This window comes from Oncorhynchus masou, unplaced genomic scaffold, assembly GCF_036934945.1.
Source record: "Oncorhynchus masou masou isolate Uvic2021 unplaced genomic scaffold, UVic_Omas_1.1 unplaced_scaffold_2431, whole genome shotgun sequence".
In the NCBI taxonomy this organism is placed as follows: domain Eukaryota; kingdom Metazoa; phylum Chordata; class Actinopteri; order Salmoniformes; family Salmonidae; genus Oncorhynchus; species Oncorhynchus masou.
Window position 1 is genome coordinate 1 of NW_027008884.1, and position 66,723 is coordinate 66,723.

Sequence of the window (66,723 nt, forward strand, 5' to 3'; positions counted from 1 at the left end):
TGACCCTATCGCCTCCTCTCTTCTCCAGACCATTTCCGGGGACCTTCTCCCTTACCTCACCTCGCTCATCAACTCATCCCTGACCGCTGGCTACGTCCCTTCCGTCTTCAAGAGAGCGAGAGTTGCACCCCTTCTGAAAAAACCTACACTCGATCCCTCCGATGTCAACAACTACAGACCAGTATCCCTTCTTTCTTTTCTCTCCAAAACTCTTGAACGTGCCGTCCTTGGCCAGCTCTCCCGCTATCTCTCTCAGAATGACCTTCTTGATCCAAATCAGTCAGGTTTCAAGACTAGTCATTCAACTGAGACTGCTCTTCTCTGTATCACGGAGGCGCTCCGCACTGCTAAAGCTAACTCTCTCTCCTCTGCTCTCATCCTTCTAGACCTATCGGCTGCCTTCGATACTGTGAACCATCAGATCCTCCTCTCCACCCTCTCCGAGTTGGGCATCTCCGGCGCGGCCCACGCTTGATTGCGTCCTACCTGACAGGTCGCTCCTACCAGGTGGCGTGGCGAGAATCTGTCTCCTCGCCACGCGCTCTCACCACTGGTGTCCCCCAGGGCTCTGTTCTAGGCCCTCTCCTATTCTCGCTATACACCAAGTCACTTGGCTCTGTCATAACCTCACATGGTCTCTCCTATCATTGCTATGCAGACGACACACAATTAATCTTCTCCTTTCCCCTTCTGATGACCAGGTGGCGGAATCGCATCTCTGCATGTCTGGCAGACATATCAGTGTGGATGACGGATCACCACCTCAAGCTGAACCTCGGCAAGACGGAGCTGCTCTTCCTCCCGGGAAGGACTGCCCGTTCCATGATCTCGCCATCACGGTTGACAACTCCATTGTGTCCTCCTCCCAGAGCGCTAAGAACCTTGGCGTGATCCTGGACAACACCCTGTCGTTCTCAACCAACATCATGGCGGTGGCCCGTTCCTGTAGGTTCATGCTCTACAACATCCGCAGAGTACGACCCTGCCTCACACAGGAAGCGGCGCAGGTCCTAATCCAGGCACTTGTCATCTCCCGTCTGGATTACTGCAACTCGCTGTTGGCTGGGCTCCCTGCCTGTGCCATTAAACCCCTACAACTCATCCAGAACGCCGCAGCCCGTCTGGTGTTCAACCTTCCCAAGTTCTCTCCACGTCACCCCGCTCCTCCGCTCTCTCCACTGGCTTCCAGTTGAAGCTCGCATCCGCTACAAGACCATGGTGCTTGCCTACGGAGCTGTGAGGGGAACGGCACCGCAGTACCTCCAGGCTCTGATCAGGCCCTACACCCAAGCAAGGGCACTGCGTTCATCCACCTCTGGCCTGCTCGCCTCCCTACCATTGAGGAAGTACAGTTCCCGCTCAGCCCAGTCAAAACTGTTCGCTGCTCTGGCCCCCCAATGGTGGAACAAACTCCCTCACGACGCCAGGACAGCGGAGTCAATCACCACCTTCCGGAGACACCTGAAGGGTACAGGGAGGAGGTTAAACACACGGTTCTATAGGAGACGGTACAGGGAGGAGGTTAAACACGGTTCGGTTCTATAGGAGACGGTACACGGTTCTATAGGGAGGAGGTTAAACACACGGTTCTATAGGAGACAGGAGGAGGTTAAACACACGGTTCTATAGGAGACGGTTACAGGGAGGAGGTTAAACACACGGTTCTATAGGAGACGGTACAGGGAGGAGGTTAAACACACGGTTCTATAGGAGACGGTACAGGGAGGAGGTTAAACACACGGTTCTATAGGAGACGGTACAGGGAGGAGGTTAAACACACGGTTCCAGACAGGAGGAGGTTAAACACACGGTTCTATAGGAGACGGTACAGGGAGGAGGTTAAACACACGGTTAGGAGACACAGGGAGGACGGTTCACACGGTTCTATAGGAGACGGTACAGGGAGGTTAAACACACGGTTCTATAGGAGACGGTACAGGGAGGAGGTTAAACACACGGTTAAACACACGGTTCTATAGGAGAGGGTACAGGGGGAGGAGGTTAAACAGGGAGGAGGTTAAACACACGGTTCTATAGGAGAGGGTACAGGGAGGAGGTTAAACACACGGTTCTATAGGAGAGGGTACAGGGAGGAGGTTAAACACACGGTTCTATAGGAGAGTTAAACACACGGTACAGGGAGGAGGTTAAACACACGGTTCTATAGGAGACGGTACAGGGAGGAGGTTAAACACACGGTTCTATAGGAGACGGTACAGGGAGGAGGTTAAACACACGGTTCTATAGGAGACGGTACAGGGAGGAGGTTAAACACACGGTTCTATAGGAGAGGGTACAGGAGGACGGTTAGGAACACACGGTTCTATAGGAGACGGTACAGGGAGGAGGTTAAACACACGGTTCTATAGGAGAGGGTACAGGGAGGAGGTTAAACACACGGTTCTATAGGAGAGGGTACAGGGAGGAGGTTAAACACACGGTTCTATAGGAGAGGGTACAGGGAGGAGGTTAAACACACGGTTCTATAGGAGAGGGTACAGGGAGGAGGTTAAACACACGGTTCTATAGGAGAGGGTACAGGGAGGAGGTTAAACACACGGTTCTATAGGAGAGGGTACAGGGAGGAGGTTAAACACACGGTTCTATAGGAGAGGGTACAGGGAGGAGGTTAAACACACGGTTCTATAGGAGAGGGTACAGGGAGGAGGTTAAACACACGGTTCTATAGGAGAGGGTACAGGGAGGAGGTTAAACACACGGTTCTATAGGAGTGGGTACAGGGAGGAGGTTTAAACACACGGTTCTATAGGAGAGGGTACAGGGAGGAGGTTAAACACACGGTTCTATAGGAGAGGGTTACAGGGAGGAGGTTAAACACACGGTTCTATAGGAGACGGTACAGGGAGGAGGTTAAACACACGGTTCTATAGGAGACGGTACAGGGAGGAGGTTAAACACGGTTCACGGTTACGGTTCAGGGTACAGGGAGGAGGTTAAACACACGGTTCTATAGGAGACGGTACAGGGAGGAGGTTAAACACACGGTTCTATAGGAGAAGGTACGGGGAGGAGGTTAAACACACGGTTCTATAGGAGAGGGTACAGGGAGGAGGTTAAACACACGGTATAGGAGAGGGTACAGGGAGGAGGTTAAACACACGGGAGAGGGTTACAGGGAGGAGGTTAAACACACGGTTCTATAGGAGAGGGTACAGGGAGGAGGTTAAACACACGGTTCTATAGGAGAGGGTACAGGGAGGAGGTTAAACACACGGTTCTATAGGAGAGGGTACAGGGAGGAGGTTAAACACACGGTTCTATAGGACAGGGAGGGTACAGGGAGGAGGTTAAACACACGGTTCTATAGGAGACGGTACAGGGAGGAGGTTAAACACACGGTTCTATAGGAGACGGTACAGGGAGGAGGTTAAACACACGGTTCTATAGGAGGGTACAGGGAGGAGGTTAAACACACGGTTCTATAGGAGAGGGTACAGGGAGGAGGTTAAACACACGGTTCTATAGGAGAGGGTTCTATACAGGGAGGAGGTTAAACACACGGTTCTATAGGAGAGGTTAAACACACAGGGAGGAGGTTAAACACACGGTTCTATAGGAGAGGGTACAGGGAGGAGGTTAAACACACGGTTCTATAGGAGAGGGTACAGGGAGGAGGTTAAACACACGGTTCTATAGGAGACGGTACAGGGAGGAGGTTAAACACACGGTTCTATAGGAGACGGTACAGGGAGGAGGTTAAACACACGGTTCTATAGGAGACGGTACAGGGAGGAGGTTAAACACACGGTTCTATAGGAGACGGTACAGGGAGGAGGTTAAACACACGGTTCTATAGGAGAGGGTACAGGGAGGAGGTTAAACACACGGTTCTATAGGAGAGGGTACAGGGAGGAGGTTAAACACACGGTTCTATAGGAGAGGGTACAGGGAGGAGGTTAAACACACGGTTCTATAGGAGACGGTACAGGGAGGAGGTTAAACACACGGTTCTATAGGAGACGGTACAGGGAGGAGGTTAAACACACGGTTCTATAGGAGAGGGTACAGGGAGGAGGTTAAACACACGGTTCTATAGGAGACGGTACAGGGAGGAGGTTAAACACACGGTTCTATAGGAGAGGGTACAGGGAGGAGGTTAAACACACGGTTCTATAGGAGACGGTACAGGGAGGAGGTTAAACACACGGTTCTATAGGAGAGGGTACAGGGGGAGGAGGTTAAACACACGGTTCTATAGGAGAGGGTACAGGGAGGAGGTTAAACACACGGTTCTATAGGAGAGGTACAGGGAGGAGGTTAAACACACGGTTCTATAGGGAGGGAGGAGGTTAAACACACGGTTCTATAGGGAGAGGGTTAAACACACGGTTCTATAGGAGGGAGGAGGTTAAACACACGGTTCTATAGGAGAGGGTACAGGGAGGAGGTTAAACACACGGTTCTATAGGAGAGGGTACAGGGAGGAGGTTAAACACACGGTTCTATAGGAGAGGGTACAGGGAGGAGGTTAAACACACGGTTCTATAGGAGAGGGTACAGGGAGGAGGTTAAACACACGGTTCTATAGGAGAGGGAGGTTAAACACACAGGGGAGGAGGTTAAACACACGGTTCTATAGGAGAGGGTACAGGGAGGAGGTTAAACACACGGTTCTATAGGAGACGGTACAGGGAGGAGGTTAAACACACGGTTCTATAGGAGAGGTACAGGGAGGAGGTTAAACACACGGTTCTATAGGAGACGGTACAGGGAGGAGGTTAAACACACGGTTCTATAGGAGAGGGTACAGGGAGGAGGTTAAACACACGGTTCTATAGGAGACGGTACAGGGAGGAGGTTAAACACACGGTTCTATAGGAGACGGTACAGGGAGGAGGTTAAACACACGGTTCTATAGGAGACGGTACGGGGAGGAGGTTAAACACACGGTTCTATAGGAGACGGTACGGGGAGGAGGTTAAACACACGGTTCTATAGGAGACGGTACGGGGAGGAGGTTAAACACACGGTTCTATAGGAGACGGTACGGGGAGGAGGTTAAACACACGGTTCTATAGGAGACGGTACGGGGAGGAGGTTAAACACACGGTTCTATAGGAGACAGGGAGGAGGGCACAGGGAGGGAGGTTAAACACACGGTTCTATAGGAGAGGGTACAGGGAGGAGGTTAAACACACGGTTCTATAGGAGAGGGTACAGGGAGGAGGTTAAACACACGGTTCTATAGGAGAGGGTACAGGGGACGGTTCTATAGGGAGGTACAGGGAGGAGGTTAAACACACGGTTCTATAGGAGAGGGTACAGGGAGGAGGTTAAACACACGGTTCTATAGGAGAGGGTACAGGGAGGAGGTTAAACACACGGTTCTATAGGAGAGGGTACAGGGAGGAGGTTAAACACACGGTTCTATAGGAGAGGGTACAGGGAGGAGGTTAAACACACGGTTCTATAGGAGAGGGTACAGGGAGGAGGTTAAACACACGGTTCTATAGGAGAGGGTACAGGGAGGAGGTTAAACACACGGTTCTATAGGAGAGGGTACAGGGAGGAGGTTAAACACACGGTTCTATAGGAGAGGGTTAAACACACAGGGAGGGAGGTTAAACACACGGTTCTATAGGAGAGGGTACAGGGAGGAGGTTAAACACACGGTTCTATAGGAGAGGGTACAGGGAGGAGGTTAAACACACGGTTCTATAGGAGAGGGTACAGGGAGGAGGTTAAACACACGGTTCTATAGGAGAGGGTACAGGGAGGAGGTTAAACACACGGTTCTATAGGAGAGGGTACAGGGAGGAGGTTAAACACACGGTTCTATAGGAGAGGGTACAGGGAGGAGGTTAAACACACGGTTCTATAGGAGAGGGTACAGGGAGGAGGTTAAACACACGGTTCTATAGGAGAGGGTACAGGGAGGAGGTTAAACACACGGTTCTATAGGAGAGGGTACAGGGAGGAGGTTAAACACACGGTTCTATAGGAGAGGGTACAGGGAGGAGGTTAAACACACGGTTCTATAGGAGAGGGTACAGGGAGGAGGTTAAACACACGGTTCTATAGGAGAGGGTACAGGGAGGAGGTTAAACACACGGTTCTATAGGAGAGGGTACAGGGGGAGGAGGTTAAACACACGGTTCTATAGGAGAGGGTACAGGGAGGAGGTTAAACACACGGTTCTATAGGAGAGGGTACAGGGAGGAGGTTAAACACACGGTTCTATAGGAGAGGGTACAGGGAGGAGGTTAAACACACGGTTCTATAGGAGAGGGTACAGGGAGGAGGTTAAACACACGGTTCTATAGGAGAGGGTACAGGGAGGAGGTTAAACACACGGTTCTATAGGAGAGGGTACAGGGAGGAGGTTAAACACACGGTTCTATAGGAGAGGGTACAGGGAGGAGGTTAAACACACGGTTCTATAGGAGAGGGTACAGGGAGGAGGTTAAACACACGGTTCTATAGGAGAGGGTACAGGGAGGAGGTTAAACACACGGTTCTATAGGAGAGGGTACAGGGAGGAGGTTAAACACACGGTTCTATAGGAGAGGGTACAGGGAGGAGGTTAAACACACGGTTCTATAGGAGAGGGTACAGGGAGGAGGTTAAACACACGGTTCTATAGGAGAGGGTACAGGGAGGAGGTTAAACACACGGTTCTATAGGAGAGGGTACAGGGAGGAGGTTAAACACACGGTTCTATAGGAGAGGGTACAGGGAGGAGGTTAAACACACGGTTCTATAGGAGAGGGTACAGGGAGGAGGTTAAACACACGGTTCTATAGGAGAGGGTACAGGGAGGAGGTTAAACACACGGTTCTATAGGAGAGGGTACAGGGAGGAGGTTAAACACACGGTTCTATAGGAGAGGGTACAGGGAGGAGGTTAAACACACGGTTCTATAGGAGAGGGTACAGGGAGGAGGTTAAACACACGGTTCTATAGGGAGAGGGTACAGGGAGGAGGTTAAACACACGGTTCTATAGGAGAGGGTACAGGGAGGAGGTTAAACACACGGTTCTATAGGAGACGGTACAGGGAGGAGGTTAAACACACGGTTCTATAGGAGAGGGGAGGAGGTTAAACACACGGTTCTATAGGAGACGGTTCTATAGGAGACGGTACAGGGAGGAGGTTAAACACACGGTTCTATAGGAGAGGGTACAGGGAGGAGGTTAAACACACGGTTCTATAGGAGAGGGTACAGGGAGGAGGTTAAACACACGGTTCTATAGGAGAGGGTACAGGGAGGAGGTTAAACACACGGTTCTATAGGAGAGGGTACAGGGAGGAGGTTAAACACACGGTTCTATAGGAGAGGGTACAGGGAGGAGGTTAAACACACGGTTCTATAGGAGAGGGTACAGGGAGGTTAAACACACGGTTCTATAGGAGACGGTACAGGGAGGAGGTTAAACACACGGTTCTATAGGAGAGGGTACAGGGAGGAGGTTAAACACACGGTTCTATAGGAGACGGTACAGGGAGGAGGTTAAACACACGGTTCTATAGGAGAGGGTACAGGGAGGAGGTTAAACACACGGTTCTATAGGAGACGGTACAGGGAGGAGGTTAAACACACGGTTCTATAGGAGACGGTACAGGGAGGAGGTTAAACACACGGTTCTATAGGAGAGAGGTACAGGGAGGAGGTTAAACACACGGTTCTATAGGAGACGGTACAGGGAGGAGGTTAAACACACGGTTCTATAGGAGACGGTACAGGGAGGAGGTTAAACACACGGTTCTATAGGAGAGGGTACAGGGAGGAGGTTAAACACACGGTTCTATAGGAGAGGGTACAGGGAGGAGGTTAAACACACGGTTCTATAGGAGAGGGTACAGGGAGGAGGTTAAACACACGGTTCTATAGGAGAGGGTACAGGGAGGAGGTTAAACACACGGTTCTATAGGAGACGGTACAGGGAGGAGGTTAAACACACGGTTCTATAGGAGAGGGTACAGGGAGGAGGTTAAACACACGGTTCTATAGGAGAGGGTACAGGGAGGAGGTTAAACACACGGTTCTATAGGAGAGGGTACAGGAGGAGGTTAAACACACGGTTCTATAGGAGAGGGTACAGGGAGGAGGTTAAACACACGGTTCTATAGGAGAGGGTACAGGGAGGAGGTTAAACACACGGTTCTATAGGAGAGGGTAGGTTAAACACAGGGAGGAGGTTAAACACACGGTTCTATAGGAGAGGGTACAGGGAGGAGGTTAAACACACGGTTCTATAGGAGAGGGTACAGGGAGGAGGTTAAACACACGGTTCTATAGGAGAGGGTACAGGGAGGAGGTTAAACACACGGTTCTATAGGAGAGGGTACAGGGAGGAGGTTAAACACACGGTTCTATAGGAGAGGGTACAGGGAGGAGGTTAAACACACGGTTCTATAGGAGAGGGTACAGGGGGAGGAGGTTAAACACACGGTTCTATAGGAGAGGGTACAGGGGGAGGAGGTTAAACACACGGTTCTATAGGAGAGGGTACAGGGAGGAGGTTAAACACACGGTTCTATAGGAGAGGGTACAGGGAGGAGGTTAAACACACGGTTCTATAGGAGAGGGTACAGGGAGGAGGTTAAACACACGGTTCTATAGGAGAGGGTACAGGGAGGGAGGAGGTTAAACACACGGTTCTATAGGAGAGGGTACAGGGAGGAGGTTAAACACACGGTTCTATAGGAGAGGGTACAGGGAGGAGGTTAAACACACGGTTCTATAGGGGAGGGAGGAGGTTAAACACACGGTTCTATAGGGAGGGTACAGGGAGGAGGTTAAACACACGGTTCTATAGGAGAGGGTTACAGGGAGGAGGTTAAACACACGGTTCTATAGGAGAGGGTACAGGGAGGAGGTTAAACACACGGTTCTATAGGAGAGGGTACAGGGAGGAGGTTAAACACACGGTTCTATAGGAGAGGGTACAGGGAGGAGGTTAAACACACGGTTCTATAGGAGAGGGTACAGGGAGGAGGTTAAACACACGGTTCTATAGGAGAGGGTACAGGGAGGAGGTTAAACACACGGTTCTATAGGAGAGGGTACAGGGAGGAGGTTAAACACACGGTTCTATAGGAGAGGGTACAGGGAGGAGGTTAAACACACGGTTCTATAGGAGAGGGTACAGGGAGGAGGTTAAACACACGGTTCTATAGGAGAGGGTACAGGGAGGAGGTTAAACACACGGTTCTATAGGAGAGGGTACAGGGAGGAGGTTAAACACACGGTTCTATAGGAGACGGTTCTATAGGACAGGGAGGGGAGGTTAAACACACGGTTCTATAGGAGAGGGTACAGGGAGGAGGTTAAACACACGGTTCTATAGGAGAGGGTACAGGGAGGAGGTTAAACACACGGTTCTATAGGAGAGGGTACAGGGAGGAGGTTAAACACACGGTTCTATAGGAGAGGGTACAGGGAGGAGGTTAAACACACGGTTCTATAGGAGAGGGTACAGGGAGGAGGTTAAACACACGGTTCTATAGGAGAGGGTACAGGGAGGAGGTTAAACACACGGTTCTATAGGAGACGGTACAGGGAGGAGGTTAAACACACGGTTCTATAGGAGACGGTACAGGGAGGAGGTTAAACACACGGTTCCAGACAGGAGGAGGTTAAACACACGGTTCTATAGGAGACGGTACAGGAGGAGGTTAAACACACGGTTCTATAGGAGACGGTACAGGGAGGAGGTTAAACACACGGTTCTATAGGAGAGGGTACAGGGAGGAGGTTAAACACACGGTTCTATAGGAGACGGTACAGGGAGGAGGTTAAACACACGGTTCTATAGGAGTTAAACACAGGTACTATAGGATAAGATACACGGTTCTATAGGAGGTTCACACACGGTTCTATAATGATTTAGACGGTTCAGGGTACAGGGAGGAGGTTAAACACACGGTTCCACTACAGGGGAGGTTAAACACAGAGGAGGTACACACGGGAGGATAAACAGCGGTTAAATGAGGGTAAGGGATGTTAAAACACGGTTCTATAGGAGACGGTACAGGGAGGAGGTTAAACACACGGTTCTATAGGAGAGGGACAGGGAGGAGGTTAAACACACGGTTCTATAGGACAGGGGTTAAACACACGGTTCTATAGGAGGAGGTTAAACACACGGTTCTATAGGAGAGGGTACAGGGAGGAGGTTAAACACACGGTTCTATAGGAGAGGGTACAGGGAGGAGGTTAAACACACGGTTCTATAGGAGAGGGTACAGGGAGGTACAGGGAGGAGGTTAAACACACGGTTCTATAGGAGAGGGTACAGGGAGGAGGTTAAACACACGGTTCTATAGGAGAGGGTACAGGGAGGAGGTTAAACACACGGTTCTATAGGAGAGGGTACAGGGAGGAGGTTAAACACACGGTTCTATAGGAGACAGGGAGGGTTAAACACGGTTCTATAGGAGAGGGGGAGGAGGTTAAACACACGGTTCTATAGGAGACGGTACAGGGAGGAGGTTAAACACACGGTTCTATAGGAGAGGGTACAGGGAGGAGGTTAAACACACGGTTCTATAGGAGAGGGTACAGGGAGGAGGTTAAACACACGGTTCTATAGGGGAGACGGTACAGGGAGGAGGTTAAACACACGGTTCTATAGGAGAGGGTACAGGGAGGAGGTTAAACACACGGTTCTATAGGAGACGGTACAGGGAGGAGGTTAAACACACGGTTCTATAGGAGACGGTACAGGAGGAGGTTAAACACACGGTTCCAGACAGGAGGAGGTTAAACACGGTTCTATAGGAGAGGGTACAGGAGGAGGTTAAACACACGGTTCTATAGGAGAGGGTACAGGGAGGAGGTTAAACACACGGTTCTATAGGAGAGGGTACAGGGAGGAGGTTAAACACACGGTTCTATAGGAGACGGTACAGGGAGGAGGTTAAACACACGGTTCTATAGGAGAGGGTACAGGGAGGAGGTTAAACACACGGTTCTATAGGAGAGGGTACAGGGAGGAGGTTAAACACACGGTTCTATAGGAGACGGTACAGGGAGGAGGTTAAACACACGGTTCTATAGGAGACGGTACAGGGAGGAGGTTAAACACACGGTTCTATAGGAGACGGTACAGGGAGGAGGTTAAACACACGGTTCTATAGGAGACGGTACAGGGAGGAGGTTAAACACACGGTTCTATAGGAGACGGTACAGGGAGGAGGTTAAACACACGGTTCTATAGGAGAGGGTACAGGGAGGAGGTTAAACACACGGTTCTATAGGAGAGGGTACAGGGAGGAGGTTAAACACACGGTTCTATAGGAGACGGTACAGGGAGGAGGTTAAACACACGGTTCTATAGGGACGGTTCTACGGTACAGGGAGGAGGTTAAACACACGGTTCTATAGGAGACGGTACAGGGAGGAGGTTAAACACACGGTTCTATAGGAGACGGTACAGGGAGGAGGTTAAACACACGGTTCTATAGGAGAGGGTACAGGGAGGAGGTTAAACACACGGTTCTATAGGAGAGGGTACAGGGAGGAGGTTAAACACACGGTTCTATAGGAGACGGTACAGGGAGGAGGTTAAACACACGGTTCTATAGGGAGAACCCCACCGGTTCTATAGGAGAGGGTCAAGGAAGGTTACCAGGGAGATACAGGAGGAGGTTAAACACACGGTTCTATAGGAATGATTTAGATGCGGTACAGGGAGGAGGTTAAACACACGGTTCTATGTTAAAAACGGTTCTATGGCTGTTCCACAGGGAGAGGTACAGGGAAGGTTAAACACACGGTTCTATAGGAGTCGCACTGGATAAGGAGGTTAAACACACGGTGCAGGGAGGAGGTTAAATGACTTAAATGGGTAATGTAAACACACGGTTCTATAGGAGACGGTACAGGGAGGAGGTTAAACACACGGTTCTATAGGAGAGGGTACAGGGAGGAGGTTAAACACACGGTTCTATAGGAGAGGGTACAGGGAGGAGGTTAAACACACGGTTCTATAGGAGAGGGTACAGGGGGAGGAGGTTAAACACACGGTTCTATAGGAGAGGGTACAGGGAGGAGGTTAAACACACGGTTCTATAGGAGAGGGTACAGGGAGGAGGTTAAACACACGGTTCTATAGGAGAGGGTACAGGGAGGAGGTTAAACACACGGTTCTATAGGAGACGGTTCTATAGGACAGGGTACAGGGGAGGTTAAACACACGGTTCTATAGGAGACGGTACGGGGAGGAGGTTAAACACACGGTTCTATAGGAGACGGTACGGGGAGGAGGTTAAACACACGGTTCTATAGGAGACGGTACAGGGAGGAGGTTAAACACACGGTTCTATAGGAGAAGGTACAGGGAGGAGGTTAAACACACGGTTCTATAGGAGACGGTACAGGGAGGAGGTTAAACACACGGTTCTATAGGAGACGGTACAGGGAGGAGGTTAAACACACGGTTCTATAGGAGACGGTACAGGGAGGAGGTTAAACACACGGTTCTATAGGAGACGGTACAGGAGGAGGTTAAACACACGGTTCCAGACAGGAGGAGGTTAAACACGGTTCTATAGGAGAGGGTACAGGAGGATGTTAAACACACGGTTCTATAGGAGACGGTACAGGGAGGAGGTTAAACACACGGTTCTATAGGAGAGGGTACAGGGAGGAGGTTAAACACACGGTTCTATAGGAGAGTTAAACACACGGTAGGAGGGAGGGGAGGTTAAACACACGGTTCTATAGGAGACGGTACAGGGAGGAGGTTAAACACACGGTTCTATAGGAGACGGTACAGGGAGGAGGTTAAACACACGGTTCTATAGGAGACGGTACAGGGAGGAGGTTAAACACACGGTTCTATAGGAGACGGTACAGGGAGGAGGTTAAACACACGGTTCTATAGGAGACGGTACAGGGAGGAGGTTAAGCACACGGTTCTATAGGAGACGGTACAGGGAGGAGGTTAAACACACGGTTCTATAGGAGACAGTACAGGGAGGAGGTTAAACACACGGTTCTATAGGAGACGGTACAGGGAGGAGGTTAAACACACGGTTCTATAGGAGACGGTACAGGGAGGAGGTTAAACACACGGTTCTAGGAGGAGGCCTATTGCTAGGCCGTCATGGGAAATAAGAATTTGTTCTTAACAGGCTTGCCTAATTAAATAAAATAAATATACAGGAAGAGGTTAATGCTTGGTTCTATATAGATGAGGGGTTGATGGGTAATAGCTGAGGCTGGCGGTCTACTTACATTTTTCCAGTGAATGTTGACCAGCTTCTCATGAGCAGTGAAGCTGCAGTCTTCAACCGAGCACTATAAAACAGAAGTCTCTTTTACTGAAGGTGGACCAACACAACGCTTTGCCTGTTTTACTGAAGGTAGACCAACACAACGCTTTGCCTGTATTACTGAAGGTAGACCAACACAACGCTTTGCCTGTTTTACTGAAGGTAGACCAACACAATGCTTTGCCTGTTTTACTGAAGGTAGACCAACACAATGCTTTGCCTGTATTACTGAAGGTAGACCAACACAATGCTTTGCCTGTTTTACTGAAGGTAGACCAACACAATGCTTTGCCTGTTTTACTGAAGGTAGACCAACACAATGCTTTGCCTGTATTACTGAAGGTAGACCAACACAATGCTTTGCCTGTATTACTGAAGGTAGACCAACACAATGCTTTGCCTGTTTTACTGAAGGTAGACCAACACAATGCTTTGCCTGTTTTACTGAAGGTAGACCAACACAATGCTTTGCCTGTATTACTGAAGGTAGACCAACACAATGCTTTGCCTGTATTACTGAAGGTAGACCAACACAATGCTTTGCCTGTATTACTGAAGGTAGACCAACACAATGCTTTGCCTGTATTACTGAAGGTAGACCAACACAATGCTTTGCCTGTTTTACTGAAGGTAGACCAACACAATGCTTTGCCTGTATTACTGAAGGTAGACCAACACAATGCTTTGCCTGTATTACTGAAGGTAGACCAACACAATGCTTTGCCTGTATTACTGAAGGTAGACCAACACAATGCTTTGCCTGTTTTACTGAAGGTAGACCAACACAATGCTTTGCCTGTTTTACTGAAGGTAGACCAACACAATGCTTTGCCTGTTTTACTGAAGGTAGATCAACAAGGGAACTGCTTTCTCTGGAACAGGCCCAGATCCCTGTGATTTGCGTGAAGAGGCGGCGGAGAAAAGGGGGCGGACAGCCTTCTGAAAATTCATAGGCGATCGAATAAACCCCCACTTCCTTCCATTCTGCCAGCAAACTTGCAATCTTTGGACAATAAAAATCAGCGAGTTGCGCAAAAAATTAAACTACCAAAAGGACATTCAAAACTGTTATATCTTATGTTTCACAGAGACTTGGCTGAACGATGACACTATCAACATACAGCTGGCTGGTTATACGCTGCACCGGCAGGATAGAACAGAGGCGTGGCTGGGTATACGCTGCACCGGCAGGATAGAACAGAGGCGTGGCTGGTTATACGCTGCACCGGCAGGATAGAACAGAGGCGTGGCTGGTTATACGCTGCACCGGCAGGATAGAACAGAGGCGTGGCTGGTTATACGCTGCACCGGCAGGATAGAACAGAGGCATGGCTGGGTATACGCTGCACCGGCAGGATAGAACAGAGGCGTGGCTGGTTATACGCTGCACCGACAGGATAGAACAGAGGCGTGGCTGGTTATACGCTGCACCGACAGGATAGAACAGAGGCGTGGCTGGGTATACGCTGCACCGGCAGGATAGAACAGAGGCGTGGCTGGGTATACGCTGCACCGGCAGGATAGAACAGAGGCGTGGCTGGGTATACGCTGCACCGGCAGGATAGAACAGAGGCGTGGCTGGGTATACGCTGCACCGACAGGGAACGGGGCATCTGGAATAAATAAATACACATTAAAAACTCCGGACCACCTGTACTCCACACACAGAGACACATACAGCTCTCCCTCGCCCTCCATTTGACAAATCTGACCATAATTCTATTCTCCTGATTCTTATTAAAATTAAAACAGTAAGCACCAGAAACTAGATCAATAAAATAAAAAGTGGTCAGATGAAGCAGGATCACCGACAATGACGAGACAGCCTATAGGGAGGTCAGAGACCTGGCCGTGTGGTGCCAGGACAACAACGTCTCCCTCAACATGATCAAGACAACGGAGATTATTGTGGACTACAGGAAAAAGAGGGCCGAGCACACCCCCATTCTCATCGATGGGACTGCAGTGGAACAGGTTGAGAACTTTAAGTTCCTTGGTGTCCACATCACCAACAAAATAACATGGTCCAAGCACACCAAGACAGTCATGAAGAGGGCACGACAAAACATATTCCCCATCAGGAGACAAAGGATTTTTGCATTGGTCCTCAGATCCTCAAAAGGTTCTTCAGCTGCACCATCGAGAGCATCCTGACTGGCTGAATCACTGCCTGGTATGGCAAATGCTTGACTTCCGACCCCAACGCACTACAGAGGGTAGTGAGTACGGCTCAGTACATCACCGAGGCCAAGCTCCCTGCAATCCAGGACCTCTATACCAGGCGGTGTCAGAGGAAGGCCCTACAAATTGTCAAAGACTCCAGCCACCCTAGTCATAGCCTGTTCTCTCTGATACCGCACGGCCAGCGGTACCAGAGCACCAAGTCTAGGTCCAAGAGGTTTCTAAACTGCTTCTACCCCCAAGCCATAAGACTCCCAAACACCTAATCAAATGGCTACCCAGACTATTTGCATTGCCCCCCCCTCTCCTTTATACAACTGCTACTCTGTTATCATCTATGCATAATCACTTTAATAACTTTACCTACACGTACATATTACCTCAACTAACCGGTGCCCCCGCACATTGACTGTACTGGTACTCCCCTGTATATAGTCTCACTATTGTTATTTTACTGCTGCTCTTTAATTACTTGTTACTTATATTTCTTATTTGTATATATTATTTTTTTAACTGCATTGTTGGTTAGGGGCTCGTAAGTAAGCATTTCAATGTAAGGTATTGTAAAGTACTGTTGTATTAGGCTCATGTGACTAATACAATTTGATTTGAAGCTTGGAACCCTGATGACCTAGTATGATGTCATTACATTCGGTTCATCACCTCATGTCAAATCAGAATCATTTGATCATGAGAATCAGTTACCTTGACATGTTCAGAGACATGTTGGTCATACTTGTCTTGGTTTTTGAAGCCTCGGTCACACGGGTCACAGAAATGTGAAAACTCTGGTTCTTTTTTATTTTTCTGCTGGAAAGAAAACAAAACATTTGAACCCATTACAGTCAAATCAGTCAGTCACCCTATTGGAGTGTTAACACGGTCTAAGACGGGGATGGCCAACTGATGGGGGACACAAAAAAACAAATCATCATGAGGGGCCACAGTGTGTCTGTATACCAACATCCATGAAGGGGAGGAGATGGGTTAAAGGAGGATTTTTATGCCTTGAGACATGGATTGTGTATGTGTGCTTTTCAGAGGGTGAACGGACCAGACAAAATCTTCAGTGCCAGGCGCACAGGTTGGTGTCAAGAACGGCAACGCTGCCGGGTTTTTCACACTCAACCGTTTCCTGTGTATTTAAAGAACTGTCCACCACCCAACTTGACATCTATGGGTAGCATTGGAGTCAACAGGGGTCATAACTGTGGAACGCTTTTGACCAACTGAGGCTGTTCTGAGGGGGGGGGGGGGTTGCAACTTAATATTAGAGAGGAGTTCTTCATGTTTTATACACTCGGTGTACTTTGTATCCCTCATTTACTCAAGTGTTATCACTATTTTTGCAGTTACCTGTGTTAATGGCTTGTTTATTCTATGTGTAACTCTGCGTTGTTGTCTGTGTCACACTGCTTTGCGTTATCTTGGCCAGGTTGTAGTTGCAAATGAACTTGTTCTCAACTGGCCTATCTGGTTAAATAATGGTGCAATAAAATAAAAAATATCAGAGACCTGGCTTTTGGTTTGATGGTGGATTTACTACCTTTTTCCCATGGTTGTTGGGACGACCATAGTCCTGCCTTCCGCCTCCACGATGGAAGTTCTGGCCTGTGGGTCAAAGGTCAAAACAACAATTATTTTGACTTGCCGACCAACTGCTGGATGCAGTTCAGTCATCACCAATCTGACACTTCTGTTCGATTAAAAATGATGCAGGATCTCCTCTGCCCAGATACTGGTTCAACCCAGATGTGAACCAGCATCTCCTCTGCCCAGATACTGGTTCAACCCAGACGTGAACCAGCATCCCCTCTGCCCAAATGATAGATGTACATTACACGGGGCCAAGCTTGGTCAGCCCTACTGACCTACCCCACTAAATGGCGTCATGAGGGTTTACTTCAACAGACCTGATTGGTATAGGTCATAGCAGTCCACCAGGGGCTCTCAGCCAGGCACGTGTCAACCTAGGGACCGTGCAAAGAAGCCTCTTTACCAGGCCGCTGCTAGAACCATAACTCTCCTAGTTAGTATAATACTCACCATAGGAGCCTCTGGGTCGACCTGGTCCGGGGCCGCAGTTCCAGTGTTCTCCCTGGCCGTTATATCTCCACGGCTCGGACGGTGGCTCGTACCAGTTCCACATACCGGGCTGGAAGTTGCTCGGAGGTGGAAGGAACGTTGGCGGACTCACCATCGAACCCGGAGGAGGAGAGACAAAGTTCGGCGGAGGGTAGCTTCCAAAATCATTCATGATGTAGGTGGCGCCTCTTCTTCAATGTTATGTGGATTAAATTAGTTTGTATAAATGTTTGTCCAGCAACGACCGCGGAGGTATATTAAGAACCGCTACAACACATGTGTGTTTCTGCTCCCGTTGCCGCGTTCACGTGATAGTCGTAACGAGGAAACACTGACATTTCTGAGTATGCAAGTATTGGTTGTACTTATGTACACGTGCCGCTTTCAACCAGTCAGCAAGGCGGACATTTCTGAGTTTCCTAGTTCCGACTGGCACATGAACGCCACAAGTTTACATCTGCAAAGCGTGTTCACCAGACAGAACGTCATATCCGCTCGTTTGCAAAAACCAAAAGCAATTCAATAATATCATTATTTGAAGTAACAACGATTTAGGCATAATGAAAATGTACCATAACTCATGTAGTTTATGAAAACTAACTCATGTAGAATTATATCTGCCCTATGTACATAGTGATTGTACACTGGTCTCTTTAATAAGATTTACCGTTTTACCCACTTTTTATTTTTTTAAATTTGATTTCGTCTTTATTTAACCAGGTAGGCTAGTTGAGAACAAGTTCTCATTTGCAACTGCGACCTGGTGTAACGGATGTGAAACGGCTAGCTTAGTTAGCGGTGCGCGCTAAATAGCGTTTCAATCGGTGACGTCACTTGCCCTGAGACCTTGAAGTAGTCGTGTCACAGCTTTTGTGGAGCGATGGTTAACGATGCTTCGTGGGTGTCAGTTGTTGATGAGTGCAGAGGGTCCCTGGTCCGGGTATGGGCAAGGGAACTGTCTAAAGTTATACTGTTACACTGGCCCAGATAAAGCATAGCAGTGTGAACAGACAACAACACAGAGTTACACATGGAGTAAACAATAAACAAGTCAATAACATAGTAGAAAAAAAATTATATTTTTACATTGTGTGCAAAAGGCATGAGGAGGTAGGCAATAAATAGGCCATAGGAGTGAATAATTACAATTTAGCAGATTACCAATGGAGGGGATAAATGATCAGATGAACATGTGCAGGTAGAGATACTGGTGCGCAAAAGAGCAGAAAAGTAAATAAAATAAAAACAGTATGGGGATGAGGTAGGTAAATTGGGTGGGCTATTTACCGATAGACTATTGTTAGAGGAAATTATGGTTGAAATGACTAATTATGTATACATTCCAATCAGAACTGACTAGCCCAAATGCTATAATGTACTGTACATGTGAATTTTCTCTCTTGCTCCCATTCCCAATTGTATATAATGTAGTCAGGAGTTTAGTAACAATGAAGGTCTGTTCCTTAGTTCATACATTTGTACAATCTCCAGGCGGTAGGAACGGCCCATCTCCAGGTGGTAGGAACGGCCCATCTCCAGGTGGTAGGAACGGCCCATCTCCAGGCTGTCTAGAATGTTGATTTATACTGACTGGCCTTGACTTCGTGCTGATAACGCGAAGGCTCGAGAGCTAGAGGGCCCCTCTACTTGTGAAATAGATAGAACGTTTAGAAAACGCTGACGTCATTTTCAGTTTATAACCTGTGGAAATATGTGTATGTGGTTAGTACTCACTCGAATTAAACGCTGTTACCTTGGCTTTTAAGACTGGTCTCAATCTACTTCATGTATAATTAATGAACTTACAAATCATTAATGAATTAGAAATGAGTGCGAATTTGGTTTTGGCTATAAAACATACAGGAATTTAGAAATTCCACTAACAACTATGTACAGCTGCAGCGATCGGTTAGCTGCTCAGATAGCAGATGTTTAAAGTTGGTGAGGGAGATAAAAGTCTCCAACTTCAGAGATTTTTGCAATTCGTTCCAGTCGCAGGCAGCAGAGAACTGGAAGGAAAGGCGGCCAAACAAAACGGATGGCACTGTGATAAACTGCATCCAGTTTGCTGAGTAGAGCCTCTGGTATTATATTACTCCAGTGATACCCTCCCCACACTGGCTTCCTGTCAAAGCAAGGGCTGATTTCAAGGTTTTACTGCTAACCTACAAAGCATTACATGGGCTTGCTCCTACCTATCTCTCTGATTTGGTCCTGCCGTACATACCTACACGTACGCTACGGTCACAAGACGCAGGCCTCCTAATTGTCCCTAGAATTTCTAAGCAAACAGCTGGAGGCAGGGCTTTCTCCTATAGAGCTCCATTTTTATGGAACGGTCTGCCTACCCATGTCAGAGACGTAAACTCGGTCTCAACCTTTAAGTCTTTACTGAAGACTCACCTCTTCAGTGGGTCATATGATTGAGTGTAGTCTGGCCCAGGAGTGGGAAGGTGAACGGAAAGGCTCTGGAGCAACGAACCGCCCTTGCTGTCTCTGCCTGGCCGGTTCCCCTCTTTCCACTGGGATTCTCTGCCTCTAACCCTATTACAGGGGCTGAGTCATTGGCTTACTGGGGCTCTCTCATGCCGTCCCTGGAAGGGGTGCGTCACCTGAGTGGGTTGATTTACTGAAGTGGTCATCCTGTCTGGGTTGGCGCCCCCCTTTGGGTTGTGCCATGGCGGAGATCTTTGTGGGCTATACTCAGCCTTGTCTCAGGATGGTAAGTTGGTGGTTGAAGATATCCCTCTAGTGGTGTGGGGGCTGTGCTTTGGCAAAGTGGGTGGGGTTATATCCTTCCTGTTTGGCCCTGTCCGGGGGTGTCCTCGGATGGGGCCACAGTGTCTCCTGACCCATCCTGTCTCAGCCTCCAGTATTTATGCTGCAGTAGTTTATGTGTCGGGGGGCTAGGGTCAGTTTGTTATATCTGGAGTACTTCTCCTGTCCAATTCGGTGTCCTGTGTGAATCTAAGTGTGCGTTCTCTAATTCTCTCCTTCTCTCTCTCTTTCTCTCTCTCGGAGGACCTGAGCCCTAGGACCATGCCCCAGGACTACCTGACATGATGACTCCTTGCTGTCCCCAGTCCACCTGGCCGTGCTGCTGCTCCAGTTTCAACTGTTCTGCCTTACAATTATTCGACCATGCTGGTCATTTATGAACATTTGAACATCTTGGCCATGTTCTGTTATAATCTCCACCCGGCACAGCCAGAAGAGGACTGGCCACCCCACATATGCTCTCTCTAATTCTCTTTCTTTCTCTCTCTCTGAGGACCTGAGCCCTAGGACCATGCCCCAGGACTACTTGACATGATGACTCCTTGCTGTCCCCAGTCCACCTGGCCGTGGTGCTGCTCCAGTTTCAACTGTTCTGCCTTATTATTATTCGACCATGCTGGTCATTTATGAACATTTGAACATCTTGGACATGTTCTGTTATAATCTCCACCCGGCACAGCCAGAAGAGGACTGGCCACCCCACATAGCCTGGTTCCTCTCTAGGTTTCTTCCTAGGTTTTGGCCTTTCTAGGGAGTTTTTCATTTACATTACATTTACATTTAAGTCATTTAGCAGACGCTCTTATCCAGAGTGACTTACAAATTGGTGAATTCACCTTCTGACATCCAGTGGAACAGCCACTTTACAATAGTGCATCTAAATCATTTAAGGGGGGGGGGGGTGAGAAGGATTACTTTATCCTATCCTAGGTATTCCTTGAAGAGGTGGGGTTTCAGGTGTCTCCGGAAGGTGGTGATTGACTCCGCTGTCCTGGCGTCGTGAGGGAGTTTGTTCCACCATTGGGGGGCCAGAGCAGCGAACAGTTTTGACTGGGCTGAGCGGGAACTGTACTTCCTCAGTGGTAGGGAGGCGAGCAGGCCAGAGGTGGATGAACGCAGTGCCCTTGTTTGGGTGTAGGGCCTGATCAGAGCCTGGAGGTACTGCGGTGCCGTTCCCCTCACAGCTCCGTAGGCAAGCACCATGGTCTTGTAGCGGATGCGAGCTTCAACTGGAAGCCAGTGGAGAGAGCGGAGGAGCGGGGTGACGTGAGAGAACTTGGGAAGGTTGAACACCAGACGGGCTGCGGCGTTCTGGATGAGTTGTAGGGGTTTAATGGCACAGGCAGGGAGCCCAGCCAACAGCGAGTTGCAGTAATCCAGACGGGAGATGACAAGTGCCTGGATTAGGACCTGCACCGCTTCCTGTGTGAGGCAGGGTCGTACTCTGCGGATGTTGTAGAGCATGAACCTACAGGAACGGGCCACCGCCATGATGTTAGTTGAGAACGACAGGGTGTTGTCCAGGATCACGCCAAGGTTCTTAGCGCTCTGGGAGGAGGACACAATGGAGTTGTCAACCGTGATGGCGAGATCATGGAACGGGCAGTCCTTCCCCGGGAGGAAGAGCAGCTCCGTCTTGCCGAGGTTCAGCTTGAGGTGGTGATCCGTCATCCACACTGATATGTCTGCCAGACATGCAGAGATGCGATTCGCCACCTGGTCATCAGAAGGGGGAAAGGAGAAGATTAATTGTGTGTCGTCTGCATAGCAATGATAGGAGAGACCATGTGAGGTTATGACAGAGCCAAGTGACTTGGTGTATAGCGAGAATAGGAGAGGGCCTAGAACAGAGCCCTGCGGGACACCAGTGGTGAGAGCGCGTGGCGAGGAGACAGATTCTCGCCACGCCACCTGGTAGGAGCGACCTGTCAGGTAGGACGCAATCCAAGCGCGGGCCGCGCCGGAGATGCCCAACTCGGAGAGGGTGGAGAGGAGGATCTGATGGTTCACAGTATCGAAGGCAGCCGATAGGTCTAGAAGGATGAGAGCAGAGGAGAGAGAGTTATCTTTAGCAGTGCGGAGCGCCTCCGTGATACAGAGAAGAGCAGTCTCAGTTGAATGACTAGTCTTGAAACCTGACTGATTTGGATCAAGAAGGTCATTCTGAGAGAGATAGCGGGAGAGCTGGCCAAGGACGGCACGTTCAAGAGTTTTGGAGAGAAAAGAAAGAAGGGATACTGGTCTGTAGTTGTTGACATCGGAGGGGTCGAGTGTAGGTTTTTTCAGAAGGGGTGCGACTCTCGCTCTCTTGAAGACGGAAGGGACGTAGCCAGCGGTCAGGGATGAGTTGATGAGCGAGGTGAGGTAAGGGAGAAGGTCTCCGGAAATGGTCTGGAGAAGAGAGGAGGGGATAGGGTCAAGCGGGCAGGTTGTTGGGCGGCCGTGCTAGCCACCGTGCTTCCACACCTGCATTGCTTGCTGTTTGGGGTTTTAGGCTGGGTTCTGTACAGCACTTTGAGATATCAGCTGATGTACGAAGGGCTATATAAATACATTTGATTTGATTTAGAGTATTGGAAGCTATTTTGTAGATGACATCGCCGAAGTCGAGGATCGGTAAGATAGTCAGTTTTACTCGGGTAAGTTTTGCGGGGTGAGTGAAGGAGGCTTTGTTGCGAAATAGAAAGCAGACTCTAGATTTGATTTTGGATTGGAGATGTTTGATATGAGTCTGGAAGGAGAGTTTGCAGTCTAGCCAGACACCTAGGTACTTATAGATGTCCACATATTCTAGGTCGGAACCATCCAGGGTGGTGATGCTAGTCGGGCTTGCGGGTGCAGGCAGCGAACGTCCCTTGAGCAAGGCATTTAACCTTAATTTGCTCAAGGGGCTCCGTACTACCATATCTGACCCTGTAAAACAACTAACTGGTGTGTGACAGTAAACTTTTATATATACATTTTTTATTTTGGATTAATTCCTGGATTATTTTGGGGGGATTTGCGTGTATCGTTTTGTACTGCAAGGCTTTACTGTATGGAAGGAACATGCACTGTTGGCGCTTGGAACATAAGCGCGATAACAACTGCAAAATACGTGTATGCGGTTCGCAACCAAAATGTTTTCGTCGGATTTGTTTGTCTCCAAATAGTTCACTCTGCCACTTCTCGCGATGTTAGAGAGAGGACGTGTTTCCGGGTGAGGCACACAGATCACCGCGTGGAACACATTCCGGTTGGAACTGCGACTAGCGAAGGCTTTCTAGGAGATAAGTTTGTTTCGGGTTTAAATTTGGTGAAAAAGCGTCAGAGATGCTTGTTTTATTTGAAACCGCTGCTGGTTATGCAATATTTAAAGTGAGTATTTTACTAAAGTTATATTCTAAATTCTAATAATTTTAGATGGGTGCATGACCATTTTCAATCATTGAACCGGGTTCGCGGTGTAGCTAGCTAAATACGTTGTTTTCCTGGAGTAGCTAGATATTGTATTACAGACAAAGTATTTCAATGTCAAGACCTGATTTAATATTGTTTATAGTACACATGGCTTCTATATTTAGGTCGTCGTGGTACTTCTCGCATGCAAACCTTTACCGCAACGAGGCCTTCTCATTCAACACGCTGCAGTTAAGCAACCACGTTGCATGTGCCAGTTACCTAGATCTGCTGGATATACAGAGACTTTGCTACCTTGGACTTGGCTTTTGTAATAATGCAACTATTTGAACCCGTTCTATTTTCGAAGCTAAATAATTTATTTGTTGCCAATGTTTACCCAACATTTCAAATAGGCTTCTCTTCCAAGTTAGCATAACTGGTGCGTGGTACTTTGGAGGGACCGCGTGCTGTCTGTCTTGTCACACATTACTGACGGGTTTTAATGACAACACATGTAAACCAAGTTGAGTTAATGCAAGTAGTGTATGGTATGCCCGTGTACTTGATAGAAGCCTTTTTTTGTTTCAGGTCCTCGATGAGTCAAAGCTCCAAGAGGTGGACAGTTTATGGAAGGAGTTCGAAACTCCAGAGAAGGCCAACAAAGTGTGAGTTTTGGCCCCATGTCTGGAGAGAGGAGTGTTTATATTCGAGGGGAATACGTTGTCAATGAACAGTAGTATTACACATTATCAGCATAAGGAACATTTTTCTGGAGTTGTCAAATAAAATGTCGCCACCATTTCTCCTTCCAGAGTGAAGTTGAAGCACTTTGAGAAATTCCAGGACACAACAGAGGCCTTGGCAGGTAGACAGAATACTTCATCCCTCCTGTTGTTGCTCACTATAGTTTACCAGTTAGTGCACAAGGGCTGTCAGAGTCAAGGCTTCTGCATGCTTCAGCAAGGTGAACCAACAGCGTGTTCGCATAATCCCTTAACTCCCTTAATTAAGACTGTTGCATGAAAAATTAGAAAAGCGGCAATAGTAGTTTGTCCAACTTGAGAAGCCATAGCCAGTATATACACTTCCTCAAACTCGTCAGAAATAATTGAAGATGGCTCAAGAAACGTCATGTTTTTTTCCTTAATTTTATTTTTTACAATTTTAAATCTACGTAAGTTGTTTGGTGCAGTATTTATGAAATAAAAAATGTGCATGGAAAACGAGTATCGTTGAAGTGTGCACAAACATCTGGGGAAAACACCTGACCGAAGACCAAACAAGAAGATATGTACTAACTATTCCCAACTGTTTGGGATGGGAAGCATGCAGAAGCCTTTAGGTGTTCAGCAGTATTCCTCACTACCACTGAGAACACAGCTAACCTTAACCATCATAACAAACACTGACAGCAGCCAGTTGTTGAACTCACCCCCTAACGCTGTTGAGTCTATGAATAAATACATATTACTAATGTTCTGTGACAGTCGTTTGTATATGTAGTGTATGTGGACACCCTGTCAAATTAGTGGATTCGGCTATTTTAGCCACATCCGTTGCTGACCGGTTTATAAAATCGAGCACACAGCCATGCAATCTCAATAGACAAACATTGCCGTCAGAGCAGCGCACAGATCACTGCACCTGAACATAGCCCGTCTGTAAACAGCCCATCTACCTACCTCATCCCCATACTGTATTTATTTATCTTGCTCCTTTGCACCCCAGTATCTCTAATTGCACATCAATCTTCTGCACAACCACCATTCCAGTGTTTAATCACTGTATAGTAATTGCTTTGCCACCATGGTCCATTTATTGCCGTACCTCTATCTTACCTCATTGCACTCACTGTATGTATACTTTTTCTATTGATGTTTTGTTTATTCCATGTGTAACTCTGTATGTGTCAAATTGCTATGCTTTATCTTGGCCAGGTCACAGTTGCAAATTAGAACTTGTTCTCAACTAGCCTACCTGGTTTAATAGAAGTGAAAAATATGATTTTTATATTGGCAATAGAATGGCCTTACTGAAGAGCTCAGTAACTTCCAATGTGGCACCGTCATAGGTGCAAGTCGTTTTGCCAAATTTCTGCCTTACTAGAGTTGTCCCGGTTAACTAAGCGCTGAAGTGGAAACGTCTCGGAGCAACAACGGCTCAGCCTCAACGTGGTAGACAACACAAGCTCACAGAACTAGGCTCCCGAGTGCTGTAGCGCGTAGTGTGTACACGTCTCTCCTGTCCTCATGTTGTAACCATATCTCTCCTGTGTCCAGCGGCCACGGCCATGACGGAAGGGAAGATGGGGAAGAGTCTGAAGAAGGTCCTGAAGAAAGTGGTGGCTAAAGAAGCTCATGAACAGCTGGCCATCAGCGACGCTAAGCTGGGGGGCGTCATCAAGGACAAGTTGAACCTGAGCTGTGTCCACAGCCCTGCGGTGGCAGAGCTGATGAGAGGCATCAGGACACAGATGGAGTCCCTGATCACTGGGCTGCCCCCCCGGGAGATCAGCGCCATGTCTCTGGGACTGGCTCACAGGTATGGTGGAACACAGAAAACGCTTGGCGTTTTGGATTTATTAGGATCCCATTACATGACGCCAACTAGTCTTATAACAAAAGACATACAAACACTTTATAATATACTTACATCAATATGTAGTGTGTGTGTTGCCGATGATTATATCATGCTGTCTGAAACCTTGTGTGGATTTCCTCAGCATTCGTCACTACCCCTGAGGCAGCACCTCCCTCTGTCGTATTCATAGAAGACCTGAAAGGCTGCTATGGCAGATCCTGACTTGTTTCTGTTTCCTCAGTTTGTCCCGCTACAAGCTGAAGTTCAGCCCTGACAAAGTGGATACCATGATCGTTCAAGCTATCTGTAAGTACCTCCTCTTAGACCAGGGGTGGGCATCTTTGATGGGGGGTGGGGGCCACAAAAACCTCAGGAGGGGCCGCAAACATCTCACATCATTACCCCCCCCCCCCCCCACCTTGCAAGCAAAACATTTTAGCGGCCCCCTCACGTGACAGTGAAGAGAATTGAACTTTTAGCGGCCATTTTCTACAATTCTCCACATTCTGCTATAACTGTAGGCACATTAGTGCAGTTTTTAAGATGTCTGATCAATGGGCCCTGGTCGGTAATTGGACTACTGAGATTGGTAAGTTAGTCTGGCGGTTAACTTATCAATAACAACAAAATGCTGACAGGCCAATGAAGTGAGTTCTCTCCCCAGTACAGGGATGTGGGTCCGCGGGCCTACAGGAGGTGGGCTAGTGGAAGCATGTTGCTCATCCCTGTCTTAGTCTGTCCATGTAAAGGGACAACAGGAGAAAAGGATACTTTTATACAGACAAATTAAACACATAAAACACTTGATTATCTGTAGACAGGTGTGACTGGTATTATGGTCTGTAGACAGCTGTGACTGGTATTATGGTCTGTAGCTCAGTAACAGGAGTAACTAGTATTATGGTCTGTAGCTTAGTAACAGGGGTAACTAGTATTATGGTCTGTAGCTGGTGTAACTAGTAATATGGTCTGTAGCTCAGTAAAGGTGTAACTAGTATTATGGTCTGTAGCTTAGTAACAGGGGTAACTGGTATTGTGGTCTGTAGCGGGTGTAACTGGTATTGTGGTCTGTAGCGGGTGTAACTGGTATTGTGGTCTGTAGCGGGTGTAACTGGTATTGTGGTCTGTAGCGGGTGTAACTGGTATTGTGGTCTGTAGCGGGTGTAACTGGTATTGTGGTCTGTAGCGGGTGTAACTGGTATTGTGGTCTGTAGCGGGTGTAACTGGTATTGTGGTCTGTAGCGGGTGTAACTGGTATTGTGGTCTGTAGCGGGTATTGTGGTCTGTAGCGGGTATTGTGGTCTGTAGCGGGTATTGTGGTCTGTAGCGGGTATTGTGGTCTGTAGCGGGTATTGTGGTCTGTAGCGGGTATTGTGGTCTGTAGCGGGTATTGTGGTCTGTAGCGGGTATTGTGGGTAACTGGTATTGTGGTCTGTAGCGGGTATTGTGGTCTGTAGCGGGTATTGTGGTCTGTAGCGGGTATTGTGGTCTGTAGCGGGTATTGTGGTCTGTAGCGGGTATTGTGGTCTGTAGCGGGTATTGTGGTCTGTAGCGGGTATTGTGGTCTGTAGCGGGGGTAGCTGGTATTGTGGTCTGTAGCGGGTGTAACTGGTATTGTGGTCTGTAGCGGGTATTATGGTCTGTAGCGGGTGTAACTAGTATTATGGTCTAGCTGGGGTAACTGGTATTGTGGTCTGTAGCGGGGGTAGCTGGTATTGTGGTCTGTAGCGGGTGTAACTGGTATTGTGGTCTGTAGCGGGTGTAACTGGTATTGTGGTCTGTAGCTGGTATTATGGTCTGTAGCGGGTGTAACTGGTATTATGGTCTGTAGCGGGGGTAGCTGGTATTGTGGTCTGTAGCGGGTGTAACTGGTATTGTGGTCTGTAGCGGGTATTATGGTCTGTAGCGGGTGTAACTAGTATTATGGTCTAGCTGGGGTAACTGGTATTGTGGTCTGTAGCGGGGGTAGCTGGTATTGTGGTCTGTAGCGGGTGTAACTGGTATTGTGGTCTGTAGCGGGTGTAACTGGTATTGTGGTCTGTAGCTGGTATTATGGTCTGTAGCGGGTGTAACTAGTATTATGGTCTGTAGCTCAGTAACAGGTAACTAGTATTGTGGTCTGTAGCGGGTGTAACTGGTATTGTGGTCTGTAGCGGGTGTAACTGGTATTGTGGTCTGTAGCGGGTGTAACTGGTATTGTGGTCTGTAGCGGGTGTAACTGGTATTGTGGTCTGTAGCTGGGGTAACTGGTATTGTGGTCTGTAGCTGGGTGTAACTGGTATTGTGGTCTGTAGCGGGTGTAACTGGTATTGTGGTCTGTAGCGGGTGTAACTGGTATTGTGGTCTGTAGCGGGTATTGTGGTCTGTACCTGGGTATTGTGGTCTGTAGCGGGTATTGTGGTCTGTAGCGGGTATTGTGGTCTTCCGGGTATTGTGGTCTGAAGCGGGTATTGTGGTCTGACAACCTGGTATTGTGGTCTGTAGCGGGTATTGTGGTCTGTAGCGGGTATTGTGGTCAACCAGCGGGTATTGTGGTCTCCCCGGGTATTGTGGTCTGGCAGGGGTCAAGCTGGTCTTGTGGTCTCCATGGTGTAACTGGTATTGTGGTCTGAGGGGGTAACTGGTATTGTGGTCTGCACCTGGGTGTAACTGGTATTGTGGTCTGTAGCGGGGGTAACTGGTATTGTGGTCTGTAGCGGGTGTAACTGGTATTGTGGTCTGTAGCGGGTGTAACTGGTATTGTGGTCTGTAGCGGGTGTAACTGGTATTGTGGTCTGTAGCGGGGGTAACTGGTATTGTGGTCTGTAGCGGGGGTAACTGGTATTGTGGTCTGTGCAGCTCTGCTGGATGACCTGGACAAGGAGCTCAACAACTACATCATGCAGTGATTAGGGAGTGGACTATATGGCACTTCCCTGAAAGGTGGGGAAGATCATCACTGACAACCTGGCCTACTGCAAGAGTGTCCGGAAGATGGCACTTGTAGTAGTCAGCGTGGCAACCACCGACCTGTCTGAGCATCTCCCGAGGAGGTGGAGGCAGAGGTCAAACTGGCTGCAGAGATCTCCATGGGAACGGAGGTGTCAGAGGAGGACATCGCCTCCACATCATGCACCTGTGTGACCAGGTGATAGAGATTACAGAGTACCGCACCCAACTGTACGACTATCTGAAGAACAGGATGATGGCTCATCTCCCAACCTGACTGTCATGGTGGGGGAACTGGACCACGGCTCATCTCACACGCTGGTGAGTCATGATCTGTTCCAATCACACAGCAGGAATCATTCACAACACAAACAAGCAGTGATTATGATGACTATATGTCACAATCCTGAAACCTGATGCTTTTCAGTCACTACCTCATCTGAGCTTGAATTAAAACCTTTTACCTGGACACTTGTAGTAGTCAGCTGGAACCGCCCCAACTGCTCCTAAATGCTCTGGTTCTCTCTGACAGGGTCCCTGTTGAACCTGGCCAAGCACCCGGCCTCCACAGTCCAGATCCTGGGAGCAGAGAAGGCCCTGTTCAGAGCCCTGAAGACGCGCAGAGACACGCCCAAATATGGTCTCATCTACCACGCCTCTCTGGTGGGACAGACCTCGGCCAAGAACAAGGGCAAGGTGAGGCTTTTGTTCCAGCCATCACTAGAAGTAGAATGTCTCTCCACACTACTGTACTGCTGTCATGTTCCATGATCTAGTTCTGATCAGAATGTCTCTCCACACTACAGTACTGCTGTCATGTTCCAGGTGTGATCTGGTTCTAATCAGAATGTCTCTCCACACTACAGTACTGCTGTCATGTTCCATGATCTAGTTCTGATCAGAATGTCTCTCCACACTACAGTACTGCTGTCATGTTCCAGGTGTGATCTGGTTCTAATCAGAATGTCTCTCCACACTACAGTACTGCTGTCATGTTCCAGGTGTGATCTGGTTCTAATCAGAATGTCTCTCCACACTACAGTACTGCTGTCATGTTCCAGGTGTGATCTGGTTCTAATCAGAATGTCTCTCCACACTACAGTACTGCTGTCATGTTCCAGGTGTGATCTGGTTCTAATCAGAATGTCTCTCCACACTACTGTACTGCTGTCATGTTCCATGATCTAGTTCTGATCAGAATGTCTCTCCACACTACAGTACTGCTGTCATGTTCCAGGTGTGATCTAGTTCTGATCAGAATGTCTCTCCACACTACAGTACTGCTGTCATGTTCCAGGTGTGATCTGGTTCTAATCAGAATGTCTCTCCACACTACTGTACTGCTGTCATGTTCCAGGTGTGATCTGGTTCTAATCAGAATGTCTCTCCACACTACAGTACTGCTGTCATGTTCTAGTCAAGCTTCTTTCTCTCCTCAGATCTCCAGGATGCTGGCAGCCAAAGCATCTCTGGCGATCCGCTACGATGCCCTGGGAGAGGACACAAACGCTGAGATGGGAGTTGAGAACCGTGCCAAGCTGGAGGCCAGACTACGCCACCTAGAGGAGAAGGGAGTAAGTAGCTCTCTCTGCCCCTTACTGCTAGAGGCCCAAAACAACCAGCCCACATGAGATGCCAAGCAGTGATGATGATGACTAATGTCAACAGTCCTGAAACTACTTGATGCTTTTCAGTCACTACCTCATCTGAGCTTGCATTAATAACCTTGCTGGTGTACGTTAGACGCTAGCGTCCCACCTGGCCAACATCCAGGGAAATTGCAGAGCGCCAAATTCAAAAACAGAAATACTCATTATTTTAAAAAATCAGAAAACATACAAGTGTTATATATAGTTTTAAATATGAACTTCTTGTGAATCCAACCACGGTGTCAGATTTCAAAAAGTATTTACGGCGAAAGCATGCCGATTTGATTATTTGGGAACATCGCCCAGCAGACAAATCATTACAAAACAGTAACCAGTCAAGCAGAGTTACACAAGTCAGAAATAGAGCAAATGAATCCCTTACCTTCGATCTTCATATGGTTTCACTAAGACTTTCATTTATTCAATAAATGTTTCTTTTGTTCGTTAGTCTCTATATCCAAAAACCTCCGTTTTGTTTTCTTCAGTAATCCACAGGCTCAAACAGTTACAACAGGCAGACAAAATTTCCAAATTGTATCCGTCAAGTTCATAGAAACATGTCAAACGATGTTTTATATTCAACCCTCAGGTTGTTTTTAGCCTAAATAATCGATAATATTTCAACCGGACAATAACGTTGTCAATATAAAAGGTAAACAAGAAAGGCACGCTCTCGGGATTGAGCATGAAAAAGCTCCGACACTGTAGGGTCCAGTCATTCAGACTGCTCTTACTCCCGCATTTTTCAGAATACAAGCCTGAAACCATTTCTAAATACTGCTCACATCTCGTGGAAGGCATAGGAACTGCATAGCAACTGAGTCATAAGTCAACGGATACTGTAATGGCATTGTATAGAGAACAAGAACAAACAAACAAAAATCTACTTCCTGGATGGATTTTTCTCAGGTTTTTGCCTGCTAAATCAGTTCTGCTATACTCAGACATTATTTGGACAGCTTTGTTTTCTATCCAAATCTATGCATATCCTAGCTTCTGGGACTGAGTAGCAGGCAGTTTAGTTTGGGCACGCTTTGCATCCAAAATTCCCGAATGTTGCCCCCTACCTGAGTGAAGTTAAACAATGAAATCCTGCTAGTCCCCTACTCATCTCCTACTCTACTAGTCCCCTACTGTGGTCCCCTACTCTGCTAGTCCCTTTTTTTTTTTTTTTTTTACCTTTATTTTACTAGGCAAGTCAGTTAAGAACAAATTCTTATTTTCAATGACGGCCTCGGAACAGTGGGTTAACTGCCTGTTCAGGGGCAGAACGACAGATTTGTACCTTGTCAGCTGGGGGATTCGAACTTGCAAGCTTTCGGTTACGAGTCCAACGCTCTAACCACTAGGCGACACTGCCGCCCCTAACTCTGCTAGTCCCCTACTGTGGTCCCCTACTCTGCTAGTCCCCTACTCATCTCCTACTCTACCGGTCCCCTAATATTGTGCTGACTCTGGTTTATCCCTTCAGATCAGAAGAATCAGTGGAACAGGCAAAGCCATGGCGAAGTCTGACAAATACCAACACAAGAGGTGAGTTACACCTGGAGACTACTGTATTGGGTAACTAACCTTCTGTCGTGTCTCTCTGGTAACCTTCCTTCTGTCGTGTCTCTCTGGTAACGAACCGCCTGTCACGTCTCTCTGGTAACGAACCGCCTGTCGCGTCTCTCTGGTAACGAACCGCCTGTCGCGTCTCTCTGGTAACGAACCGCCTGTCGCGTCTCTCTGGTAACGAACCGCCTGTCGCGTCTCTCTGGTAACGAACCGCCTGTCGCGTCTCTCTGGTAACGAACCGCCTGTCGCGTCTCTCTGGTAACGAACCGCCTGTCGCGTCTCTCTGGTAACGAACCGCCTGTCGCGTCTCTCTGGTAACGAACCGCCTGTCGCGTCTCTCTGGTAATGAACCGCCTGTCGCGTCTCTCTGGTAATGAACCGCCTGTCGCGTCTCTCTGGTAACGAACCGCCTGTCGCGTCTCTCTGGTAACGAACCGCCTGTCGCGTCTCTGGTAACGAACCGCCTGTCGCGTCTCTCTGGTAACGAACCGCCTGTCGCGTCTCTCTGGTAACGAACCGCCTGTCGCGTCTCTCTGGTAACGAACCGCCTGTCGCGTCTCTCTGGTAACGAACCGCCTGTCGCCGACAACAAGTCTTGGTCGTGTCTTTGTCATAATTAAAACAGACTTAATAATCAAATAACTCTCTTATTACGTGATTAAACTGATTAATCATGGAACTGTAATTAACTAGAAAGTCAGGGAACCTAGGAAAATATTCAGATTATAAAGTTACTATTTTCCTAATATAACTTTCAGAAATATAATATCTGATCACAGTCTTCTGATTAATGAATAATTTACCTCACATTAGTCTCATTCCAAACGGTTATCTGCACGAACCCAGTCTTCACTGAGTCATCCATACATCAATTGTCTTAAAATAATTTATTTACTAAGTAATTCACAGAAATGCGTCACACAAACAAAATAGATATATTTACAAAGAAATGATTCGGGGTATGTGCCCTAGTGGGTTAAGTGGTTTTCCACTTTCATTTTGAGTGTGACTCCAAATCCAGACCTTCATGGTTTGATAAATTTGATTTCCATTGATAATTTGTGTGATTTGTCAGCACATTCAACTATGTAAAGAAAAAAGTATTTAATAAGAATACTTCATTCATTCAGATCTAGGATGTTATTATGGTGTTCCCGTTATTTTTTTGAGCAGTATATTTACAAAGAAAGGAAGATGTGCTGTAATGGCGGCTCGTTAGACAGTGATAATTATAACAATTGAAATGCTAATCCTTCGCATATGAACGCTCACTCATTCGGGAACAATTTCAGTCAATATATATATTTACGCTCAGTGTTTCGTCGGTGTCTCTGTTGAAACTTTTCTTTCTGTTGGAGAGTTTGTCCTCTCTGTCGTGGTTAGAATGGCTGCACCTTTTTGGTTAAATAAAATGTATTTTCAATCATTCATGTGGTTAATCAAAATGATATTTAAGTGAAAGTGATACAAACCTAAAAAGTAACTTCCATTGCAAATGTGTAAAAATGGCCTAAAGCAAACTAATAAAACATTGTGGCTTGCAGGTATAAAATAAATATTTAATAAAATATTCTGGGCCCTGTTTCCCCCGCCAGTGAGCTCGGGACAGACAGCTGAAGGCTATTTGATCAAGAGATGGGAAGTAATCAGGTAGCCCTATTTTTATGACGTTTCCATTGGATCCGAGCATGACATGAGTGGTCATCAAAAAGGAGAGAGCTGGGAATATTTTTCAAATACATTGAGGAACTTTTGTAATTCTCAATGGATGGTAAAACGGTATGTTTTGAGGTGACAAAGCATTACTTTGAGAAGCTCCACAGGTCATTAGTAGTGGTGTGTTAAGCCCATCAGAAATACTATCAGATGGGCACATTTATAAGCCTACATTCGCGCTCAGGCTAGGCAGCATATAGCTCTACTTCTATGCGTTTGCGTTCTTACTCAACATTGACAGGAGCGCTTCCAAACAAAATAAGGACAAAATTAACTGGGAAATGGAATGCTAGAAACAGTTTCTCTCACAAGTGTAGCATAGGTTGTGCACTCTGCAAACAATGTGTCCACTCCAACAATGAGAATGCTGAAAGACCAATATATTGAATGCATTAACTGAAATTACCAACCAAACAAGCTTTGTAGATTGTAAATGATAGGAATGAAGGGTAAATGTAGTACTGGTGATATATGTAATGGGGAATTGATATACACTAACAATCAAACGCAAACAATTCACTGAGATGGTCGCGAATCAGAAAGGTGGCGTCTCGTGTGCCATACGTTTACTTGCTACTGCTTGACTAGAACATCTTGGTCGACCAACAGCCTTTAAACCAATCAATAGACCGTCGGCTATTTACCAACTGTGCTGTTAACTAACGTTCTGTCATGTCTCCATAGTGACGTGAAGGTGTATGACCCCTCCGGAGACTCCACCCTCCCCTCTGTTTCCAAGAAGAGGAAGTTTGAGGAGGTGGAGGAGGAAGAGGTGGCCACACCGGTGACAGTCAAAACCAAGAAATCCAAGAAAGAACCTGTGGAAGGTCAGTTGAGTAACTCTGAGCCATAATCCTGTTATATAACACAACCCATAATACACCATCCATCCTGTTATATAACACAACCCATAACACAACCCGTAATGTACCACCCATCCTGTTATATAACACAACCCGTAATGTACCACCCATCCTGTTATATAACACATCCCGTAATGTACCACCCATCCTGTTATATAACACATCCCGTAATGTACCACCCATCCTGTTATATAACACAACCCGTAATGTACCACACATCCTGTTATATAACACAACCCGTAATGTACCACACATCCTGTTATATAACACAACCCGTAATGTACCACACATCCTGTTATATAACACAACCCGTAATGTACCACACATCCTGTTATATAACACAACCCGTAATGTACCACACATCCTGTTATATAACACAACCCGTAATGTACCACACATCCTGTTATATAACACAACCCGTAATGTACCACATCCATCCTGTTATATAACACAACCCGTAATGTACCACCCATCCTGTTATATAACACAACCCGTAATGTACCACACATCCTGTTATATAACACAACCCGTAATGTACCACACATCCTGTTATATAACACAACCCGTAATGTACCACATCCTGTTATATAACACAACCCGTAATGTACCACACATCCTGTTATATAACACAACCCGTAATGTACCACCCATCCTGTTATATAACACAACCCGTAATGTACCACCCATCCTGTTATATAACACAACCCGTAATGTACCACCCATCCTGTTATATAACACATCCCGTAATGTACCACCCATCCTGTTATATAACACAACCCGTAATGTACCACACATCCTGTTATATAACACAACCCGTAATGTACCACACATCCTGTTATATAACACAACCCGTAATGTACCACACATCCTGTTATATAACACAACCCGTAATGTACCACACATCCTGTTATATAACACAACCCGTAATGTACCACACATCCTGTTATATAACACAACCCGTAATGTACCACACATCCTGTTATATAACACAACCCGTAATGTACCACACATCCTGTTATATAACACAACCCGTAATGTACCACACATCCTGTTATATAACACAACCCGTAATGTACCACACATCCTGTTATATAACACAACCCGTAATGTACCACACATCCTGTTATATAACACAACCCGTAATGTACCACACATCCTGTTATATAACACAACCCGTAATGTACCACACATCCTGTTATATAACACAACCCGTAATGTACCACACATCCTGTTATATAACACAACCCGTAATGTACACACATCCTGTTATATAACACAACCCGTAATGTACCACACATCCTGTTATATAACACAACCCGTAATGTACACACATCCTGTTATATAACACAACCCGTAATGTACCACCCATCCTGTTATATAACACAACCCGTAATGTACCACCCATCCTGTTATATAACACAACCCGTAATGTACCACCCATCCTGTTATATAACACAACCCGTAATGTACCACCCATCCTGTTATATAACACAACCCGTAATGTACCACCCATCCTGTTATATAACAGAACCCGTAATACACCATCCATCCTGTTATATAACACAACCCGTAATGTACCACCCATCCCGTTATATAACACATCCCGTAATACACCATCCATCCCGTTATATAACACAACCCGTAATACACCATCCATCCCGTTATATAACACAACCCGTAATGTACCACCCATCCCGTTATATAACACAACCCGTAATGTACCACCCATCCCGTTATATAACACAACCCGTAATGTACCACCCATCCCGTTATATAACACAACCCGTAATACACCACCCATCCCGTTATATAACACAACCCGTAATGTACCACCCATCCCGTTATATAACACAACCCGTAATGTACCACACAACCCGTAATGTACCACCCATCCCGTTATATAACACAACCCGTAATGTACCACCCATCCTGTTATATCACACAACCCGTAATGTACCACCCATCCTGTTATATAACACAACCCATAATACACCATCCATCCTGTTATATAACACAACCCGTAATGTACCACCCATCCTGTTATATAACACAACCCATAACACAACCCGTAATGTACCACCCATCCTGTTATATAACACAACCCGTAATGTACCACCCATCCCGTTATATAACACAACCCGTAATGTACCACCCATCCTGTTATATAACACAACCCGTAATGAACCACCCATCCTGTTATATCATAACAATCCATATCATGAGGCCGGTTCTCAGCCGTCTGTTAAGTGCTATTGTCTCACGGTGCTTTCTGTTTTATTCCAGAACCAGAGGCGTCAACGGCAGCAGAAGAAACTCCCAAGAAGAAGAAAAAGAAGTCTAAGAAAGCCGAAGAGGAGGCGATGGACGTAAAGGAAGAGGAAGAGGAGGCGACAGTCTCTCCCACAGAGGAAGTACGTAGCTGATGGGGACATGCCTCCAGAATATATATATTCCAGCTCATCTAAGCTGTTCTGCCTGAACCAACATACTAATTTGTTATTTCTTGTGATTTACAGTCGTCAAAGAAGAAGAAAAAGAAGAAAAAGGTCAAGGAGGAAGAGGGAGATTAAACTGGTTGGGGAGAAACTGTATTATATTAGGACTTTTAGTTGTCGTCGTATCTACCAGGACCAGACTGACTCGTATCAGCCTGACCGTTTATAGACTAGAGAACTGGAGACGGCGGTTATTTCAGGATGACCAGCAGCTGATCTGTTATGAGACTTGATGATGGTGTATAAATCCTCCTGTGGATTTGAGTTTAAGATGAACCTTTAGTTTACTGTAACCTCTTATTACTAATCAACTAAAGACCCAATAGACTGTCTACAATATCAGTATCAATGTCCATGTTAAAACACTTCCTCCACTGGTTTAACCACGACCTTGTTTAACAGATGGGTTTTTCTGCTGTCTTGGTCCAGAAGTGATTAAATCCATTTTCTCAGTCAGCGGTATTTCCTTTCATTCCAGCTATGGTGGATTCAGACCCCTTGACTTTGTCCACCTTTTGTTACATTACAGCCTTATTCTAACATGATTCAATTGTTTTTCCCCTTCAATTTACACACGAATGACAAAGCTAAACAAGTTTAGACATTTGTGTACATTTATTCAAAATACAAAACTAACATCGCATTTAGTCACTTCAACCCTTCCTACATGTGCAAATTACCGCAACTGACCTGTACCCCCCCGCACACTGACTCAGTACCGGTACCCCCTGTATATAGACTCCACACTGACTCAGTACCCCCTGTATATAGCTGACTCGGTACCGGTACCCCTGTATATAGACACCACACTGACTCAGTACCTGTAGCCCCTGTATATAGACTCCACACTGACTCAGTACCTGTAGCCCCTGTATATAGACTCCACACTGACTCGGTACCGGTACCCCCTGTATATAGACTCCACACTGACTCGGTACCGGTACCCCCTGTATATAGCTGACTCGGTACCGGTACCCCCTGTATATAGACACCACACTGACTCAGTACCTGTACCCCCTGTATATAGACTCCACACTGACTCAGTTCCGGTACCCCCTGTATATAGACTCCACACTGACTCGGTACCTGTAGCCCCTGTATATAGACACCACACTGACTCAGTACCTGTAGCCCCTGTATATAGACTCCACACTGACTCGGTACCGGTACCCCCTGTATATAGACTCCACACTGACTCTGTACCGGTACCCCCTGTATATAGACACCACACTGACTCAGTACCTGTACCCCCTGTATATAGACTCCACACTGACTCGGTACCGGTACCCCCTGTATATAGACTCCACACTGACTCAGTTCCTGTACCCCCTGTATATAGACTCCACACTGACTCAGTACCTGTACCCCCTGTATATAGACACCACGCTGACTCAGTACCTGTACCCCCTGTATATAGACTCCACACTGACTCTGTACCGGTACCCCCTGTATATAGACTCCACACTGACTCAGGACCTGTACCCCCTGTATATAGACACCACGCTGACTCAGTACCTGTACCCCCTGTATATAGACTCCACACTGACTCTGTACCGGTACCCCCTGTATATAGACACCACACTGACTCAGTTCCGGTACCCCCTGTATATAGACACCACACTGACTCAGTACCGGTAGACTCGTTAGTGTTACTTTTATTACATTTTATACTTCAGTTTATTTAGTAAATATTTTCTTACTGTCATTGAACTGCACTGTTGGTTAAGGGCTTGTCAGTCAGCATTTCACAGTAAGGTCTACACTTGTATTCGGTGCATGTGACAAAGTTTGATATAAGTATTCAGACCCTCTACTCAGTACTTAGTTGAAGCACCTTTGGCAGCGGTTACAGCCTTGAGTCTGCTTGGGTATGACGCTACAAGCTTGGCTGGCCTGTATTTGGGGAGTTTCTACTCCTGGTGCTGTATGGACTGAAGCTGGCTGGTGATACCTGTTACCAGCATGAACTACCAAGTGAAGTTCTGCAGCAGTTTGGCTCCACAGCAGCGTACAGCTTCAAGGCCTCCATCCTCCTGCTGGTTCCAGCTCCGTGACAGTGCAGTTGGACTGTGAAGATGAGGATTTCCTTGCCAAACTATGATTCATCATATTTTCAGTACGTACGCAAGGAGTGGACTTTCTGGAACTGGTGGAGACACACAGAGTATGTTGGCAGTGTGAGCGAGAACAGTGGCAATATCTGGAGGAAACCATGGAGCAGCTTGCCAGCCAAGCAGCGCAACAACCTGGAGAGAGATGCCTGGCACACACATTATTTGAGTGAAGTTGCTTGTTCAATAAGACAGCATATATACCTTGTTATTAGCTTGTATCTATAATTGTTGATCAGTTAGGTAGCATGTTTACTACCATACACTGCTTAAAACTATAATTGTTCAGAATGTGTTGGTTTACTAGTAAAAAATAAAATGTAATTCAATAATGTGTAAATGTATAATAAACACAATCCCAAAACCTAGAAAAAGGAACATAGACAACCCACCCAACTCACACCCTGACCATACTAAAACAAAGGCATAACAAAAGATCTCAGGTCAGAAGGTGACACATGCAGGACAAGCGAACGGGGGAACACTTTGATGTCTTTGCAAAAGCGACTGCTATGGCAACAAAGTTTGACCAACAACCTATTCAGATGCCTCACATCCGCAAACTTTCAAAGCGTTACACCGGTCAGGCTGCAGCCCAGTGAATACTCAGCCCACATCCATCCTGATGCCCAGTTCTACAACACCTTGGACACAGTGAATACTCAGCCCATATCCATCCAGATGCCCAGTTCTACAACACCTTGGACACAGTGAATACTCAGCCCATATCCATCCTGATGCCCAGTTCTACAACACCTTGGACACAGTGAATACTCAGCCCATATCCATCCAGATGCCCAGTTCTACAACACCTTGGACACAGTGAATACTCAGCCCACATCCATCCTGATGCCCAGTTCTACAACACCTTGGACACAGTGAATACTCAGCCCATATCCATCCAGATGCCCAGTTCTACAACACCTTGGACACAGTGAATACAGCAGCCCATATCCATCCAGATGCCCAGTTCTACAACACCTTGGACACAGTGAATACTCAGCCCATATCCATCCAGATGCCCAGTTCTACAACACCTTGGACACAGTGAATACTCAGCCCATATCCATCCAGATGCCCAGTTCTACAACACCTTGGACACAGTGAATACTCAGCCCATATCCTCCAGATGCCCAGTTCTACAACACCTTGGACACAGTGAATACTCAGCCCATATCCATCCAGATGCCCAGTTCTACAACACCTTGGACACAGTGAATACTCAGCCCATATCCATCCAGATGCCCAGTCTTTGTACAGAGCCCAGTTCTACAACACCTTGGACACAGTGAATACTCAGCCCATATCCATCCAGATGCCCAGTCTTTGTACAGAGCCCAGTTCTACAACACCTTGGACACAGTGAATACTCAGCCCATATCCATCCAGATGCCCAGTCTTTGTACAGAGCCCAGTTCTACAACACCTTGGACACAGTGAATACTCAGCCCATATCCATCCTGATGCCCAGTTCTACAACACCTTGGACACAGTGAATACTCAGCCCATATCCATCCAGATGCCCAGTTCTACAACACCTTGGACACAGTGAATACTCAGCCCATATCCATCCTGAATTGAATTCAAGACTTCTGCAGGTGCAGCTGGCCATGTTTGGGGCTAATTATACATATCAAACGAGCTCAGATGTTGCTTGCATTATTGGGGAAATGGTGCCAGAGGTGAAAGGTCTCTTCAGTCAGGTGGAAGCTTTAGTAAGGCGTCTGCTGGTTGTCCCTGCCTCCTCTGTCGAGGCTGAGAGGAGTTTTAGTGCCCCGAGGAGGCTTAAGACATGGCTTAGATCATCCATGAGTCAAACAAGGCTGAATAATGTGGCCATGTGGTACGTGCACTAGCAGAAACTGGACAGACTGGACCTGGACAGGTTTAATGGAGGCCTTCACTTCGATCCAGTGGTGAACCGTGACTGTAGGACCTCGGCTTTCAGAGGGACCAAAAATCTTCCAATACGTTGTGTCAAACTATAAAATCATAAAAATAACAGAAAACACAGCATCACTTAATGCGCCCGACATGATATAGTCTGTAATCGGGCCGTTCTCGTGAAGGAGGAGCTTTTTGATGACATTGTGAACGATGACATTCACTCCAGTCGGCCCCATGAAGTCAGAACAATACAATAGCACAACTATTTCATGAACTAAATTAAATTAACAAACCAGCTATTACTTCCCATTGCAAAAATATATCACTGGTTAGTTTGGTGAACGTCATAAATTAAAGTTGTTGTAAACAATGTTTCACAGTCATGTGAGGTCCTGGTGGACCTGATGGATAACAGTACAATAATTTGTGCTTCGGCTCATTAAATGTGGTTAATGTAGGGCTCATTAAATGTGGTTAATGTAGGGCTCATTAAATGTGGTTAATATCGGTCTCATCAGGCTCAGGTAGCATCAGATTAGAATGTTCATGCTGAATCAAAGCTCTCATCAAATCCAGACATTTATATGCGTTATAATGCTTTTGAATGACACTTCCAAGTTTTGGTGGAAACTACCAGCTTACCCGGGAGAAAAGTGATTTATTATCGTATAATACCGGGGAAATATTCAACCTTAATGCGCATACAGGGTGATTCACAAGACCCCAATCAAGTAACTTACATAGATAGTATCTTCATTAGGCGTAATGGCAATTTATGAAGTTAGTTATAGTGACTGAGTAAGTCTAATTATAAAAGTAAGCCTCCAAAGTGCCATGTTTCTTAGTTTATTATGTGGAGGAAACATTTAGGCAGCCAGGACCATCCGCTCCTTCGCTCTCTTACTGCAGTCCAGTGCCATAGACATCTTTGACAAGTTTGGCCTCTAGTAATTTAGGAGGGACACTTGATGAAGGCCTTCTCACAATGGACTTATCATACAAGGCTCTACAGACAGATACAAAAAAAAGACAGGCTATTTTTATTGTTCACGTTATTTTCGTTGACGATGTCTTGAAGTCAAGTCGTTCAACATTGAAATGCAGTTTTCTGTACCACACAGGACAACCAGGAAAAAGTGACGGTCGGTGGAACTCTGGCGCCACCAAGTGGACAATTGCCTCAGTTCGTTTGTGGCAGCAATGCTACCAGATATACTTGATACAAGATCAAATGTTATGTCAATATTATTATCTCCAAATTGCCCCCTCCCCACACGTAATATATTGTTATTCCAATTTAGCTGTTGATCAGGTTAACGTGTTCTCTCATTTCTGATTGGAGGGCGGATGACCACGTGATCTTAGAACCTACAAATGTGTTACTTTGTAACAGTCAAACGTGGTTATTCCTGGCGTTGATCAACTCCCCATCCATGCCACCATTTATTTAAAGCATTATATTTTTTATGGAAAACAAAAAGCATACAGAGCTCATTTTGGTGTAACCATAATCGAATTTGACGTGTCGGAGAACGGCGACTTCGTCCCGAAATCATTGCAGGTATCGCTTCTCGGCCTTTTGGCTAAGATCAAGTGTACTGCGCATGATCAGAGAAGCGATCAGCAGGCCGGAGGGCGCCGGGAGACTGTGCTATTCACTTTGTTAAAAGTCATTTCTGTTGTTTTGTTTCATTATTGTTTTCTGTCCTGGGTTAGGTGGTGGTTCTGGTGGTGGACTACAGGTGCACCAGCACCTGTAGGGTGAGTAAAAGGCCCTCGGGTCTTCTCTTTCATTTTATTTAATTCTCAGGTTCCCCCTTGTTTGTCCTGTCTTGTACCTCTCCTCCCCCCTTGTATCCTACCCTCCCCCCCTCTCCAATTATCCCTACTGTTTTTGAGTTTGTTTTGCCTGCTCTCCGGAGGGGCTTTCTGGCTGGTTGGACTACTAGCCTCCTGGCCCTTTAGGCGTGGCAGGCTTTGCATTGTTGTGTGTTTTGTCTGACCGTACTTTCCTTGTTCCCATCCACCTTGTTCCTGTTAGTTTACCCCCCAAAATTGCCTTTTATTTCTGTTCCGTGCTGTTTTGTGTTGTCAACTGGGACCCTTGCTGGCGGGCTTGCTGGCTGGCTAGCGTAGCCTGGCCTGCCGGTGAGGCTTGCTAGCTCTCTCGGGCCTTAAGTTTGGCAGGTGTTTTGTTTGTCAGTGCCCCCTTTTGTTATCCCCTTATTTCCCTGTACCCAAGTTAATTTGTTTGCTAGTCCCCCCCCCCCCCTGTGTTCGTTTGGTTCGTGTTACCTTCCCCTTCGAGGAAAAAAAAAAAAAAAAAAAAAAAAAAACACCCTCGTGTCTCTTCCCCTTGTTGATAAGATTAGTTTGGTGCTGTGCTAGATAGTTTGTTGTGTGTTCCGTGGGACTGGTAGGCCCTGTTTAGCTCAGCCTAGCTGAGCCTGCTAGTTCCCCGGCTGTTTTACACCCCCTCCCCTTTCCCCTCCCCCGCTCCCCTTTCCCCTTCCCCCTCCCCCCCCCGCTCCCTCCCCTCTCACTGGTGTTGGGCTGTAAAGGGAGTGGGCCTCCACCATGTCAGCAGCACAGGCTGGCATGAGGAGGCACCATGCAGTGCGCCTCCTTTTAAAGGAGAAGGGAGGAAAAATAATGGAGTTATCCCGATTGGATTTCTCCAGAAAATTCCTCCAGAAAGAGCTCGGCTTTCATCCCGCGCAGGTAAACTGCATCTTAGCCCTCCCCTATAGGAAGGGCTTCGATGTCAGTTTTGCCAACGCCAGCTTCCTGAGGGAGTTCTGGGGGAAACTCCAGAACGCCCTGAACACCCAGGGGTCCCTCACAGCGATGTTTGAGGTGACCAAGCTGACGGATAATAGCATTAAAACCGTTATTATCCGTATGTACAATGAAACCATACAGCCGGAGGACGTTGCAGTATGGCTGGGCAGGTACTGCAACGTGAAGGGCCCCCTGATCCAGGTGAAAGACCTCGATGGGATCTGGACAGGGGCCTGGAGGGTCACTGTCCAGCAAAGGGAGGACCCTGGGGGCTATGGTGGGTTGAAAGCCATCCCATCCACCATAGTCCTCGGAGAGAACAGGGGCCATGTTCACTACCAGGACCAGCCCAAGCTGTGCCGTAAGTGTGGTGAACATGGCCACCTTGCAGACGCCTGTCAGAAGGTTGTCTGCATGAAGTGCCGGGAGGTGGGCCACCGCTACGAGGAGTGCACGAACGGAAGGTCGTGCAACCTCTGTGGCGAGCGGTCCCACCTCATCCGCGACTGCCCCTCCTCCTGGGCCAATAGGGCCAAGGCTGGAAGGAGGGAGTGGGCGGCCGCGGACCGGGCGTACGAGCGCCAGAGGGCGGGAACGGCAGTTGCCGAGGTGGTAGTGGAGGAGCCGGTGGTAGTGGAGGAGGAGGCAGTAGGGGAGTCGGTAGCGGTGGTGGAGGAGGAGGAGGCAGTAGTGGAGTCGGTAGTGGTGGTAGAGGAGACAGTTGTGGAGCCGGTGGTGGTGGCTGTAGTGGAGGGCGCGGAAGGTGCAGTGGTGGAAGAAGTGGGAGGAGAGGACAAAACCCTCCCCACCCCAACCCCCCTGCCCCAGACTAATGTGACCCCTGAAGGAGAAAGTGCCGAGAAAGACGGCTCCGGAGAGATTTTCAGTGAAAGCTCCCCAAGCGGGTCAGACATTATAGGGTCGGTGTCGGAAAGCACCATGAAGACGGTGTCAGAAGGTACGGGGGAGGAGGGGGAGATTCTGGAGGGACACCTCCCCCCACGTAAAAGAAATGCTGAGGAGCTCTCTGACCCCGAACAGGGTGAGGAGAAAAAGGGAAAGGTGGAGTGGGAGAGCTCTCAGGGGGAGGAAGAACCCAGAACCTTCCCCTCCAACTCCCCCAACCAAGTCTCCTTTTTAAGTCCGGTTTTAACCTCCTCTCCCTTCCAAACCCCCTTACCCCGGAGGGAGAGAGAGAAAGCCTCTGACATTTAACCCCCTTTAACTGTTCAATGCCTTTTCTTTTAGCACTGTTTTTACTCACCCCTTTTATGGCTTTTAAAATCACCACCATAAATGTGAGGAGCATAAAGACAGCAACAAGAGCACAGACGGTTTTATCCTTTTTAGAAAGGTTTAACTCAGATGTGTTTTTATTACAGGAGTGTGGTCTACCCTTTTTATCCTCTTACAGGAAATGGGAGGATAAGTGGCAGCATGGGCCCTCCATTTGGAGTGGTTCCAATTTTAACAAGAACGACGGTGTTGCTATTTTAATCAAGACCCCACAGGTGGTGGTGAAGGGGAGCACGGTGGTGGTAGGTGGGCGTGCTCTTTTAGCCAATTGTACTTTCATGGGGAGGGATTTTAACGTGCTAAATGTGTATGGTTTTAACGATAAACATGACCGGTGCACACTTTTAGAGGACCTGCAGTCCCACATGCTGGGGAGGGATCCTCTAGTGGTGGGTGGGGATTTTAATTGTGTTTTAAGTAGAGCAGACAGGAGAGGGGCAGGAGGGGATTTTAAGGTAGATAGGTCAAGCGTTTTATTGCAAGGGCTGTGCAGGGATTTTAAACTGACTGACTGCTTTAAAACCCTGCATCCAAGAGAGGAGGGCTTCACCTGGACCAGTGGTGATGGCACCAGAGCCTCTCGCATTGATTATCTGTTTACCCGGGACTGTCCCCCAACTGATGCTAGAATAACCCCCGCTTTCTTCTCAGATCATGTAATGCTGACGTGCACCCTTTCACTATCCTCGGGTGTGACTGTGGGAAGAGGGCCCTGGAAACTGAACTGCTCCCTATTAGAAGATGATAGAGTAGTTAGTCAGTACAGAGAGCAGTTCAGCCAGTGGCAGACGCTACAGGACTTTTTTGACACACGAGCAGAGTGGTGGGAAATGGTGAAGGGAAGGACGAGGACTTTCTTTAGAGAGATAGGAAAGGAAAAAAGCAAAGGAAAAAATAGACGCATGGTGGGACTGCAAAAGCGACTGGAAAGGTATTTTAACCTATGCCAACAGGGCTTTGATTTTAACCAAGAAATCAAAGAAGTAAAAAAGGAAATGGCACTTTTAGCAGAACAGAGAAGCAAGGGGGTTATTTTAAGAAGCAAGGAAAGGGAATTAGAAGAGGGGGAGAAGTGCACTAGGTACTTTTTTAAGAAAATAGTTAGTAAGGGTAGGATTATGACAGGATTGAGAAACAAGGACGGGGTTTTAAAAACAGACACAGAGGGAATAAAGGAAGTGGTCGAAGACTTTTATGGGGAACTGTTTGGGGTAAAAGATGTGTGCGAAGAAACAATGGGGGACCTTTTAACAAACATTGACAAGACCCTACCCAACACGGACGACCTGAAAAAAGACCTGACGAGGACAGAAATCGACCAAGGACTGAAACATTTTAAGAGGGGTAAATCACCGGGGGAGGACGGCCTCCCTTTGGAGTTTTATCTGACCTTTTGGGATGTTTTAGCCAACGAACTTCTGACTGTTTTTACTGACTTTGAACACCTCGACAGACTACCCGACAGTTTTAGAGTGGGGATCGTGACGCTTTTACACAAGAAAAACGACAGGACGGACCTGAAGAACTGGAGACCGATTACCCTTTTAAACTTTGATTGTAAACTTTTTACCAAGGTTTTAACACTCAGAATGTCTTCTGTTTTAGGGGAGGTGATCCACCCGGACCAAACCTGTGCCGTGCCCGGAAGGAAGATCACGGACAGCCTGATACTGATCCGAGATGCCATCTGTTATGCGAGAGACAGAAACATGCGGCTTGTAGTCCTAAATTTAGATTTTGAAAAAGCCTTTGATCGGGTCTCGCACCAGTACCTCTTTAAGGTACTGCAAAAAATGGGTTTCCCTGACAGGTTTTTAGCTTGGGTGGGACTGCTGTACGGGGACATCACCAGCAAAATTCTCGTAAATGGGCATCTGTCAAAAGCAGTGGGAGTACACTGCGGCGTCCGTCAGGGCTGTCCTTTATCTCCTCTTCTGTTCGTGGCCTGTATTGAACCACTTGCACAGGTCTTGAGAAGGGACCAAGGGATCAGTGGGGTGGGTATCCCGGGGAGTGGGGGGATGACCGCCAAGTGCGTCTTTTACATGGACGACGTTAACATTTTATGTACCGACCTTTTATCCGTCGACAGGACTCTGGACAGGACTGACTGGTATGGACGAGCCTCTGGGGCGAGACTGAACAGAGACAAGACAGAGGCCCAGTTCTTCGGACCATGGGCAGACCCAGACTTGACCAGACTACCTCTGACAGTCAAACGGACGGACATAAGGGTACTGGGGGTAAAGTTTGACCGGGGGGGAGGAGGGAGCGGTAACTGGAGTGGAATCCTGGGGACAGTAAGACAGAGACTGGGTTTTTGGGGACTGCGACAGCTGACTCTTGAGGGCAAGGTTTTAATCATTAAAGCTGTGATTTTACCTGTGCTTTTACTAATCAGTTCTGTTTTTATCCCCCCTCGAAGGAGCATTTTAGACCTGGAGCGGATGCTTTTCTACTTCCTGTGGGGAGGCAAGTGGGAGAGGCTGAGGAGGGAGGTGGTCAAGAGGCCCAGGTCCAAGGGGGGGAAAGGCTTGCCTGACCTCTACTTGTTCCTGGGCAGCCGCTACACAGCGTTACATCTGACTCTTGCCACCTCCCCGGTCAACAACAAGACTCAGGCCCTCGCACGGTTCTGGCTGGGATCTTACCTCAGGACTCTGAGGCTGATCCCAGTCGACCTGCGAGCCCCAGTTTCTTTCCTGCTACCCCCGCCCTACGTCCAGCTCCAGAAGTTTTTAAGACATTTTAAACTGGAAAAAGAAACAGTCACGGTTTTAACAAAACACCGCTCTCTTCTCTCTCTTGTGCAGGATCGGGAACCAGTATGTCCAGTGCGCGGGCTCGCGATAGGTGAGCCCACAACGGTTTGGCGCAACGTGGCCCACCCTGCTCTCTTGAATCGGCATCGGGACCTGTCCTGGATGGTCGCCCACGAGATCCTCCCGGTCAGGGCCGTTATGCACTCACGGGGCATGGCGAGGATATCCGCGTGCCCCCGACCAGGCTGCGGCCAAGAAGAGTCGGTGAGGCACATGCTCTGGGAGTGCAGAGCCGCCAGGGACCTGTGGAAGGAAGCAGGCCCCTGATCACCTCGTGTCTGCCAGCAGGGGAGGACCTAACACCTCAGCTCGTGCTGTATGGGGTGGGCCGAAGGCCCATTCCATCGAAGACCTTCACCAAGCTCTGGTCCACCCTCACGTGCCTGAAGGAAGCACTGTGGTCCTCCCGTAACCTGCTGGTAGCGAAAAACGTAGAGACCAACCCCCAGGCAGTGGCCATGGTAGCCATGGAAGCCCTGGGGTGGTACGGAAGAAGGGGGGCCTCGACCCCAAGCGAAGGGTCCCCCACAACACCCTAGGTCCCGGCGGCCACGGCCTGACAGCGCTGCGGTGCCTAGGGCGATGCGCCTAGGGGAGGGATCCCCTCTGGGCCCCGAAGGACGGGACGATGATCCATTCAGAAGAGCAGGATGAGGTGAGCTTGATAAAGACTCACCCCGCTCCTGTATAAGGGACTGAAGACAGCCTTTTTAACAAAGTGGCTTTTTAACATGTTTTTCATGTCTTAAAAATGTTTTACCTTTGTTAGATCATTTGTACACATTTTAAATGGCTTTCACAGATTTGATGTTTTTACAAGGAAAGTACTTTTATTCATAGTTGTTTTCATTGGTTTTAACAACATGTACTTTTTAACAAATTTAAATGTAACCTTCAAATGCGGTGTTTTATGCTTTGTTGCCGTTTTTATGTGTATAAATTATGTAAAAAATGTATGAGCTGTTTTTAAAGGAATTGTGTTAATAAAACTTTTCCAAAAGAAAAGAAAAATCTGTTCTTATCAGTTTAATATCTGATACGTCCCCTATCTGGGGACCATATATTAAATTGATTTTTGGAATAGGGAGATGGAATAGGGGCTTGCTCCGTCCACTCCACGCATCGACCTGGTATTGCAGTGCCTCCAGGAACGGTGCACCCCCTTTCATTGTAAAGATAAATCACACAGGAAACGGAGTTGCTTCTTTTTAAAATGTATTTATTTCACCTTTATTAACCACAGTTAGGCTAGTTGAGAACAAGTTCTCATTTGCAACTACGACCTGGCCAAGATAAAGCATAGCAGTGTGAACAGACAACACGGAGTTACACATGGAGTAAACAATAACACAGTAGAAAAAAAAAAATGTATTTCCACATTGAGCAACTGTTTGAACGTTAAATGACGAGAGCATTGATGCGAGTAACCAGTCTTGTTCAGTACATCACAACACATCCGGGTATCTCAAGCGCCCCGGTAAAACACAAGAGTTGCAGTAATAAACATTTACCAACAGATGGCATCACTGTGCCATCTTACACCCATAACATCTTCCATTTAATAAAATAGGACAGGAGGTGTCAATTCACTAACAAAACAAACTTAGTAACAATTTCCAGCATTAACAGTTTAGTATTATTTATTTATTTTTCTCAGGTAACAACAACACATTTTGATATTCTCTTCACTTTTATCTCTGTCTCTCAACAATCCCTGATGGGAAACCTACAGATTAAGTATTTTTGGTGGCCCGAGAGGCGAATGCCACAGGCTGGCCCTCCTGCATGAGGCAACAGCCAAGTCCATACTGGCTTGAGTCACTCTGAATCGTGACAGGTTTTGACACATTGTAGTATCGCAGTACAGGTGTCTGGGTGACCAGTTGTTTTATTTCCCTCACCGCTGCGTCATGTTTTGGGAGCCAATTCCAGATGGTGTCCTTGTCCATGAGCCTCCTTAGTGGCTCACACACTTCAGAGAACCGCGGTAGGAATTTGGCCAGGTAGGTGACGAATCCGACGAAGCGCTGCACTGCCTTCACGTCAGATGGGTGGGGCATTTCCAAGACAGCCTTCACTTTTTCAGGATCCGCCTTCAATCCGGAGGAGGACAAGATGTGCCCATGAAAGCGGACCTCTGGCACTTTAAACTGAAGCTTTTTTATGCTTAGCCTTAGCTTGACCTGTCTGCATCTGATCATCAGGGCCAGCAGCTTGGCGTCATGGTCACATTCTGCCTCCTCATCACTGTCCCCACAGCCCGCTACGAGGATGTCATCTGCTATGGGTTCCACGCCACTGAGCCCCATTAACAGCTCATGCTGTTTCCGCTGATACACCTCTGGAGCCACAGAGACACCAAACGGAAGCTTTAACCACCTCTTCCTGCCCCAGGGTGTCCAAAAGGTGGTCATGTGGCTGCTGGGCTCGTCGAGCTTGCACTGCAGGAAGGCATCTCTGGCATCCACGAGCGTGAAGACTCTGGCCTTTGGGAGCTTGTAAAGAACATCCTCCAACGTGGGCATAATGTAATGTGAACGCCGCAGAGCCCGGTTGAGGTGTTTAGGATCAATGGGTTAGGGTTGGACTAAACTATTGAATGTGAGATAAATCATGTAAAAAAAATCTGGTTGATGGTAAGCCTCATATACATGATCTCTCTTCTCCTCTCCTCTGGTCCTATCGTCTCCTCTCCAGCCCTCTCTTCTCCTCTCCTCTGGTCCTATCTTCTCCCATCCAGCCCTCTCTCCTCCTCCTATCTTCTCCTCTCCAGCCCTCTCTTCTCCTCTCCTCTGGTCCTATCGTCTCCTCTCCAGCCCTCTCTTCTCCTCTCCTCTGGTCCTATCTTCTCCCATCCAGCCCTCTCTCCTCCTCCTATCTTCTCCTCTCCAGTCATCTCCCCTCCCCTGCTCTCCAGTCATCTCTTCTCCTTTCCTATCCTCTCATCTCCTCTCTGGGCAATGACATATGTTTGACTTGCCATTCTTCAATCAAAAGATCCAAAGGCTTTTTTGCATTTATCATTGACACCGATAAAAATCTGGGGTGTGAACTACATTTCTATTCAAGCGTTGATCGACATGGTAATGGCTCTATAGTATTGGAGAAAAGTTGAAAAAAACGGACCCTCCGTTACATCATAACGTACAGCAAGCATAAAGCAACTATTTTTGTCTTACAATTTCTCTCCACCAGGTGTAGTACTTTTCTCATCGTTTAGAAACAAGAAATGGACAGTATCCCCCCTCTAAAACGCTGTTGACAAAATTTGCTGCCCTGTTTCCAGTTGTCCACATGGCTGGGTGTCAGGCCCTGACCGTAGATTGCTTTGTATGTTTCTATTTTTGTTTGGGAATCATACTTAGGCAGCCTGTTTTGCCACCTTAGGTTGTGGGTAGTTGTTTTCTGTTGAGGGTTTGTTTCACCTGTCAGAACTGTTTCGGTTATTCCTTTTGTTATTTTGTATCTAGTGTTCAGTTTCGAATAAATAATATGAACATGTACCACGCTGCACCTTGGTCCTCATCTTCTTCCTCTGAATGCCGTTACAGAACTACCCACCACCAAAGGACCAAGCAGCGTGGAGAAGAGAACCGTAGATACGAGGGAACACAAAAGAGAAAGAAAGAGAGAGAGATCTTCTGTTGAATCTGACAATTAATCTTAATGGTTGTACAGTCATCTCAAATAAAACTGTGAAGGACCTCGGCGTTACTCTGGACCCTGATCTCTCTTTTGAAGAACATATCAAGACCATTTCAAGGACAGCTTTTTTCCATCTACGTAACATTGCAAAAATCAGAAACTTTCTGTCCAAAAATGATGCAGAAAAATTAATCCATGCTTTTGTCACTTCTAGGTTAGACTACTGCAATGCTCTACTTTCCGGCTACCCGGATAAAGCACTAAATAAACTTCAGTTAGTGCTAAATACGGCTGCTAGAATCCTGACTAGAACCAAAAAATTTGATCATATTACTCCAGTGCTAGCCTCCCTACACTGGCTTCCTGTCAAAGCAAGGGCTGATTTCAAGGTTTTACTGCTAACCTACAAAGCATTGCATGGGCTTGCTCCTACCTATCTCTCTGATTTGGTCCTGCCGTACATACCTACACGTACGCTACGGTCACAAGACGCAGGCCTCCTAATTGTCCCTAGAATTTCTAAGCAAACAGCTGGAGGCAGGGCTTTCTCCTATAGAGCTCCATTTTTATGGAACGGTCTGCCTACCCATGTCAGAGACGCAAACTCGGTCTCAACCTTTAAGTCTTTACTGAAGACTCATCTCTTCAGTGGGTCATATGATTGAGTGTAGTCTGGCCCAGGAGTGGGAAGGTGAACGGAAAGGCTCTGGAGCAACGAACCACCCTTGCTGTCTCTGCCTGGCCGGTTCCCCTCTTTCCACTGGGATTCTCTGCCTCTAACCCTATTACAGGGGCTGAGTCACTGGCTTGCTGGGGCTCTCTCATGCCGTCCCTGGAGGGGGTGCGTCACCTGAGTGGGTTGATTCACTGATGTGGTCATCCTGTCTGGGTTGGCGCCCCCCTTGGGTTGTGCCGTGGCGGATATCTTTGCGGGCTATACTCAGCTTTGTCTCAGGATGGTAAGTTGGTGGTTGAAGATATCCCTCCAGTGGTGTGGGGGCTGTGCTTTGGCAAAGTGGGTGGGGTTATATCCTTCCTGTTTGGCCCTGTCCGGGGGTGTCCTCGGGTGGGGCCACAGTGTCTCCTGACCCCTCCTGTCTCAGCCTCCAGTATTTATGCTGCAGTAGTTTATGTGTCGGGGGCTGGGGTCAGTTTGTTATATCTGGAGTACTTCTCCTGTCCAATTCGGTGTCCTGTGTGAATCTAAGTGTGCGTTCTCTAATTCTCTCCTTCTCTCTCTCGGAGGACCTGAGCCCTAGGACCATGCCCCAGGACTACCTGACATGATGACTCCTTGCTGTCCCCAGTCCACCTGGCCGTGCTGCTGCTCCAGTTCCAACTGACCTGAGCCCTAGGACCATGCCCCAGGACTACTTGACATGATGACTCCTTGCTGTCCCCAGTCCACCTGGCCGTGCTGCTGCTCCAGTTTCAACTGTTCTGCCTTATTATTATTCGACCATGCTGGTCATTTATGAACATTTGAACATCTTGGCCATGTTCTGTTATAATCTCTACCCGGCACAGCCAGAAGAGGACTGGCCACCCCACATAGCCTGGTTCCTCTCTAGGTTTCTTCCTAGGTTTTGGCTTTTCTAGGGAGTTTTTCCTAGCCACCGTGCTTCTACACCTGCATTGCTTGCTGTTTGGGGTTTTAGGCTGGGTTTCTGTACAGCACTTTGAGATATCAGCTGATGTACGAAGGGCTATATAAATAAATTTGATTTGATTTGAACACGGCTGGCAAGGAAGCCCGAGAGGCAGCCCCAATCATTTTTTTGGGGGAGGCACACGGGGAGTGTGGCAGAGTCAGGTTGGAGACCTGAGCCCACTCCCTGTGGCGATCATGGGACTGGTCAAGCCCCGGGCTATGGGGTGAAATTGGAGGTGAGCAAAGGAAGCGAAGCCGAGACTGTGAAGGAGTTGATGGGGAGATTGTAGGAGGTAGCATTGAGAGAGCTGCTGTGTTGGTGCATGAGGCACGACATCCGCCCAGCGGAGCGTGTCCGCGATTTGATGTCACCTGAGTCAGCTCTCCATACTCGTCCCGAGGTGCGTGCTGGCCGTCTCGTGAAGACTGTGCACCAGGCCTCCTGTGCGCCTCCCTAGCCCTGCACTTCCTGTGCCAGTTCGGCGCCACAGCTCTCCAATACGTGCTCTGAGCCCGGTGCTTTACATTCCAGCTCCCTGCATCTGCCGGGCTAGGTTTGAGGATCCAGCCAGGACGGAGGGCGCCAGCCCTGCTCTCCAGACCGCCAGTGCCTCTCCTCGGGCCAGGATATCCTGCGTCGGCTCTGTGCACTGTCTCTCCCGTGTGTCTGCACAGCCCAGTGCGTCCTGTGCCTGCGCCCCGCACGTGCCGGGCTAAAATCACCATCCAGCCAGGACGGGTTGTGCAGGCCCTTAGTTCGAGACCTCCAGTGCGCCTCCACGGCCCGGTCTATCCTGTGCCTCCTTCAAGGACCAGGCTGTCTCTCCGTCTCCTCCCTCCAGGTTCTCTCTCCAGTCCGGGTCTGCCAGAGTCTCCCTCCAGTCCGGAGCTGCCAGAGTCTCTAACCCTAGACCGGTGCGTTGAAGACATCATGGTACTTGCTTAGGAATGTCTCCTTGCTCAGGGGCCCAGCCTGGACTTTGTCTATAATGTTAAGATCAGCTGGGATGGTGAAGTTAATAAGCCCAAGGCACTCACATGTAGAACCGGACAGTAATGGCTGTTGACTAGCCTCAACTATTTCAAACTCAAGGGTGTATTTCTGGCCACGTAAAATACACTCTGTCACAAACAGGCCTAAAGAGGTCATGAACTGGCCTGAATACAGTTTCAGCTTGGTGCTACTCTGTGTGAGTTTGTCTCTGGGCGTGAGCCTCCTTTTGTCTTTAAGGCTCAGAACGTTGCATGTGGCCCCTGAATCTAGCTGGCATTGCTGTGGTTTATTATTAAGTAGCAGAGTGACAAACCACTTTTGTCCTTTTGCCCTCACTGCCCCTATGCACTCGCTAGCATGTACATCCTCTGTGCTGTCGTTCCCTTCATCTGTGTTTGTTTCCATGGAGTGCACTTTGCCCTCCTTTCTCTTGCTTTTCATGCAGACTCTTGCGAAGTGATTAGCTGTACCACAGGATTTGCATATTTTTCCATAGGCTGGGCAGTGTTCTTTTCCTCGTCCATGAGAAATGCCACAATATCGGCATGTATTGGGTTTGTCTACTGCAGAGTTGGCTGTAGTATTAGCATTAGCTGTGGCAAAGGGGAATTTCTTTACTGGCTGCCTGAATGTAGCATTGACATTGTCCATATGTTGCCTTTCTAGCTCCATGGACCTTATCCGTATATCAGTAAGCTCTGCTGCACGGCATGTCTCCACTGCCAAGGCCAGCGTCAGGTCACGTTCTCTCAGCAAATGTCTGTGGGTGTCCTCATTAGTTATGCTAAAGTCATGTACTGGTAACATGGACTGTCTCACAAGCAACTGTCTGTATGTATTAGTTTCTTTCAATCACATACAAGCATTTCTTTGGAACAATGTTGTCGATTTTCAAAACAGAGTCCACAAGACACACAACTTTTGCAAAACAGTAAATGCATTTCGAAAATGTAGTTATCTTTTAAACACATAAAAACATTCATAAAAAATATATTGTACCGTCTAAATTGCAAATACATTTATCAAAATAACACAACTGTAGGGAGCCTGTGCTATACTGCACCGCTGTAACTCTGCGTTGTGTGTGTTTGATTGAGACTATAAACATGGACTTTGGAGATCAGGTAGTTTATATTAAAGCAGAACTGACTCTCTGCATCCTGCATCTGCATCCAAAAGGAAATAAAACATTTATAGAGCACATATGTTCTGAGATTTGTTGCCTCTTTCTCTCTCAGTGCATCAAAATGATTTGAGCATGAGCACGCCGGGCAAAACGTAAGTACACACTCCCCTTCTCCCAGGATGCAGGCATGCATAACAAATCAACACAACATATTGATTATATGAACCTGGTGAAATTCACATAGTACTTTAACAACTGTTACATTCGCCCCTCCTGAATTTCACCAACCTTGTAAAACAACAAAATAACCTACCAAGCTCAAGGCTTAATTCTGAATTCAGCTCAAAGCTACCCATAGGGTTCAGGGCAAGTGAAAGTTGGTCAGGCCTTCAACTGCCCCTAGATGCATAGTGCCTCTTCCACTATATCTACATTCTTAGCCTTAAAAAAATAATCCTGTACCAAAACATCTCTCTGTAATATGCTAAACTTACACCTTCTGGATTGACTCTATTAGTCTCTTTACTGGTTTAACTACCCTCCCCGCCCTTGTGCGACCTGCCACTGGGCTAGGGGCCATGGTAACTAACAGTGGCTCTGGCCTTAGATCATTGATCAGAGGTGGGTTTGAAGGAATCAGCTCCAGAATCTCAGAGGTGCTTCCCTGGGTCATTTTCCTCAAGAAAACAAGGTTCTTCTGGATCTGACTTTCCATCCGATGTCCAGAGCTCGGAGTAATCGCTTGAATCCTCCGCCAGCCAGGATGCACTTTCCTCCCCAGAGTCCTCCATGTCTTCCCTGTCCAGTCCATCGCCGGAGTGGGTGACCTCTCCTGCATCTACATTGATTGAAGGCCCTGCAGCATCACTGTCATTGAAGTGCACTGAATCATCAATTTCAAATGGCAGGAAATTCACCTGCAGCAGTAGATTCCTGTGAACCACTTACTCTCTGCCGTTACGGTCTTGGATTATATACGTGTTAGTTTGTGGATTGACTGAAGTCACTGTGAAAATCTCCGGGTTCCACTTGTCAGCCAACTTGCAGCGGCCCCTTTCACCCTTGTTGGCGATGAGGACACGATCCCCCATGGACAAACCGATGCCTTTAACCCGCTTGTCATACTCCCGACCTTGTCATCTCTGTTGCTTGTCAGTGTGCCTTTGGGCAACACTCATAGCTTCCTTCAGCCCCGTGATCAGAGTCTCGACATACTTGTTGCAATCCACAACACTGGAGTCGTCCAAAACATTGCGGAACATAACATCCACTGGTAGCCGAGGGACTCTACCAAACATGAGAAAGAATGGAGCATAGCCCGTAGTCTCTTGAACAGTGGCATTGTAGGCAAATGTTAATGACTGGATTTGTTCAGGTCAATGTTCTTTGGTTTTCAAGGGCAGACTCCTGAGCATGCTACCTAAAGTCCTGTTGAAGCATTCAGTTTCTCCATTCCCCATTGGGTGATATGCTGTGGTTCTTGACTTTTGGACACCGGAGAGCTTAAGCAGTTCTGCTATTAGCTCACTCTCAAAATTTGCGCCTTGATCAGTATGGATCCTTGATGCAAAGCCGTAGACACAGAAGACATGATCCCACAGTTTACGAGCTACTTGCTTGGCTGTCTGGTTTCTGCATGGCCATGCATGGGCAAGTTTAGTGAAGTGGTCAGTCACCACCAGAACATCAACTGAGTGCTTCTTACTGTCTTTCGCTGTCCAAAAATCCAAACACACCAACTCCATGGGAGAGCAAGTTTTGATGCTCTCTAACTTGGCTCTAGTCGCTGGCTCTGGAGTCTTTGCTAGAACGCATCTCTGGCAGCAGCGCACATACTCCTTGATGTCTCTCTCCATTGCAGGCCAGAAAAATCTCTGTCTGGCCAGAGCTAGAGTTCTAACTTGGCCTTGATGTCCTGCAAGGTCGTGAATGCCAGTCATCGCTTTGAGTCTCAACACCTCTGGCAAGACATACTGGAACTTTGTGTGTTTGTGTGACTCTCCTTAATGACACGATACAGAACTCCCTCTCTTAGGATCAAGCGATCCCACTGTTTCATCAGCAACAACACTTTAGAAGAAACATTGTATCGATCTCGTCTGGTGGGCCGTTTCTTATTGAAGACGAAAGGGATGACCTTGGAAGTCAGAGAGTCTTGCAGCTGGAGATCTCGAAGTTCCTCTTGCGAGTGTTCAGGCAAAGTGTCAATACCAGGAGAAAGCAGCCGTTGGGTGTTGGAACCAAGCTGGATTGCTTGCATCTCCGTTGAACATTCCCAGTCGATATGGAGCTGACATGTGGCCTTCACTTCAGCAGTGGTCAAAGAGGTTATCTCCTGGGGATAAGAAGCCCAACGGAAGGCATCTTGGACATCATCATTCAGCGTCTCAACAGCCTCAGACAGAAGTGCTAGGTAGGACTCCCTCATCAGTCTCTGCGCGACAGTCACTGCAAAGGAGTCGCGGCTCAGTGCATCTGCTACTGTATTCTTGCTGCCTGGGATACGCTTCAAATCAAAGTTGTACGGTGCCCGTTTGACAACCCATTTTTGCTCGCAAGCGTCCAGCTTGGGTTTTGGCATGATGTACGTTAACGGGTTACTATCTGTCCGGACAGTGAACTCGTGCCCCTTAAGCCAGTGACTGAATTTCTCACACACACTCCATTTCAGTGCTAGAAATTCAAGTCTGTGTGCTGGATACCTTCTCTGCGACTTACTCAGGGTCTTGCTCACAAATGCTATGGGCCTTGCCTTATCTTCACCTTCAGGTACTTGGCAAAGCACAGCCCCAAGACCATCCAAGGAAGCGTCAGTGAAGAGAATGAACGGCCTCTCGAAATCAGGGTGAGCTAGCACGACACAATTCAAAAGAGCATCCTTCAACTTCTGTTATGCAACGACACACTCCTCAGTCCAATCCGATAGCGTCAGCTTCCGGAAAATCCCACTGTTGCCCTTCTTCCCATCTCTTCCTCTTCTCTTTTGACCCCCAGTGAGTGCAAACAAAGGTCTGGCTATAGCAGAACAGTCAGGAATGAAGTGCTGGTAATATAATACCATACCCAAGAAGGATTTCAGCCTCCGAGCAGAGGGAGTGCATCCATCTGCCTCCATCAACTGAGCTTGGCTCATCTTGGCAATGGCCTCCACCTTCTCAGGATCCACTGACACACCGTCCTCTTTAATGATATGTCCGAGGAATTTCACTGTTCTTCGTAGAAAGTGGCATTTTTTGGTGCTAGCTTGAGATTGTTGGCTCTTAGACGGCTAAACACAACTTCAAGTCGCTGTAGAGCCTGTTCCTCGGTGGGTGCAAAGACCAACAAGTCATCTAGGTAACAAAGGAGATTTGAGAAGTTTAGGTCCCCAAATATACTCAATATCATTCTCATGAAAGAGGCCGGGCTGTTACACAGACCTTGTGGCATGCGATTGTACTCATAAAGTCCCATCGGTGTGGTAAAGGCTGTGTACTTCTTGTCCTCTTCGTGAACTGGAATGTTATAAAATCCTGAGGTCAAGTCCATGGTGCTGAAAAATGCACTGCCACCAAGGGCTGCGAGGCAATCTGCTTGATGAGGAAGGGGATGAGCGTCCTTCACCGTTCGTGCATTCATCCACCTGAAGTCAGTGCATAACCTCAGACTCCCGTCTTTCTTCCATACCATGGCTAAAGGGGAGGCATACTCACTAACTGACTTGCGTATAAGACCTACTTCTTCCATATCTGTCAATACCTTCCTCAGCTTCAGGTAATGAGAAGGCGGAACTCTTCTGTATGGTAGCCGGAAGGGTCTGTCATCAACCCTTGGCTTCTCCGCAGTCCAGGTTATGTCTTGAGAAGATGTCTTCATATTTTGTGATCGTATTCACAAGCTTTTCCTTCCACTGGTCAGCTACCTGGCATCCATCAATGTCAATGTCTACTAATCCTAGATCAGACAGTCTTTGTTTCAGATTGTGGCAGCCATTGTCATCCTGCTTCTGTTCCATTGGGGTTTTCCTCACTTCATGAAGGCCCTGAAAGATTGTTGCATCCTCAACAGCCAAGCATGTAGACACATCGGCCAACTTCATGTTACGTCTTAGGGTGAGATGTTTGTCAGAACAGTTTACTACCTTTAAAGGGACCCAACCATCTCCCCACATGGGTGTAATAACTCTACCCACGAGTATGTTTCTGGGCATGACCTTTGACCTGGTAGGTTAGACTATTACAGTGCTGCCTGGAGACAATGCCACATTTTTAGGAAGTTTACCCCAAACTAAGTGTTCAGTCTTGGGTGAAAGAGTCACAGCTTGAGTGAGCTTCACTGTCCCAATCTTGCCATCAACTTGCTGTCCCTTCCATCTTGTGACACTTTTCATCATCTGCAGAAACTGCTCACCCTCGGGTGAGTGGGTCTGGCCATCCATGTTGTTGACGAGCTTCCAGTATTCGTCAGTGCCTTTCATCTCATGCAATAGCTGCTTAATGACATTCGATCCCAGGATGAGATCATCACGTTGTCCAGGAACAACTAGAGTGGGCACTTTAACATCAATCCCATAGATTTGCATCTCCAAATCATAGAAACACTTTGTTGAGGTCTTCTTCCCCCCACACCCCACTAATACTAACTTTGTGGGAGGCTGATAATGCTGAGGAAGGGCACCTGCTTCCAAAAGTCTCTGCTCCGCATGTTCACCCAATGTCAGGCCATAGACCCAGTGTCAAGCATGCCCTTAAGCTGCACTTTCCCATGTACAGACACAGAGGTGTAAAACAAATCTGAAAAAGCCTCAACTTCTTGTGAACCTAACATAACAATTTTCTCTCCTTCTTTCGCATCAGAGCACAAAATCTCATACGTTTTCTCGAGATCATCAAATTCTTTCTTGGGGGTAGACAGTTGAACACTCACATTTCCCGCCTTCACCTGTGGGCGTGTCAGTTTCTGCTGTGGTGGTGAGTTTCTCTGCTGTTGTGGTGGGCGTCTCTCACCACCAGGATTGGCATAGCGTTTCCCCGGTTTTGGACAATTTGACTTCCAATGATCTGGGGAAAAGCACCAGAGGCACAGGTCCTCATGTCTACAGTGCATCACAGTGGAGTGGTCTGTTTAGCCACAAACCCTGCATTCCCTACGCCTGGAGGGCTGGGTGGGGAAAGATGGTGCCTTGGCCTGTGTCTGTGAAACCATAACGGGTGGTGTGCTCTTCTCTAAGGTACGTTCAAGCAGGTGAATGAGTCTCTCCATACTTGCACTCTGCCCATCTTGTTTGGCACTTGATGTGAGAGAAGTGTCACTGCACGCACCAGCATTGACCCCGCCTTCACATGGAGTTATCTGGGGATGTACTGTTACTTGCTTTGAGGATACAGTGGTAGATTGACACATGGTGGCCTTCCTGCGGCGTTCATGTTCATAGATTCTCTCCTGTACTTCACTCGCAGTCCATTTCTCTGTATTGGAATACTGCTGCCAGTTTGGGGTCAGGGCAGTATGTTACAAACATCCTAACGACATCAGAGTTGGAGCCGTCAATCTTCTTACCTTGTCTCTTTAGGCTCTCGTCAGCGACATCTACGGCCTTGTTCAATCGAACCCAGTACTCCATAACAGCCTGTCCGGGTACAGGTTTAGTATTGTAAAAATCAGCCAAGGGCATGCATGAATAGGCCAATTCACTGAAATTCTGTTTCAGAATGTCAAATACAATCTCTGGCTTCTCTGTAGGATCAACTGTTGTCTCATTGCGTAAATGTATCTTTACCATGTCTCTTGCTTTGCCAGATAATCGACTAATCATCTCATCTGATTGTTCCCGAACAGGGCATCCATTCCTCCTCAAGTATATTCTCATCAACTCCTCCCATTCATGAATGGAGCATTTGTCTGTACTATCTCCTCTATATGTAGGAGGTTCCTTTATGTCTGATTGCATGATGAACTTAATTTGACTGAGATCTACATATCCTACTGACTCTGAATGATGATCACTTAGCTTTTCTGTACTTACTGGTGGCTCATAAGTACTGGACCTGCCACTCTGTAGTTCTTCCCTAATGGAGCTCCCTATTTCCCGGGCTAGCTGAGTGACCAGCTCAGCTAGACCCTCTATAGGAGCATTTGGATTAACACTAGATGAAGGGCTTTCATCCAATTTTTTTGTGGAGCAAAACATGGGGGAACCTCCTGCACCTACATACTTTACAGGGGTTTGATCAGAGTATGAGAAAAACCTCCCCCACCCAGCAGTGAATTTGGGTTCATCACCATTATAAGATGCCATGCCACTAAAGTTACGTTAAAATGTCTGTTGATGAACACACTTCTATGTTGGTTAACGATAAACAGCGCTCTCAATACATCGTTGTCAGAAAAAAATAAACAGGAAAAAAGGCTGTAGTTCCGATTTTTGCCACAAGGCGGAGAGTACCTCAATTATATAATTAGTCTCTAGAGCAGCAGCGCCGCGGTGATTGAGCTGAAGTCGATCAACGATGAATCTGGGTCACGGAACATTTACATTTAAGTCGTTTGGCAGGGGGGGGTGAGAAGGATTACTTTATCCTATCCTAGGTATTCCTTAAAGAGGTGGGGTTTCAGGTGTCTCCGGAAGGTGGTGATTGACTCCGCTGTCCTGGCGTCGTGAGGGAGTTTGTTCCACCATTGGGGGCCAGAGCAGCGAACAGTTTTGACTGGGCTGAGCGGGAACTGTACTTCCTCAGTGGTAGGGAGGCGAGCAGGCCAGAGGTGGATGAACGCAGTGCCCTTGTTTGGGTGTAGGGCCTGATCAGAGCCTGGAGGTACTGCGGTGCCGTTCCCCTCACAGCTCCGTAGGCAAGCACCATGGTCTTGTAGCGGATGCGAGCTTCAACTGGAAGCCAGTGGAGAGAGCGGAGGAGCGGGGTGACGTGAGAGAACTTGGGAAGGTTGAACACCAGATGGGCTGCGGCATTCTGGATGAGTTGTAGGGGTTTAATGGCACAGGCAGGGAGCCCAGCCAACAGCGAGTTGCAGTAATCCAGACGGGAGATGACAAGTGCCTGGATTAGGACCTGCGCCGCTTCCTGTGTGAGGCAGGGTCGTACCAATGTAGCCGGTGCTATACTGCACCGCAGTAACTCTGCGTGGTGTGTGGTTGATTGAGACTATAAACGTGGACTTTGGAGATCAGGTAGTTTTAATCAAGCAGAACTGACTCTCTGTAGTATTAGCATTAGCTGTGGCAAAGGGGAATTTCTTTACTGGCTGCCTGAATGTAGCATTGACATTGTCCATATGTTGCCTTTCTAGCTCCATGGACCTTATCCGTATATCAGTAAGCTCTGCTGCACGGCATGTCTCCACTGCCAAGGCCAGCGTCAGGTCACGTTCTCTCAGCAAATGTCTGTGGGTGTCCTCATTAGTTATGCTAAAGTCATGTACTGGTAACATGGACTGTCTCACAAGCAACTGTCTGTATGTATTAGTTTCTCTCAATCACATACAAGCATTTCTTTGGAACAATGTTGTCGATTTTCAAAACAGAGTCCACAAGACACACAACTTTTGCAAAACAGTAAATGCATTTCGAAAATGTAGTTGTCATTTAAACACACAAAAGCATTCATAAAAAATATATTGCACCATCAAAATTGAAAATACATTCATCAAACTAACACAACTGTAGGGAGCCTGTGCTATACTGCACCGCTGTAACTCTGCGTTGTGTGTGGTTGATTGAGAATATAAACGTGGACTTTGGAGATCAGGTAGTTTTAATCAAGCAGAAATGACTCTCTGCATCCTGCATCTGCATCCAAAAGGAAATAAAACATTTGTAGAGCACATATGTTCTGAGATTCGTCGCCTCTTTCTCTCTCAGTGCATCAAAATGATTTGAGCACGAGCACGCCAGGCAAAACTTGGGGTAGCCTAGTGGTTAGAGCGTTGGACTAGTAACCGGAAGGTTGCAAGTTCAAACCCCCGAGCTGACAAGGTACAAATCTGTTGTTCTGCCCCTGAACAGGCAGTTAACCCACTGTTCCTAAGCCATCATTGAAAATAAGAATCTGTTCTTAACTGACTTGCCTAGTAAAATAAAAAGTACACACTCCCCTTCTCCCAGGATGCATAACAAATCAACACAACATATTGATTATATGAACCTGGTGAAATTCACATAGTACTTTAACTGTTACATGTACGCAAAAATATGAACTCATCTGTACATATCTCTTGAGTGCAGACAAAACAGAAAGTTAGTCTCTTTTGAAAATGCCAGTAGATCCATAAATGTTCTTTGCAGTCACTAAATCATGATGATCAACTACCCAAAGGTGCAGAATTATGGGCAATTACTCTCCTTTTATGCATATTGCACCAAACTATTTCATATACATTTAATTTGATTCCTGATAACAAATTAAATACAATTTGATTTAAAGCTTTTTTTTATTTGTATAAACTAGCCCAGAGCCATTCTTAGATAGCCTGTGGTGAAGAACAATGCAGTGTGAAAAGGCCTTTTAACATGCATTGCTGGGTATCGTAGCGTCTATAATATTCTGTCTATAGCCAGAACATTTCCCTAAATATGCTAAGGTAATGTGGTGCTCGGTGGCTGCTTTCAGGACAACAACAAAAACTATTTTATGTAAAAGCCTATTTTTTGTGTTGTTCTTGTTGGCTCCAGACATTACTAGAGGAGTAGGGAAAAGTGATTGACTTTTGCCTTTGCCGTGATCCACTAACATGTCTCCCACATCTCACGCAGGCGCGCTGATTCTGACCCACGTGGCATGACGTCCTGCTTGATGTGTTCAGCAGCGAATAGCAGTCTGTGAAGCCGTTTTATAGAGTTACTATTCAACAACAGAAGAGACATGTCTCAGTTACAAACAAGGTTCTTTACGGATAACAAAAAGTAAGTATTTATTGCTGAATTGTAAAGATAGCCACTAGCTAGTTAGCTTGCTCGTTTGGCCAGTAAGCTAACTAGTTAGCTAACTTGCTAGCGAGCATGAAGGAGAACTCTATGGGAGTGTTAGCCATGCTGTTGGTAACAGTAATCATATTGTGTCCTTAGCAGACGAGTTGAAGAGGAGAACTCTATAGGAGTGTTAGCCATGCTGTTGGTAACAGTAATCATATTGTGTCCTTAGCAGACGAGTTGAAGAGGAGAACTCTATAGGAGTGTTAGCCATGCTGTTGGTAACAGTAATCATATTGTGTCCTTAGCAGACGAGTTGAAGAGGAGAACTCTATAGGAGTGTTAGCCATGCTGTTGGTAACAGTAATCATATTGTGTCCTTAGCAGACGAGTTGAAGAGGAGAACTCTATAGGAGTGTTAGCCATGCTGTTGGTAACAGTAATCATATTGTGTCCTTAGCAGACGAGTTGAAGAGGAGAACTCTATAGGAGTGTTAGCCATGCTGTTGGTAACAGTAATCATATTGTGTCCTTAGCAGACGAGTTGCACAAAGGTGATTTGATAATGTTGATTTATTGAAGTTAGTGTGAGTTAGCCTGACCAGGGAAGATTGTAAATATACATCCTATGGGTTGCTATGTTTGCTAGCCTAGCTGATAACTACAAGTTTGAAGTTAGTTAGCCAACTATCTATTTGTCTGTAAGCAGTGACTCAGTCATGTTAAATTATTGCTGTAGCATAACCTACCGACGTTGTCCCTCAGATATTCAGTCGATGACGTCCCATTCTCCATCCCTGCTGCCTCAGAGGTGCAGGAACTCAGCAACGTCATCAACAAGCTGCTGGAAGCAAAGAATGGTGAGAATAGATTGTAGAATTGTGCTTTAACATTCGTTGGGGTTTAATGGCCGTTGGCATCCGATATAATGTTGCATTACAGCCACCAACTGTAGCTACCTGTGTCTGTTTCAACCGGGCATTCTGAAGACCTTGATGACTACCTCCACAGTCACTACACTTGATGCTTGTCCTCCAGACGTCTTCACTAAATGGAAAGCTCCACCCCTACCACATCTCAGCTGGACCTTTCTACACACTGACGCCACATGGCCAAACTTCTGGCACTAACTGGATAACTGTCCTAAGAACACCCTATCAGGGAGAACCTCATGGCACAGCATCGGGGCCAGACTCTCCTGCCTCCAGCCACTATCTAGCACAGCATCAGGGCCAGACTCTCCTGCCTCCAGCCACTATATAGCACAGCATTGGGCCAGACTCTCCTGCCTCCAGCCACTATATAGCACAGCATCGGGGCCAGACTCTCCTGCCTCCAGCCACTATATAGCACAGCATCGGGGCCAGACTCTCCACCCTCCAGCCACTATATAGCACAGCATCAGGGCCAGACTCTCCACCCTCCAGCCACTATATAGCACAGCATCGGGGCCAGACTCTCCTGCCTCCAGCCACTATCTAGCACAGCATCAGGGCCAGACTCTCCTGCCTCCAGCCACTATATAGCACAGCATCGGGGCCAGACTCTCCTGCCTCCAGCCACTATATAGCACAGCATCGGGGCCAGACTCTCCACCCTCCAGCCACTATATAGCACAGCATCGGGGCCAGACTCTCCACCCTCCAGCCACTATATAGCACAGCATCGGGGCCAGACTCTCCTGCCTCCAGCCACTATATAGCACAGCATCGGGGCCAGACTCTCCACCCTCCAGCCACTATATAGCACAGCATCGGGGCCAGACTCTCCACCCTCCAGCCACTATATAGCACAGCATCGGGGCCAGACTCTCCACCCTCCAGCCACTATGTAGCACAGCATCGGGGCCAGACTCTCCACCCTCCAGCCAGTACGTAGCACAGCATCAGGGCCAGACTCTCCTACCTCCAGCCAGTACGTAGCACAGCATCAGGGCCAGACTAACCTCCCTCCAGCCAGTACGTAGCACAGCATCAGGGCCAGACTCACCTCCCTCCAGCCAGTACATAGCACAGCATCAGGGTCAGACTCTCCTCCCTCCAGCCAGTACATA

At 47.4% G+C, this 66,723-nt stretch overlaps 1 protein-coding gene, 2 long non-coding RNA genes, 2 other non-coding genes and 2 pseudogenes across 8 annotated transcripts; 6 read left to right on the plus strand and 1 right to left on the minus strand.

Annotated features, from left to right (window-relative positions):
* Positions 1–12,490: 12,490 nt before the first annotated feature.
* LOC135533526 (FMR1-interacting protein NUFIP1-like) lies at positions 12,491–17,918 on the minus strand. 2 transcript variants are annotated; one of them, XM_064960809.1, is made up of 5 exons: positions 17,470–17,918; positions 16,970–17,034; positions 16,129–16,230; positions 13,205–13,267; positions 12,491–12,513 (listed from the first exon to the last, which is right to left on the minus strand). In XM_064960809.1, exons 1-5 carry the CDS (start codon positions 17,678–17,680, stop codon positions 12,502–12,504), a joined length of 453 nt encoding a protein of 150 aa, XP_064816881.1. In that variant the 5' UTR covers positions 17,681–17,918; the 3' UTR covers positions 12,491–12,501. The 2 variants fall into 2 exon arrangements, with proteins under 2 accessions (XP_064816881.1, XP_064816880.1); XM_064960808.1 differs by having other exon boundaries at positions 16,129–16,233; positions 17,470–17,916.
* Positions 17,919–23,469: 5,551 nt separating this feature from the next.
* Positions 23,470–37,911, plus strand: LOC135533527 (nucleolar protein 58-like; annotated as a pseudogene).
* LOC135533531 (small nucleolar RNA SNORD11B) lies at positions 29,546–29,625 on the plus strand. The gene has a single exon (XR_010454547.1). It is a non-coding gene; the product is annotated as a small nucleolar RNA SNORD11B (small nucleolar RNA).
* LOC135533530 (small nucleolar RNA SNORD11B) lies at positions 30,809–30,892 on the plus strand. Its single transcript, XR_010454546.1, has one exon. It is a non-coding gene; the product is annotated as a small nucleolar RNA SNORD11B (small nucleolar RNA).
* A 4,918-nt stretch (positions 37,912–42,829) lies between the features above and the next one.
* Positions 42,830–49,512, plus strand: LOC135533528 (uncharacterized). 2 transcript variants are annotated; one of them, XR_010454545.1, is made up of 3 exons: positions 42,830–43,214; positions 45,649–45,776; positions 48,344–49,512. It is a non-coding gene; the product is annotated as an uncharacterized LOC135533528 (long non-coding RNA). The 2 variants fall into 2 exon arrangements; XR_010454544.1 differs by having other exon boundaries at positions 45,649–45,772.
* On the plus strand, positions 49,338–49,516 carry LOC135533529 (U2 spliceosomal RNA; annotated as a pseudogene).
* A 14,997-nt stretch (positions 49,517–64,513) lies between these two features.
* LOC135533525 (uncharacterized) lies at positions 64,514–66,007 on the plus strand. 2 transcript variants are annotated; one of them, XR_010454542.1, is made up of 3 exons: positions 64,514–64,664; positions 65,436–65,530; positions 65,660–66,007. It is a non-coding gene; the product is annotated as an uncharacterized LOC135533525 (long non-coding RNA). The 2 variants fall into 2 exon arrangements; XR_010454543.1 differs by having other exon boundaries at positions 65,682–66,005.
* The last annotated feature ends 716 nt before the right edge of the window (positions 66,008–66,723 follow it).

What these genes read in the sequence shown, in the direction of transcription:
- LOC135533526 (XM_064960808.1), bottom strand. Translation starts at nt 17,680, where the DNA reads ATGAATGATTTTGGAAGCTACCCTCCGCCGAACTTTGTCTCTCCTCCT. An exon ending in TCGACCCAGAGGCTCCTATG is followed by an intron (nt 17,035 to 17,469) that starts GTGAGTATTATA and finishes TTTGACCCACAG; the next exon opens with GCCAGAACTTCCATCGTGGA. An exon ending in ATGTCTCTGAACATGTCAAG is followed by an intron (nt 13,268 to 16,128) that starts GTAACTGATTCT and finishes TCTGTTTTATAG; the next exon opens with TGCTCGGTTGAAGACTGCAG.